The sequence below is a fragment of the Cynocephalus volans genome, chromosome 6, assembly GCF_027409185.1.
Source record: "Cynocephalus volans isolate mCynVol1 chromosome 6, mCynVol1.pri, whole genome shotgun sequence".
NCBI lineage: Eukaryota > Metazoa > Chordata > Mammalia > Dermoptera > Cynocephalidae > Cynocephalus > Cynocephalus volans.
The window spans coordinates 133317999-133379148 of NC_084465.1; the positions used below are offsets into that span (position 1 = coordinate 133317999).

General features: G+C 40.7%; 1 protein-coding gene across 3 annotated transcripts; it reads left to right on the forward strand.

Moving 5' to 3' along the window:
* Nucleotides 1–10054: 10054 nt before the first annotated feature.
* On the forward strand, nucleotides 10055–51357 carry OPTN (optineurin). Of its 3 annotated transcripts, none has more exons than XM_063099503.1 (14): nucleotides 10055–10206; nucleotides 16973–17149; nucleotides 17810–18012; nucleotides 22738–22920; nucleotides 24997–25070; nucleotides 27143–27277; nucleotides 34549–34651; nucleotides 35736–35851; nucleotides 37201–37350; nucleotides 37708–37801; nucleotides 39473–39631; nucleotides 44506–44636; nucleotides 45779–45861; nucleotides 50364–51357. In XM_063099503.1, exons 2-14 carry the CDS (start codon nucleotides 16984–16986, stop codon nucleotides 50489–50491), a joined length of 1725 nt encoding a protein of 574 aa, XP_062955573.1. In that variant the 5' UTR covers nucleotides 10055–10206; nucleotides 16973–16983; the 3' UTR covers nucleotides 50492–51357. The 3 variants fall into 3 exon arrangements, with proteins under 3 accessions (XP_062955573.1, XP_062955575.1, XP_062955574.1); XM_063099505.1 differs by having other exon boundaries at nucleotides 50370–51357; XM_063099504.1 differs by having other exon boundaries at nucleotides 45782–45861.
* The last annotated feature ends 9793 nt before the right edge of the window (nucleotides 51358–61150 follow it).

Sequence of the window (61150 nt, forward strand, 5' to 3'; positions counted from 1 at the left end):
CCAATGGGCATCAGGGAATTCACCCCTAGTTTTCAGGGTTGCCACCAAAGCTGGGATCCAGGAAGTCAGGAAGTTGCAGCAGCCACCCAGAGATCAGTAAAATGCAGAAAACCACTGCAATGGTCACAGATGCCCACAGCCCCGGGCTGGTAACAGTCAAGGGGACATGAAAAAGGCTACAAATTTATCTGTTGAAGCCCACACACCTGCTGCAGCCTTAACTTTCCAAACCTGGCAAAGATGAATCTTCTAAACTTTATCCTAAAGCCTACTGGCAAGAGAGTCTCAGAAATAGAGTTCCCAGGTTTGCAACCTCTGAGATACAGGAAAGCGCAAAGAGGGGCTGGGAACAGTGCTGACAACATCTGGCACAACCTCTTTGCACCTTTCCCTTCTCCACACCCACCTTTGCTCCCCTCTGCATTAAGAATCTACAACAGGGCACATTGTAACAGAAGAGCAATGGAAGGACTGAGCCCAGCACAAGCGGAGTTAGGGCCCTGGAAGTGGGGTGGGTGAGACCGAAGCGCAGAAGAGCTACGGGGGTGGAAGAGAAAAAATAGGAGATCCAAAGTGGATGAGCTTTTCCTCCCTACCACAAGACAATGCCCATGTTGGAGCAAGAAGTATGGTCTGAGGCCAGTGGAGAAACTATAGCAGGGAGCAAATGGATAGAGCAGAGAAGCCATAGCTACAATACCCCTTGTGAACACTAGAATGGGCTGGAATGTACAAGATCTATATGTTCTTCCAGACTTTCTGGGTGTGCTCACATTAGGACCGTTTGGGCAAGGACGATACTGTTTTCCTTTCATGACAGCACTGAGGACTGAGGATCGACAGTGGGTCCTCCATATCCATGGGTTCCACATCCGTGGATTCAACCAACCATGGATAGAAAATATTTGGAGGAAAAAAAAACAATAAAAAATAACAATGCAATAATAAAAAATAATATAAATAAAAAACCAATATTGTATAACAGCTATTGCCTAGCATTTACATTGTTTAGGCATTATAAGTAATCTAGAGATGATTTAAGGTATACTGGAGGATGGGCACGGGTTATGTGCAAATGCTATGCCATTTTATTTCAGGGACTTGAGCATCCGTGGATTTTGGTATCTGTGGGGGTCCTGAGACCAATCCTCCAAAAATACCAAGGGACGACTGTATAGGAAATGATCAAATCCAGGACTCTGCTAGTTGGTAGAGGGCCTCTGTGTGAATTAGAAAAAGGATCTGGGAAGATGAGGCTTCACCCCAAAGCACAAGGCTTGGCAAGCTCAGTGCCAGCTACACCTCAGCCTGCATTCATCCCTTTGGGGATGCAGTGAATCCTGCACAACCGTACACAGCAGCCCCAATCAAATCCTAGCAAAAGCCTAACCTGCAGTAAATTCATATACAGGAAGTTTGGGCAGGTTTATTCAGCATATCATCACTTTTTGTCAGCATCCGTCTTTAGTTATCATTAAAAAGGCTGAACAATTTAGAAAAAGAGTTGAGAAGGATAGAGAGGATTTACATGCTGCTCCAAAGAAAGATTCCAATTCCATAGGAGAGATATAAATCTTAAAATAAATGAAAAGGAAATGTGAATTGAGCAAACCAGTGTCTATAAACACAAGAAGGGGACGTGGTAAGATGACATCCCCCCAAATCCAGCAGAGTCAATATCAACCATAGTTAGCACAAGCCTCTAGGTAGGATGAATCATACTGAGAAATAGGTTTTCCATCTCGAAAGGCAACCTGAGAACTAGGCACGGAAACTAAGCTGCAGATCTCCAAGAGATGACGCACTGCAAAAATCGAAGCAGCTGAGTGAATATAATGAGACAGGTTGCCTGTCTCCTGCCTGCCCTCGTCTCCAACAAAAATTTAGGCAAAAGAATCAAACAAGGCATTAAGCAGCACCAAGGAGACAAGATGAGGGAGAGGAAAGCATTTTTTCATTACCTGAATGTTGAGATATATGTGAAATAGGTTTAGAATGAATTTTCTCCTCCAATTATCCAGGATCTGGTTCAGATCCAATAACTATACAGCTACCATATCAAATATGTCTTGCATCTTACATATAGTGGCCAACTCTTTAGAAACAGTCATTTTTACATCATGACTTTATTATTTAACTCTTATTAATGAACATACTTAATCACATTAAGAATGCAAGTAAACAACTTAGTGTTTATTTTATTCTTTTGAAGTTGAAACCAGTTACTGGAGTCTCCAAATCTCAAACCTGCTTCTCTGTCCCTATTTCTCTGACCACTCAATGTCTTTTGATACTTTCAATGGCCACTCCTTCTTTCTGCTTTTCCTTTCTTGACTTCTGAGACATAGCACTCTTCTAGTTTCCCTTTTTCCTTTCTGGATGCCCCCTTTGCTCTTCTCTTCAACTTTTTGTTTCCTTTGAGCCCCTCTTAAATTGGAGGAATTCTCTAGAATTTAGCCTTTATAGATGAGATCTCTGAAGATGACTCCAAAGGCCATATTTCCAAACCTAATCCTATCTTGAGGCTTAGACTCATTTTTCCAAATAGGTATGGACATCTTCACTCACCTATCCCACAGGTACTTCAAATTACTCAGACAGGACTAATCACCTTCCCTCCAACACTGCTACCTGTCCTGTGTTTCCCATCTGCTATGGATGGAATGTTTGTGTCTTCTCAAAATTCATGTTGAAATTCTAACCCCCCAAGGTGATGGTATTAGAAGTTGGGGCCTTTGGGGGGTGATTAGGTCATGAGGGTGGATCCTCATGAATGGGATTAGTGCCCTTATAAAAGAGGCCTCAGAGAGACCCCTTCCACTACATGAGGATACAGCATACAGACGGCCATCTATAAACCAAGAAGCAGGCTCTCACCAGACACCAAATCTGCTGGCACCTTGATCTTGGACTTTCCATTCTCCAGAACTGTGAGCAATAAATTTCTGTTGTTTATAAGCCACCTAGTTTACAGTATTTTGTTATAGCAGTCCAAATGAACTAAGACACCATCTCAGCTAACATTCCTATCACGTATCAAATCACCCATGTTGGAAATTTTTGTCTTCAACAACTCTCTTCAACTCACCTGCCACATTGAATCATCCGGAAGTTCTGTCCTCTCCACCTGTATAAAAGCTCCCAAGTTTATCCCTTCTGATGGTAGAATCAAATACATGACCTTTTGTGTAACTGAGATGGAGGTACCCTATATGTTTGATTTCAAGCTTACTGGGAAAGGCCCAACCCTATAAAATAATTCCTCTCTGCTAGCAGACCCCTGAAGTTCCTTTAACAGGCACAGTTTTTGTTATAAAATTAGAAATAATCCTAAATGCCAGAGGCTCTGGAAAGGTAACACCCTAAATGGAAAGGACACCAGAGTGTCAATGCTGGATCATACAGTCTTCCAGTGAAAAAGGGGATGGGGGAAGGGGAGAGTGTGAGGGTGAAAAACTGGAGGGTGGGGGATTAGGCTGAGGAGGAGGAAGAGAGAGGGAGGGTGCAGCTAGCAGTGGCTGGGGTGGCACTTCCTGCACACGCAGACCGAGAAAGTACACTTGAACCCACCCAGCCAGAATCAACTAAAATATACTTTTGCGCTGAAGGTGCAATTAAAAAAAGTTCATGAGGATGAGAGCCAAGGAAGACAGGAAATATTTTTATAAAAAGATTCACAGAGACTCTTCTCTTATTTCTATGATAAACAGAATGGAGCAGCTTCCCAGAATTATAATAAGACACAATGAATGGGAAAGTTCTAAATTTATGTGAAATCAGCTTTTGAAGTCTCTGAAATTGCTGCAGTGGGAAATACTGCCTAAGCACTTCCAAGTTCACAAATAGATCTTCCTCTTGGAGTTTTCACAGCCAAGTCTTCAAAACTTGGCCACAACTGCCATAACAGTCCACAAATATCCAACTGTCTCTGCAGTAAGTGTATTATGACTAGCACTTTTTTCTGCCTCCCTGGGGTCGGATCATATTAACTTGGTGAGAATTGCTTTTTGTGAAGACGATCCATGTTGGAAAACTCCCATGTAATTTAAGTCATTTTCTGCCTTAGTTCCCAATGGAGACAGAAAGAGGAATGGACGGGGTCAGTAATAGCAAAGAGGTAATCAGTTGCAAAATTTAAAGATTTGGCAGCTGGAGAATTGAACCATGGGCCTTAGTGTATTAGTTAGGGTTCTCCAGAGAGAGAATCAATAAGATATGTTATAATTATATGAAGCTGATGGTGTCCTTGGTATAAGTCCTGGAACCCAAAAGCTGAAGAGTCTTGAGCTCTGATGTCCATGGACAGGAGGGAAGAGTATATTCCAGCTGCAGCAGATCGAGACAGAGCGTCACCTCTTTCCTCTGTCTTTTGTTCTCTCTGGACCCCCAGCAGACTGGACAGTTCCCAACCACATTGAGGGTGGGTCTTTCCCACCCAGTCCACTCAGACTGTCATACTAATCTCTGCTGGAAACACCCTCACAGACACACCTAAAAAGATAGCTTTACCAGGTTTCTCAGCATTCCTTCATCTAACCAAATTGACACCTAGGATTAACCTACATACTTAGATAAGAAATAAACTGACTCCTGACATTCAGTTGTAAAGATCTGAGGAGACCAGCCCCAGAGAAAGCTGTGTCACTGCTCATGAGGGCCACATGTCTACAAACTTAATAACTGTCTACTTGTCTATGACAGGGGAACGGGAACTCTGCCCACAAAGCAAGATAGGGTTCATGTAGCCCAGTGAGAGCAACATTGGAATTTTTTGTTTTTTGGTTTTTTTAAAAAAGATGACCGGTAAGGGGATCTTAACCCTTGACTTGGTGTTGTCAGCACCACGCTCTCCCAAGTGAGCAAACCGGCCATCCCTATATGGGATCCGAACCCGTGGCCTTGGTGTTATCAGCACCACACTCTCCTGAGTGAGCCACAGGCCGGCCCCCTGTTGTAGTCTTTTTGGAAATTGTATGTGAGCACATTTTCTTGCAAAAACAGGGGACTTGGTGATTTTTCAAACTGCAAAATCATTTATGAGAATTTAACTAGCCAAGCATGAAGTCAGCCACTATTGCAGGAAGAAGCCTCCACTGAAATTAATTTGGAATCTACTGAAATAGGATACCAAATATAATGAACAAAAAGGAATTCCAATTTTTTTAGAGCACAAGGGAAGCTAAGAGATCATCTGTCCCAACCCCAGCCTTTCCTTCACTGATGAGGTGGCCAAGGCCCAGGAGGTTCTGTCCCTTCCTGAGTTCTCAGGCTGAGCCCAGGTAGCTGGACACCCAGGCCTCTGTGTCCCTCATTCCACCATGCATTCCCTCAGAGAAGTGAAACATCTCATTTTGGAAAAAATAATTGATATGGAAAAAAGACAAATTATACTTGCTTCTACACTAACAGATCAATGATTTAATCCAAAGCTAGAAGCTAAAACTATGTAGAAAATTAGACACCCAAGCCATTTCTCACTCCTCAGACATACAAAGAAAATAATGGCAGTATTTTTTAGACCATGACAAAGAATTGTGGTATATTATAGTGATTATTTCCCCAAATCACTGGCTCTGGCTAATTAATACTTTAACAGAAAATTTTGCTCCAGGAACTCTTAACAGTTTTATAGCACAACAAGGAAGCAAGGATCCAACATTTCATCTGTGCTCTGCTTTGACTTGATAGAAAAGGTGTCAGGTCCTGGACAGCCTCTGTCTGCACAAAATGGGAAGGAATAAGGAGTGATTAATAAGTGGTATTATTACGATGGATTCTTATTCAATATTTACAAAGGACAAACCTAAGAAAGAAACATTGGTTCCTTCCCAATGAATTTACTGTTTCAAGATTTAGAGGCGTGGGACAGAGAGGCAGGAAGAGCAGACTGCGCCACATGCTGTGATCTGGCTTTTCACAAAGAGCCATTGTTCCCGGGACTCTGGGTACTTGGCCAAGGCTGCAGGTTGGACCCTAATCCCAGAGCCTCATTCTGATGGAAGCTTCATCTACTCACTCAGCATATGGGGAGATGGTGTCATGCAGGATTTCAGGAAGAAAAAAGCAACCTATTAGAGGCATATATGTACACTTTTTTAAGTCCCTGTTTTTAATTCTTTTGAGTGGAATTGCTGGGTTTACAATATGCTAATTCTCTGTTTAACTTTCTGAGGAACCCACCCTTAGAGCATTTGGAGCCAGTAATGAGCTAAGTCTAACTAAAGCTGAGACAAAGCCCAGACTCAGCACAAGTGCAGGGTAGATGACCGGTGTAGCCTATGGCATTGGCATAACAGAAAGGGCATGCCCTTCATGGGACATTAGTATTTACTTCAGTGTTTTTGGTATTGATTGCAGCTGTATTGGGGTATGATCACATGCCATAAAATTTGCCCTATTGTAAGTGTACAATTCAGTGATTTTTAATTACACTTATAGAGTTGTGCAACCATCATTACAATCCAGTTTTAGAATATTTCCATCACCCTCCAAAATATCCTTGTGCTCATTTGCAGTCAAAGCCACCCTAGCCCCAGGCATCCACTGGTCTGCTTTTTGTCTTTCTCTACTTCCCTTTTCCAGACATTTAATATATATATATAGAATCATAGTATATGAACCCTTTTGCATCTGACATGCCAAGTGTGAATACATGGGGTCTTCGAAAAGTTCATGGAAAGATTCGTACTATCTTTTAATTCCATTTTTCCACAAACTCTTTGAAGTACTTTTGTATTAGTCTACTAGCTCAGAGATGCATAAAAATGTTGTATATCTTTAATTTCTTAAACCCAGCCCCTGCCCTGCAGGAGTATAGGGAAATCCATTCTCAGGCATCACTGGGGCCTTGAAAGCAGAGGATCTCCTTCCCTAGAGTCATGCAAAAATCCCGGAGGACTTTTGTATCCATTGGAATAAAGGCCATTTATTCTTCAGCCCATCAGTCTTGCTGCTGATACTATCATTATCCCATACAGGGGTTCTTCTAGGGAGAAGGCAGGTTGTTCTGCTATTCCCAATGACAATCCTGGGCACCAGTACCTGCTGAAGGCTCCTGAGGTCCAATAGATGCATCACATAGCTGTGAGATTCCAAGAGCTTGCCATCTGTCCTGGTGCTGCAGGGACTGAGACTTGAGTGCTTGATGCTCATGAGACCACCAGACCCTTCCCCTCTCCCAATCTGGAGGAGTCACTCCTCCCTCCAACTGCTGTGAAATCTCCCCACTCCACCCCACCCTGGATCTCTCCCCTCTCCCTCCAGGACACGGAGGGGGGGGGGGGTAGGTAATGTATTTACTGAGATCCAGCTTTCTTCAAAGACAGGAAGAAAGTTATTCTTCTAAGAGCTGTTGCTTCAAATCCTGCAAATCCCCTTGGGGTAGGAATCACAAAGAGACTAGCTACCAACTCAAAACAGAGGGGACTAGGGGTGGGGAGGAACACAAGGGGCATGAAACACAAGTTAATATCTCACTAAATACTCTACTACACTGCTTTGCATTTACCTCCCACAAAACCACATCAGTGAAACAACTAAAAAGCATTTTATAATTTCAGTCTTCTTAGCTGCACTTAGACTTTGTCTAGTAATGAAAGTGTGAAGGATGATGGAGGCACGAAACTGGACTATTCAGGCTAAGAAACAGAGCTGACTCCAACACTGGAGATAATGATAGCAACTAACACTATGTGCCAGGCATCATTCTAAATGTTTTACGTGTACTATCCTTCCATCCTCACAGAATGTTTAGGTAGTAGGTGTTGTAGGTCCAAATCCCTTTCTAAAACCTTTAGAGTAATTTCCATTTCAGAATGCAGAATTTTTTGGATTTTAAAAAGGTCATACAATGCATATACTTTATATAACATAACACCCCAACCAGGTCTGAAGCAGGTCTCCTACAAATTAATGAATGTTCCTTGAACAAAACAAATAAATAATCACATAAAGGATCTAAGTAAAGATTGTAAATAGCTTACATCAGTTGGGTCAGGTTTTGCCACCAAATGAATTAAGGAAAGACTTTTGGTTCTCAGAATTTTGGGGATTTGGGACCTGTACAATACTCCCCATCTCACAGATAAAGAGAATGAGGCACAGCAAGATTAAATAACTTGTCCAAAGTCATAGAGCTAAGAAGTGGTAGGGGCACTCAGTGCTTCAGGGGCCTACCCTGCTGAGAGCAAGCGAGGGAAAACTGCCGTGACCACTTTCTAGAGAAACCAGGAACTCACCCGCAGCCTTCCCACTCCAAAGCTCTGGGCAGCCCCCTGTGTGACCTCTTTCTGCTCAGAGCTTCTCTGATGCTCGTTTTAATTCGCTCTAATATGGTGTAAAATTGTGGAAACGAGCCCAGTCCCACGGTCCCCAGAGGACAGCTGTGACAAAGATTCTTCTGCCTGAATTATCCCAGTAGTTGATCAAAAACTAGGGAACTTTATTATATATTTTCTCTCTCTCTCTATTTTCCTAAGCTCTCTTCCTGAATGACACCAGTTTTGCCCTGCACTGGTTTTTAAAATATTCCCCGTTTGGAGTTCCCCACCCTACCCTGGCTCACTCCACATAAAGCAGCCTCTCCCCTCATCTCCCCCTCTTACAAACCACACCAACTTTAGGGCTTGGAAACTGAGTCTGGGGGCAGTAGGCAGTTACTGACTTGCTAGCTCTCCTGCCCTGCTCTGGGGGTTAACCTCAGGGGCAGGTGTTGAGGGCCAGGCAGCAGGCGGTCTAGACAGCGAAGCTGAAACCTTCCGGGATACCAGGAGAGGACGCATCCGCGTTTTCCCGTTTTGTGAGGATTCCCCCCCGCCCCCGCCCCATTTCCTTCCAACCGGTGAGCAGCGTGGAGAAGCAACCACGGTGCTGTTTATCCCCGCTGACCTGAGCAGCGATAGCCCTTCCATTCGTAAATCAAGTTCATCCTTCGTGGTCTTCGGCATAAACCTGCTGTCAGACATCTCCAAGACCACCTGGGACGCGCCCTAATTTCCATTTAACTTGTCTTGCACGAGGGTCCTGCCGTCGGGAGCACCGCCTTGACCGAGACCTTGACCTCGCGATCATACGCCCTCTGTCCTGTGGCTGCGTCCCCGTTGTTGCCTTCTCACTGCTTAGGTTGCGAACCAGGTCGGTTCTCCCTTTCTCCTTACCTTGTTTTCGTACTTGTCATTCTGCTGGCTGATCCGGAGGCATCTTCCCTCCTCGGGTATAGTGGATCAATACTTCCCGCAGCAGCAAACGCTGCTTCCCAGATATAATCCGGGTCAATGCATTAATCCCACCTGTCTGGGGCATCTGAAGCATCCAGGTGTTAAGGGGTGACCTGTTCTCTGGGAACGAGCCCAAGAAGCATCCTACAGGCTTTTTTTTTTTTTTTTTTTTTTTTTTAAGATTACCGGTAAAGAGATCTTAACCCTTGACTTGGTGTTGTCAGCACCACGCTCACCCAGTGAGCTAACCGGCCATCCTTATGTGGGATCCGAACCCGTGGCCTTGGTGTTATCAGCACCGCACTCTCCCGAGTGAGCCACAGGCCGGCCCCATACTACAGGCTTTTTTGATTTGGGGGTGTGTGTGTACGTGTTTTGTAAAGGTCTAGTTCAGGAGTAAAGTCGGGTGAAGAGTAACGTTCGCTCGGTTAACTACGTCTAGATGTAAGGTTTTTAAAAAGCACAGATGGAGGCCTCTTAACAAGGATACCCGGGGCCCTCCTTCCCTCTCCTTGGGGCGCAGCGACCCCCTGCGGCTCCGGCCTTCTTCTATAGGGACCCCACGAGCAAGACACAGGGAAGACCGACTCCACACATTCCGTTTAATTAATCATTTATTTTTATTAAAGCAGACCATTTGACACCTGGGCATACCCCTGCTCACTCGCGTGGGCGCCTTGACCCTGAGCCAGCGGCGGAGGTGGGACGCAGGGGGCGGGCCTAGGAAAGAGGAGGGGCGCGGCCTCGGGCGGGGCGGGGCGTGTCCCGGGGCGGGGCCAAGGGGCGGAGCATGGGAAAGTCCCGGGCTGGGATGGGGCGCCTGCGCGGCGGTCAGCTGAGCGACGCTGGGCGGGGTCGCGAGGCCGTGTGTCAGTCCGGGGCTGCCCGCACCCCGCCGTCCCCGCCATCCGCATCTGGCTCCGAGCCCTTCCCCCCGCGGCACGATGCCAAGGAAGCAGTGACCCCGAGAGAGGCCGAGCGCTGGCGGCTGGTGAGCCGGGCAGGGGCGGGCCGGACCCGGGGCCGGGCGAGGAGGTGGCTCCTTCTCTGGCGGGCGCCTCTCCGCCCTGGAAGCGGTTCCCGCCACCCCCTTCCCTGCGGCCCCGAGCCCGTGGGGGTGAGGGTGGCGACGGGGCGGGGGCGCGTCCCTCTCGTGGGACATCTGCCCTGGGAGGGTTTCCAGGCCCCGGCGGATCGTGACCTGGTGGGAAAGGGCACCGGCCTGGGGCGGCCACCGCCAAGGGCCCCTTATCCCCACCCCAAAAGGGTGAAGATACCGGTAGGGCTGGCCGCAGGTGACTTCCTCAGTAGGTCACCGAGGTGGTTTGGGGGTGACGCCCTCCCGCACGTTGAGCATAATTAGGAAGCCAATTCCTCATTATAAGGAGGAAGGTTAAGGCACACCTTTGGAAGACGTGACATCACGACTGTGGCTTAATGAGGTGGCCCAGGAACAGTAAAGAATAATGACCCTTCTCTAAGGTGCTGGGCTTACTGAACAGCTGAAAGAAATTTACATAAATCGTTGTGTCTAGGAGAGAGAGTGTGTGTGTGAGAGAGAGTATATATAGAGAGAATTTTTGATGAGGCTGAAAACCCCAAAGGAATGGGTTGTACAGTCAGAAATGTGTAAGCTGGAGACAGTGAACATCGCTTAGAGAAAATGAAACCCAGGTTCCGGCCTGGCCTCCACCACTAGGAAAACCGTTGTATGACAGTGTATGCCACAGAACTGTTTTAAGGATGAAATGGAAAACTGAAGCCGCAGACATCGAAGCCCTCAGACCTGGTTAGCAAGGCAGCAGCATCAACAGAAGAACCTGCCTTGCTCTTTGGACCTGGGGAGAAAAGAGCTAGGGAGCCCGGGCTGCCTCCCAGGACAGACCCAATTTGTATTGGGCTGAAGAGGACCACGAGAAGAGGCCAAGGCCAGGGACTGCCCTGGAATGCAGAAGGAAAATTTAAATGTGGCATGTAGAGAGGGGACAATGATTGAACTGAGTCTGTGGGGTGATTGATCTGTTTTTTCTACTGGGCCAATTTTAGGAGTTCTTTATATATTGTGCACAACACTATGAAAGCAGCAGCTTTTTTATAAACTGACCTTCAGTTTGCTTATATTACTATGATTTTTTCTTTTCTTTTCTTTTCTTTTTTTTTTGCTGCTGGCCATTGCAGGGATCCCAACCCTTGACCCTGGTGTTATCAGCACCACTGTAACCCAGTGAGCTAACCAGCCAATTCTTGCTATGAAATCTAACAACCACCTCCCCGTCCCCAACACCAAACTTTATCTTTGAAAGCAGTTGGCCACTGTATTACTTTCCTACCAAACCCCGTCCCTTAAGAATGGGCACATAGATATTCCAGCCATGAAATGCATCTTCTCATACCCAAACCTTGCTCTCCTGAATTTTATAGTCTTGATATACTTGATAGTTGATATGCTCTTTGGAATTTATGGTATAGCAAATCCAAAATACAAAGAAAAAGGGAGAAATCAAACTCTGTTTTTTAAAAAATAAAATATTTCATTCAGAAAGAAAAGATTATTTCAGAAGTTCTCATTGTTTTCACTTTGGCATGTGTATAAGGATTGAGAATTAGAATTTGTGTCATGAAATGATATCCAGATACCTTTGCAGTGACATAAAAAGCAATGCTAATTTTAAAATAAGTTTTAAAAGTTGATTTCATGAATCTGGAAATGAATGCCTTAGAACTGTAGAAAAACTCATAATAATACCAGCATGTTATGCTTGTCACCTACACAGCAGAAAGTGTTTTACAGGTGTTAGACTTAAAAATACCTCTTTATACTATATTTTAATTTCGTTTCAACAAACATTTACTGATAGCCTGCTGTGTGCCAGTCTGTAGTAGAATACAGTGGAGAGAAAATAGACTGGCTCAAGATGATTACAGTAACTGCGGAAAGGGCCACAAGAGGTGGACATGCAAAGTGTTCTTGGATGCTCAGAGGAAGGAGCAGTTCATTTGACACAGGAAGTCATGTTTGAACCGGACATCAAACTCTCCAGTGGAAGTTTGCCAGGGCAAAAGGGGGGCCAGACATTTCAGGCAGGATGGAGAAGAGGCAAGATCACAGAGGCAAAAGAATGCAGGGAGCTGTGAAATCTTCAGTGTGCCTCAGGAATGAGTGGTTTGGCAACAGGCAATGACACTGGTGGGTAGTTGGGCCCAGACCCTGGAAGTTCATGCTTGTCTTGCTAGGAAGCTGAAACCCTATCTTGTTCGGGAAGGAGTGTACCCAGGGGAATGACCTCATGTTGCAAAAGAAACCATGAAGGCAAAGGGACTGAAATGGAAGGGAATGAAAGACCATTTAGGAGGCTATTAAAATTCATTCAACGAGTATTTATTGAACCCTTCCTTCTGTGTGTCAAGTGACATTCTCAGTACAAGGGATACAGCGGTAGACAGAACAGGCAAAAATCCTGTCCTTTGTGGAGGTCAACTTTGCTGTGATCCAGACAAGACAAGAAGGGCCTGAGCTAGGCCTGTGGGGATGGAGAGGAGGTGGTGCTTTTTAGAAACATTTTCGAGGTGGAAGTGGAGGCATTTCATGACCCATTAGACTTGGGGGGAGAGAGAATTGGGAGAGTCATGCATAACCCCCAGGCTCCTGCCTTGGGTGACTAGGCTAAATCTATTCTTATTTTCTGTATACAAAATCAAAACATCATTTCTAGCATATAATTGTGAGGCTCCTTTTATCCTATTAGTAGAATACATGAGACAAGACATTCTTTCCTTGAATAAGAAGTTGGACTGGATCACCTCTAAGGCCAACTCAGGAATGCGATTCATGCTTGTGTCTACAAGATCAAGTCATTGCTCTACTTATTGACCTCAGGGACTAATAATAATAATAATATATACTATTAGGAATTCAGATAGCATATTTGAGACTAAAATCTAGGAGATTTTGCTTCTGATCTTCCACTTACCAGGTAGTTCTTTCTTCCTCATTGGTGAAGTCTTGACATACCCTGTGTTAAATGAATTCATTCTTCTATCATTGAATATCACGTTTGCTTAGAAATGACACACTTCAGATCTACTTCAGTTGATTATGAGAATTTCTGTTATTAGACAGAACTTGGAATAAATGGCTTAGTTCTAATTTCTGTAGCCTTCAAAGATGTGTGCAAGGATTTACAATGTATCTCTGTCTCTGCCCAGTTGAAAGCAGCTCAGGTTGTTAAAAAGGTAGAGAATTAAGCTTTCTCCAACTGGCATTCTACCAATAGGTATTTCATATGTACATTGTGCAGTGATAACTCACAATAATGTCCCAAAATATTCTAAAATCATAAGGTACCCTTTGAGTGATCCAAAATCAATTAAATTACTTTTAGTGAAATATTGATAGAAAGTACTTACATGCATATGTTTGCCATCTATGCTAGCTTATTTACTATGAATTACAAAATAATTTTTTCCTAAAAATACCGGATAGCAAAGAGTTTACTGTAATTAGGACAGGTATATGTATTTGAGGGTAGCACACCCATGGGGGTACTGGGTGTGGGTGTGCTAGAGGGTAGGAGTTGGACTGTGATCTTACTAGAAGTTTAAGAATACATTTTTCAGGGCCGGCCCATGGCTCACTTGGGAGAGTGTGGTGCTGATAACACCAAGGCCCGAGCTTGGATCCCTATATAGGGATGGCCGGATCGCTCACTTGGGAGAGTGTGGTGCTGACAACACCAAGTCAAGGGTTAAGATCTTTTAAAAAAAAAAAAAAAAAAAGAATACATTTCTCAGAGTTGTTGAGCTGAAAGCAACCATGAGGATCATCATTTGCTGGATGAGTCAATAAAATCAGAAGAGGTCGGGTGACTTAGCACATCTGGCTACGGTACGAGTATTTCTCCTACTGTCTTCTGGAGCACAACTTGCTTTTTTCCTTCTGTCCTTATAAAATCTGGGCAGGCTGAAAAAGTTAGAAGCACTGATATAACAACTAGAACCAGTTTTAACTTTATTACAGTTGTATTTATAGGCATGGTAGAGATATAAAGGAGGTCACGGAGGGAAAAAAATCTGAATGATTTTCAAGGGAACATCTCTTTGTCTGTTCTTCCTCCTCTCTTCCCTTCCCCTTTCCTTCCTTTACCTTCCCTCTCAGAAAAACTGTTAAGGAGAAATGCGTTCATGTAATGAGATGAAACCAAGCACTTCTCCAGATATCTGCAGAGATACTCTTTTAAAAACATGTTAAATGTTTCCATGGCCTTTGCAAAGTGTAGTATAATCACTGAATACCTGAGGAAATTTAATTCTGACTAGTAAATGATACATACTACAAGGATTCTATCTTTAGGTCGATTACCTAGAATTTTAGTATTCCTCTGCAAAAGAGGTAGAAACACTTACTCATAAAACCCCATTTTTATGAAATGCTTGCACCAAGATCATTCTGTGCAAAAATGAATTTTATGGAAAGTCAGGAACTGGCAGTTTATCCAAATTATTTCAGGGGAGGAAAGAAAAACAGTCTATTTTAGTCACCTAATGCCAAGCGATAGAACACTTCAGCATTATACCTCTAGTCTAAAACAATTTGGATATGTAAAACATAAGTACAAAAGTTTCAAAATTGAATAATACTCTTTATCAGTGTTTTTCACTTCATAAAACTGCCATCATCCTCATTACATAATTTTGTGTGAACGCACTTCTTTGTGCTAGCTGCTTTAGAAGAAGTCACTCAGGCAGCCAGCGGTCCCATTGGGCCTGCTGTCCCCGTCACTGGTAGCACTGTCTCCGATTACCTACAAGAGCCTCAGACCAAAAGCAGGATGCCAGGGTCTGGCTTCCAGAGGATGTCCTAGAGCCCAAGATACTGCCTCCTGCTTGCATAGGGAAGCAACACTGCGTTCGGTGGGTTTGGTTTGGTTTCATTTTAATACATGGATACTAAGTGTGCATGTGAATGTCATGATACAGGTATTGATCAGAGAGAGGACGGTCCTCTTGCTTCTGTCTTCCAGTGACTGATCTCATGTACAATGAGCCCGCCACTCCATGGATCACAGGCTCCATAATCATGGTCTAACTGAGAGCAGTTAGAAACCAGATGCTCGCTTGCAAGTTCCTTCTTAATCCCAGCACCTTTTGTGGCACAGTGGCTTTCTGCTCGATCACAGTTATACAGTGTGCATCATTGCCTAATACCTATTTGTAGGATAATTGGATTGAAAATTGTCTTGGAAGGATAGGTATCTTGGAAGTAATAATGTTATGCTTTTTCAGGTATCTCTGTAGAACAGGGGTGTGTGTGCGTGTGTGCGTGCGTGCGTGTGTGTGTGTGTGTGTGTGTGTGTGTGTGTGTACAGCATCAGAGGGGAGGAGTTGCCTTTACTTTGTATTGCTCTATAATCTGTCCACATCTGTTCTTGATGGAAAAGACTCATCATTTTCTTGAGGTGTGAAGATGAAAATTTTTGCCTGTGGCACGTAGCCAGTCATGGGAAGAGATACCTGTGTTTATACAGGTGGGAAGTAACACAGGAGTGGAGTTGGGATTCACTCATCTATCTTATATTTATATGCCCACATTGACCCCTCTACAAAATAGAGTGCTATGTGTAAAAATATTTTCAGAATATGCAATAACTAAATGAGATGTCGCAGTCTTTTTAGTATGCTTTGAAAAATATAGTACTAAAGCCTAAGCATTTAGTAGTACCTTTGTGTGTTACAAGGTTGGGTTTTGGGATTATCCTTGATACCTGGTTGTGCCACCTAATGAGCTTGGATGACCAGTTTGCCTTTGTGAATTCAGCTTCCTCACCTGTAAAATAGCTACCTAGTTGAATTACAGTGAAGATTAGAAACAGTGACGTATCTGGTGTGGTAGTGATTCAGCGCATAGTAAACGTTCAGAAAATGTTTAGTCTCCCTTTCTTCTTAACCAAAAATACAAGAAATAAAATATGGAGATTTTTGACAGCTTTATACAGATATAATTCACATACCATACAATTCACTCGAAATCAGGAGATTTGAACTTAAAGATTTGCATGGGAAATTTTATTTAATGATACTTTTCCCATGTCTACAAATATTATCCTGATCATCATATCATCATACTGTTCTCTTCCTCCTTCATTTCCCTGCTCCTCACTGTATCCTTTATACAACCCACATACACAGCACGTGCACACACATACACTCACATCTCCTTGAAGCTGGGATATGCCTTTTTTTTTTTAAAGATTACTGGTAAGGGGATCTTAACCCTTGACTTGGTGTTGTCAGCACCACGCTCACCCAGTGAGCCAACCGGCCATCCCTATATAGGATCCGAACCCACGGCCTTGGTGTTATCAGCACTGCACTCTCCCAAGTGAGCCATGGGCCGGTCCCTGGGATATGCCTTTTTTATTTAAAAGATAGTATCAAAGGGATGGCCCGTGGCTCACTTGGGAGAGTGTGGTGCTGATAACACCAATGCCATGGGTTCGGATCCCTATATAGGGATGGCCGGTTAGTTCGCTTGGGAGAGCGTGGTGCTGACAACACCAAGTCAAGGGTTAGGATCCCCTTAGCAGTCGTCTTTAAAAAAAAATAAAAGAAAGTATCAAAAATGTTCAAAAATGTAATTGGAGAGAAAGTCGGCAACTTTTAGAGTAAATGTTAGCAATTGCTAATAAGTTTTGGGAACTCAATGGGGACCCCTTGCAGAGGGGGGGCAGCTATATTTTCAGTTTGTGATTTTTCCATAGGAAGTGCTGCCATGTCCCACCAACCTCTCAGCTGCCTGACTGAAAAGGGGGACAGCTCCAATGAGACCACAGGAAATGGACCTCCCAACCTGGCTCACCCAAACCTGGACACATTCACCCCAGAGGAGCTGCTCCAGCAGATGAAGGAGCTTCTTACTGAGAACCATCAGCTGAAAGGTGAGCAGCAGCTGGCCCCTGTGTTCTCCCTTCTCCCTGGGCCTGTGTGAAACGTAATACGTTTGTGGTAAGGCTGGTAAGGGAGCTCCCTTCTCTGTCTGTTTCCCTGTGGGGAGAAGGAGCACAGGATTTAGCTGTTGGTAAGGCTAAAACTATGCCCGCTGTTTACTTTTGGATACAGGTAAGCATAGAAAGTATTCTCTGTAGCTCAGGGAAATAGCATAATGACATGTAGTACATTTAAAAGAAGAAAGGCTGCTATGATTACAGACTTAGTACTAAGAACCACCTTATTCAGCAAAAGGATTCTGATATCTCAAGCTGTGGCTTTTGGCAGGACCTGTGTTCGAATGTGGAGTGATAACACCTTCTTCAGTGCCCCAGTTATTGATAGATATGCATGCTGTCATGGAGGTAACCAAATCAATTTTATTTTCCTGGGACTTTTAAGGACTAAAACTGATGTTAGACCACTAGTCCTGTCTGAAAGCAAAACCACTCACCTTACCATAGTCTTTTCCTGCTAACCCTTGGGCCCAGGCCAAGCATAGCATCTCTGGATTCAGAGCTCTGTGGTGAAGCTGTCTTTGGGGAGGTTCGATTCATCAGAATACTTCAACTCTCCTGGTGTGTGATTCTTTCACTGTGAACCCCCCACAGAAGCCATGAAGCTGAATAATCAAGCCATGAAAGGACGATTTGAGGAGCTTTCAGCCTGGACAGAGAAGCAGAAGGAAGAGCGCCAACTTTTTGAGATACAGAGCAAAGAAGCCAAAGAGCGCCTCATGGCCTTGAGTCATGAAAATGAGAAATTGAAGGAAGAGCTTGCAAAACTAAGAGGGAAATCAGAAAGGTCGTTTGAGGTGAGCAGGCTCATCAGTTATGGTTTTCTTAATATTTGCAGTAGAATCTTACTTGTTGTATGAGTCCATTTTTGTGTTGCTATAACAGAATACCTGAGACTGGGTAATTTATAAAGAACAGAGGTTTATTTCTGCTCATGATTCTGGGACAGCTGCATCTGGCACGGGCCTCAGGTTTCTTCTACTCATGGTGGAAAGCAGCAGGCATCCGGCAGGTACAAGCAGATCACATGGCAAGAGGAAGCAAGAGAGAGAGAGAGGAGGTGCCAGGGTCCTATAAGCAATCAGCTCTCATGGGAACTAATAAAGTGAGAACTGACTCACTACCCCCACCCCCCAGGAAGGGCATTAATCCATTCATGAGGGATCCACCCCCATGACTTAGCTCCCAACACTGCCACATTGAGGATCAGATTTCCATATGAGTTTTGGGGGGGACAACACATCCAGACTCTATCACTTGTCTAAACTCCTAGATTAAAAGATTTCATTATTCAGCCTGGACTGGTGTTTTGCATGTCTGGTTGCAATTTTAAGGGTCAAGTGTAATCTCTGTTGGGGGAAACAAATTTGTAAAGCTTTAACCATACTGATTGTAGTTAAAAGAATGTTGAGGTCATAAGTCTGTGTTTTGTATTCATTATATGGTGTAGGTGGACCTCTACCTACAACTATCCAATTGTTAGTTTTTAGTTTATGCCTTTGATATAAATCTACATTTAAAAAATCTACTCTTTCTTAGAATTTTTGCTTATTGACCTTGTCCTTGCTCTCATTCTAAAATAGATTACTAACTTTACATTTTCCTTTTGAAAAATGGTCTGGCAAATGTCATGTGATAGGAGGCAGTAGGGTGCCACAGGTAAAGAGAGAAATACACATTTTTGTTCACCCAAAGAACCTGGGAAATGTGTCCATACCTGAGAGTGGATGTCAAAGATGTTAGTGAAAAGAAAATGAGAATGTATTTGCAGGCCCTGCCGACACTCCAGGGCTCGCTGAGAGGTGTGCATTTCGGTGGACATCTGCTGTCTATTTTCTTCCAAACCTGGTCCCTAACAACTCTCTAGAGGGTGGAGTGCTGGGTTGGTCATGGGAGAGTTTATTCTGGGTATCAGTGATTTTTTTCTTGAGATTTTACCTTAAACCTTGTTGATTTCTCATTTCTTGGATGGGTAAAGAAAGGAAACAAAGAAAGAAAATGGGAAGAAAATAATGAAAAGGAAACATGATAAAGAATAATCTAAAGAATGAAAAGTTATTTAGAATAACATTATAGTTCGTATCAGTGATCTCAGTCATCGGCTCCTGCTCATGGACAATGAAAATATTCTGCTCAAATAATTTATACTTGTGTTTGAAGTGTTTCATTGTTGATAAGATTTATCATGTCTGGGCTGGCCGGTTGGCTCTAGTTGGTTAGAGCACGATATTACACTTAAGGCTAAGGGTTCGGATCGCCTTACCGGCCAGGTGCCAAAAAAAAAAGGATGATTTATCATGTCCAATCTTTGAACTTGTCTTATAGTTCAGAAAGTATTAAGTTGCTTCTCTGGGGGAAATCTCTCATTATCAAAATATTTTGAGGTAGAATTTTCTGAAGAAATAATCACTGGAATATATAAATAATTTTCTACTGTAAGAAAATATCTTTGTTGCCTGTCTTTGGCTTTTGGGATGTGAGCTAACAGTTGGCTTCAGCCTGCTGGGGTCTGTCACATTGACGCCAAGAAGGAAGCTTCCAGAAGCAGTTTGTTTGAGATAGTTTGCCTATAGGTTTTGCCAGAATTGAAAGAAGTTTGAGATGAGAAGCTGGAGCTCTGGGCAGGTGCTGTCAAGGCAAATGATCAGTGGAAGCAAACTCCAAGCAGGACTCAGAAATGAGGGTGGAGTATGTGGGAGAAAGAGACAGTCCTGGCTCTTTAAAATCCTCCATCAGCAGCTCTGCTCCACCAGACTGTGCTTCCCAGGTTTTTGTGCAGGGCTCACCTTCCCAACTTAGTAAAGTTCTCCAGCCTCCTCCGGTCTGCGCTTGCTGCTTTCTACAGATAAGTCACAGGGAAGCCCACCAGCCATCAGGGCCACGTGTGTTCTGTGCCATGCAAGGGAAGGGAGGAGGGTTTCTTTTGGAGGCCTGCCTTCCGATCCTGGGGTGAGGCTGAGGCATTACTGGTTCTGTCTGATTTTGTTAACTTATGCACTAATGATCACTGGAGAGCACTCTCTACTTTTGAATTGCACAAGCTGCTAGGGCAAAGGTCGTCAGACAGACTTTTCTTCCAGGATTCTAGATGAATGGCACACTAACTTTGGCAAGTGTTCAGGACAGTGGGATAGAGGGATTATACAAATATACAAAAAGATAAATTGTGTTACACAAAGGTCAATGGTAAGTGCTCAAAAGTCATGAAGGACAGTAACAAATAATGGAGTTGGAGTAGAGGTCAAAGAGAGAAACCACAGGGATAATCCAGGAGAGGACTGAAAAGAGTGTCAGTAGTGAAATGAAGGGGAATTTGAAGAGTTATCTTACAAGGTGTTTCATGGCCAAGTGAGTGGATTCGTGATTTCCAAGGATAAAGAGATTTTCACAATTGCGAAAAAGAAAATTAACCGAATAATCTGAGACTCTAGTGTCATGGCCTTGTATCCCTGGTCCTCAGAACTCTATTTTCTACCATTGTGCCAAGGTGGTGTTTTTTTTGTTTTGTTTTGTTTTTAATTTAAAAGACTGGTAAGGGGATCTTAACCCTTGACTTGGTGTTGTCAGCACCACACTCTCCCAAGTGAGCTAACCAGCCATCCTTATGTGGGGATCTGAACCCATGGCGGTGGTGATACCAGCACCACACGCTCCCAAGTGAGCCACAGGCTGGCCCTCCAAGGTAGTTTTTAAAAATCCTTTCTATACAGTGTCCTTAGAGAGGTCAAGAGGGTGAACATGGAGATTCCTGATAGGGCGTAGTCTTGCCTTACCTGTCTGCTTCCTGGGTCTAAGCTCAGCAGTACCTGTCCTTTTATTGTTTTCATTCCTTTATATTTACATTTCTTTTGTATGAGTCATTACTAAGAGAGTTTGCACAGACTTTTAACCTTTCCTTGCAGACCTAACTCTCTGGTTTCACGAGTGGGTTTTCTCTAAGGCCTGTGGTAGTTTCCTAGCAAGGGACTGCTCTAGGGGAAGGAAGAGTGTGTTCCCAGGAGTGTGAGGTTAACATCTGCACCTTCGTTGTGAGTATCTCAGGGACTAGCTGTCCATCCACATGTGTTTCTGATGTTGTTTTGGTTCTGCTACGAGCCCTTGGGTCTGTTTACTGTTCCTTAAGGAAAGGAAAAAGGTAAAACTCAACTCAGACAATGTTGACTACCGGTTTGAAATCACTTATTTAAATTACTTGTTTGGGCCGACCCCGTGGCTCACTTGGGAGAGTGTGGCGCTGGGAGCGCAGCGGCACTCCCGCCGCGGGTTCGGATCCTATATAGGGATGGCCGGTTCGCTCACTGGCTGAGCGCGGTCACAAAAAAGAACAAAAAAATAAAAAATAAAAAAAACAAATTACTTGTTTGGAGAATCCGTAGGTGATATTTACTTATGCTATAAATTCCTGAATGTAATTAAGATTTTTCTTTAAAAGCTGGTCTTAAGGTATTTGTTATTTTACACTGTACTATTAATATGGGTGTGTATCTGTGTCTGTGTTGATTTTCTAATGTGTTGCAATTTTCTGATAATCTCAAGTGTATACGTTTCTGGTTTGGAAAGTGAACTAAAGCCTCCTGCCATGCACATAGAGCAATGGAGATTTCCTGAGGAGGAAACCAGGGAGGCATGAAAGGTCACAACTGGAAGAGCCAATAGAGTGCCACATCTTTCTTTCTAACCTCAGGAATCAGAGGCCAGGAGCTTAAGTGAATCTGCTCAAGGCCGTACACCTGGTAATGAGCAGAGTGTAGGCTAGATCTGTTCTCCCTACTCCCAAGTACAAACACCACATCTAAACAGGGTCTTTCTCTTGTGATTTTGTCATATGCAGTAACTGCAACAAGGTGAACACAACCTGTACTTGACTTAAGTGAAATATTAATGCTTGATAATAATGTTTATATAGGCTGAAATTTATTTTCTTTTTGACCTTTGGTACCAGCCTCTGGATTTTAAATTATTTTATTTCTCAGCAGATTTATTTTTAGCAACCCTAAAACACCAGCCTGCACACTGGGAGCATTTTGGACCTTCCGTTGTATTTTGCCGTTACTGTACCAAGTAACGTCCTGGTGCTCTGGCTTCTAACCAGACATGACAAGTGTGGGGAGAGTAGGATAGGTGGGCATTCGTGGGGAGGAAAAAAGGCAGGAGGTTGAGTTATAGCAGCTTCTTGTCTTTATTTTCTGGAATTTTGGACTATAACTTATGAGTATGCCCTTGCCAAAGTCTGGCTGGTTATTTTCATAATATCAGATTATTCCAGTATGCTGAGGAAGCCTTCCTTTCTTGTCATGAAGTTATTTTCAATTTCTATTATTGAATACAATAAAATAATGTAAAAATTTCCATTTTAAACGTAATGTCAAAACAAGTGGTCAACTAAGAGCTAGAATTTTCTCCTCTAAAGCTCAGGGGATAAGGATGTTGAGAAGCCACCTGGTCTGTGGCTGTGGGGCAGTCGAGTCAATGGCGGGTCCTGAGTTGGGTGTGTTAATTAGTTGTCCCCCTCGTCATTCCAGGACCCCACTGGTGGCGCCAGGCTGCCCAAGGCAGAGGCAGAGCAGGAAGCTGAGCAGCTGAAGACCCAGGTGGCACGTCTCCAGGCTGAAAAGGTGGACCTGCTGGGCATTGTGTCTGAGCTGCAGCTCAAGCTGAACGCCGGCAGCTCCTCGGAAGACTCCTTTGTGGAAATTAGGATGGCTGTAAGGTTTTCAGTTTGGTTTTTGTTTTAAGCAAACTACAAAGCCTCACCTGGACAGATGAAATAGATTCTGCTCTTTCTTGTCAACTCAGGGGAGCCAAATAATGAGCAAATTTCAGTGTAGCAAAGATAAATGGGCTCTCAGTTTTTTTGTTTTATGTTTTGGTGGCTGGCTGGTAAGGGGATCCGAACCCCTGACTTTTGTGTTATAGCATCACACTCTGATCAGCTGAGCAAACCGGCCAGTCTGTGGCTCTCATTTTTAAAGTATTACATAATGCTCGTAAGGATTGTCATAGCTGAAATGGGAAAATATCAGTTACCTTATGTGGTAAAAGATGTAGTCTTTTTTTAAATTTTTTAATATTTCAATTTGTCCTGGAAACTTAGACATTTTTGTAACTGGTCTAAGAAGAACAACACTGCATACACAAGCATGAACTTTCTGGCATTTTTCAGACCAGCTCTCAAAGCTGTGTTCAGCAGTTCACATAGGGGAGCAGAATCGTGGTCAAATGCAGTAAACCTGTGGTTTTTAAACACTGTTCAATGGTAGACCCCTCTTTTCAAACAGAGCTTTATGAGAAACCATGGCGTATTAAAAATAAGCAGAGGAGATAAGAAAGCACCGACCTGCTCTGGTTGTAGGTTGAAGACAGTGCTATCAATCTCAAATTTCTGTTCAACCGAAGTAAAGTGAGCCAAGCAAGGTGGCTTGTGCTGAGTGATGCCTCAGCTCTTGTGAAGTTTCTTGTACAACTGTATCTGGTTATACAGGGGGCCCTGTTAAAGAGCAAAGCAGATAGAGAAGCCATGTAGGGGCTGTCCTTCATTAATACTAAAAAAAGATTGAATAGTAAGGGAGAAAAACACACAAGGATAAAATCCTCTGACATACAGACTGTCATCTTAGCTTCGTCAAAGTACACATCTGATATAGGGCAAGAGATTAATTGTGTCCCTGCAAGAGAAAAATGTTCTTTGTAGATAAGTCAGGGGGAGTGAAAAGCAGAGTAGCTTGCAGAAGAGCTAAACTACTAGATATGTCAGAAATATTAGTGCAACTTACTTAACTTTCTCACTCATTTGCTGCACTAAAGATTAATAGAGTTGGAAAATGGCTCTTAATAACGTTGCCATCCGTGCCCCCTAATAAATGTTAGGTGCATTCATAGTGACCCAAATCAAGAGAATTAAAATACCAGTTGCAAAGCATACTTTGAGTACTCTTTCTGCAAGTGACCAAAGATTACTGAAAACAGAAGTTTGATCAAAGAGCTTTAACCTTCTGCAAATAACTGATAAAATTCGGGAAGCCTAAACAGCATATCAGAAGTTTCCAAATGAGGCTTCTTTTTTCTGCGCACATGGTCAGCATCATGTTTTCCTTCTCAGATGACAGTCAATGTAAACGTGTTTTACTCTCTTTGCTCCTGTGGACTGGTAAACTGTCCAAGATTAGGGAAGAGTGTATCAGAAATATCTAGAACCATCTTTGTGCACTTTTGGAGATTTTCCCCATTTGTTTATTGGAATATAAACGCCTTTGGTCTTAGTCTTCTTGTTCCCTAAATGACCCACGGTGTATGCACATTTCTAATGCAAACCAACTTGGTAAGGACCGTGCTCTGTGAGCCTTGTCCACAGAAAACTGCCTTTTCTTCCCCTTTGCTTCAGCAAGTTTTGGTATCTTGCATTTTAAAGGACTGTGCAGGAAACGTGTGTGAAGTTGTCACTAGCTCTGTGTGACATTAACCTCAAGAAAGAGGGAACTGCCAAGGAGAGGAAGGAGGAGAAAAGCTTTCGTGTGTGTTATGGGTCAGGCTGAGTTTGTTCAATGGGCGGAGACCGACCTTTACACCTCAGCCTCAATGTTTATAGTCCTGACAGGGCGTGCAGGGTGAGGGTAAAGGGCATGGCCATTCCACTCAAATGGCCCAGTTAAGACATTTCCTGTTTAAATGTTTGTTAGGTTCCTTGGGTTACATGTCATCAAAATTTGCCCTTTTTTTCTTTTGGCAAAGCATTTGTCTTGCCGACTTCTGGTGTTAAATCCCTTTCATTTCTGCTTTTACAGGAAGGACAAGCAGGAGGGGTAATAAAAGAAATCAAGACCAGTCCTGGGCCCACAAGAACAGACTCCGTTGACACGTACGTGCAGAAAGACTGGGGCCATCAGGCAGGCAGGCTGGGTAGTCCTGTCACTTTGACCTCGTCCCTGGAGGTCAAACATGATGGACTGAGAAAGGAATGTCTTACTAATTTATACCAGGATCTTTCGAGAATATTCGGTTTGAGTGCTATTTAATGTTGCAGCCAAAACTGGCAGAGAGTAAAAATAATGATTTTAGGCTGACAAACCCTGACTACTTGTTAAAGAGGTGATTTGTCGCCATCAGATGAGAAATGGAGACAAACTTGTTGTCTATCAGATCAGCTATTTGTTCCTATTCCGAAGAGCCATGCTTGCTAATTTGTCTACCTGTGCCATTTGACCTGGGCCAGACTGCCCTGCTCCATAAGGGAAATGTTTCTATTTTTCTCTCTAGTAGTCATTCCAGTGATGAGCCAGGCTGACCACCACTGGATCATCTTCTATAACAATGACTGTTAGTGCTCTTGCTCACTGCAGGTCCTTCTTGAAAGTGCCCAAGTGTCCTATCTGTGGAGTCTCTTACCTGTGCCAAGCAGGTATTAGGAAACAGACATCTTAAATAGCAGGAGGGCCTTTGAGGAGGGCATTGGTAGAAGAACTGGGCACCTGAACTCTGGACTCTGCAGGTGGCACTGACCAGGGCAGGCTATTAGCCCATCCTCTGGAAGCCGGTCACTCCTGTATTAGTCCGTTTAAGAGACAGTTACCTGAAAATCTCCCTAAGGGTCTCTTCCCTCATAGACTTTTAAAACCTTTTTACTATAAAAGGGCATAAAGAAAAATCATGATTTGTAATAATGAATATGCTAATAATTTTTTTAAAATTCACTTTTAAAAAAACAAATAGAAAAATAAAACCTTTTTATTATAACCTGATGATTGTACATAAATAATGACTTAAAAATGTGAAAAAAATTTTTTTCAATTATGTTCCCAAACTCTCGTATAAGGAAGAAAATACGAGGGTATCTCAAAAAGTTCACAGAGAAATAGAATTAAAAGATAATACAAATCTTCCTGTGAACTTTCTGAAGTACCCTCATAGGCATTAGATAATATTTTTTCATCAAATAGGACATTTGGCATAAGTGAAAGTTATTCCTTTTTTCAGTTAAAAATTCCTCCACTTCCCCCCAATTGCTTTTTTTATTATCACAAAACTTCCCTGGAAATAGTAGAGAGGAAGAAAGCCCTGCTTGAAATTTTCAAGCCACTTCCTCCTCATTTATATCCACATGCAAAGATCACTTCCTCTTTTAAGCCACACTGTTTTATAAAATAGTGTGGCTATTCATGACTACCATAGGACCTGTTCATGACTACCACAGGAGTCTGAGATTGATTTCTAGGATTGGAGTTCAAGCTTTAGAGTCCTGGTAACTGGGGTATAATCCTGGATATTTACTAGACACATGCACTTGGGTCGATTGCTGAGAGTAGCTGCCAGTATCATCATCATAATCATTCTGAAAGTGCTGTTGGTGTAGCCTTGGTCATGGTTTTGTTTGTCATTGAAATGTCTCTTGATTTAATTGGGCTTTGAAATCAAGAAAAATATTTGACATACCAAGAGTGCCTACATTTCCCTGCTCTAATGATTTTAAACCAAAAATGGAAAAGGATTTCTTCTCTTGACATGAGAACATGATGGTTTCTGTCAAGTTGGAGAAAGGTATGTATACATGCATGGTGCACTTCATCTGACTGCAGTCCTCTTTGGGGCTAGATGTCTGGAAAAACTGGTAACTCCACCCAGGGCTGTCTGCTGAACTACTTCTGTGGGTTTTGTGGTCTGGTCTTATGTGTACCGTGACCCTGTGGAGGAAGTGAGAGTATGTACAGCGTGAGGTTAGCCTCTCTGGAGCCTCAAGGTCAGTCTGCACACCTTCCCTAGAAAACACAGAGCAGTGTGGCAATGGAGGTTGCAGTATGTGAGACTTAACTGGAAAGTGTTCTGGAAACAGTTCTTTTAAGTTGGGCTCCTCTATTCTTAGACTTTGACGTTTGCATTTCCTGATGAAAACCTTGTAACCTTGGTACTGAATGTGGTGGTGGTGTTTTAATGTAGAAGCAGATCTGCAGAAGGTGCCAGGAATTATTTGGAATTCGAAGAATTAACTGTGAGCCAGCTCCTGCTTTGCCTAAGGGAAGGAACCCAGAAGGTGGAGGGCCTTGAAACTGCACTTAAGGAAGCCAAAGAAAGGTAGGAAATAGATTGACTTGGAATATACATACATGGGTTTTTTTTTAACAGCTTCATTGAAATATAATGAAGATACCATACAATTCACCCATTTAAAGTATACATTTTGATGTTTTTTAGAGTATTCACAGAGTTGCACAACCATTACCACAATATAATTTTAGAACATTTTTTCCCCTGAGTAAGGAACCCAGTATCCATTAGCACTCACCACCCTCTCCTCCCAGTAATCTACTTTCTGGCTGTATAGATTTGCCCATTCTGGACATTTCATGTAAAGGGAGTCAGGCAATATGTGGTCTTTTGTGACTGGCTTCTTTTACTTAGCATAGTGTTTCTGAGGTTCATCCTCAATGTAGCATGTGTCTGTACTTCATTCCTTTTTATTGCTGAATAATATTCCACTGTATGGAAGCACAACCTTTTGTTTATCCTTTCAATCAGTTGTTTTCACTATTTGCCTATTATGAGTAATGCTGCTATGAACATTTGTGTACATGCTTTTGCTTGGACATATGTTTTTAACTCTCTGGGGTATATACCCAGGTGTGGAATTGCCAGGTCATATGGTAACTCTATGTTTAATATCTTGAGAAACTGACAAACCATTTTTCAAAGCAACTGCACCATTTTGCATTCCCAGCAGCAGTGCATGAGTATTCCAATTTCTTCACATCCATACCAACACTTGTTAATGTCTCTCATTTTGATTTTAGCCATCCTAGTGGATGTGAATTGGTATCTCATTGTAATTTTGCTTTGTATTTCCCTAGTGACTAGTGATTTTGAGCATCTTTTCATGTGGACCATTTGTGTATCTTCTTTGGAGAAATGTCTATTCAAATCCTTTGCCCCCTTTTAAATGGGTATGCCCCCAGTATGAATCTGGCCCCCACCTCATGGGCAGAAGGGGTGACAGTCAGCTTTGTATCTCATGAATATTTGTAATAAATAAATAAATAAATAAATAAAAATTTTTTTTTTTGCCTCTACGTTCATAAATGAAAGAAAAATAAAAATAAAAAATCTTTTGCCTGCTTTTAAAAATTGAGTTGTCTTTTTATTGTTGAGTTATAAGAGCTTATTTTATATTCGGGATACAATATATATGATTTGCAAATATTTTCTTCCATTCTGTGGGTTGTCTTTTCACTTTCTTTGTGGTATCATTTGCAGCACAAAATTTTTTTATTTTGATGTAATTCAATTTATCTCTTTTTTTCTTTTATCACCTTCTTTTGGTGTCGTATCTAATAAACCACTACCTAACCCAAGGTCCAAAGATATGCTTCTATGTTTTCTCTTAATAATTTTATAGTTTTAGTTCTTACATTTAAGTCTGTGGTCTATTTTGAGTTCATTTTTGTGTATGGTATGATATAGGAGGCCAACTACATTAGACTCTCAATTCCGTTTCATTAACCTATATATATATATCTGTCCTTATGCCAATACCATACTGTCTTGATTACTATAGCTTTGTAGTAAATTTTGAAATCAGGAAGTGTGAATCCTCCAACTTTGTTCTTTTTCAAGACTGTTTGGGCTATTCTGGGTCCCTTGCTCTTCTATATGAGTTTTAGGATCAACTTGTTAATTTCTGAAAAAAAGCCAGCTGGGATTTTGTTAGGGATTGCATTGAATCTGTAGATCAATTTAGAGAGTATTTCCATCTTCACAATATCCTTATCCATGAATGTGGGATGTCTTTCCATTTATTTGTCTTTAATTTCTTTCAATGATGTTTTGTAGTTTTCAACATACAGATCTTACACTTGTTTTATTAAATTAATTCCTAACTATTCTAGTCTTTCTGATGCTATTGTAAATGGAATTGTTTTCTTAATTTCATTTTTGGATTATTTGTTGCTAGTATATAGAAATACAACTGTTTTTTGTATATTAATCTTGTATCCTGCAACCTTGCTGAAGTCATTTATTAGTGGTAATAATTTTTTAGTGGGATCATTAGGATTTTCTGTACACATGATTAGATCATTTCATCTGCAAATAGAGATAGTTTTGCTTCTTCCTTGCCAATCCGAATGCCTTTTTTTCTTGCCTGATTGCCCTGACTAGAACCTCTAATACAGTGTTAGAAGTGAAGAGAATGAGCATCCTCATTATGTTCCTAATCTTAAGGGAAAAGCTTTCAGTCTTTTACTATTAAGTATGATGTTAGGGCCGGCCCCGTGGCTCACTCGGGAGAGTGCGGCGCTGGTAGCACCAAGGCCGCGGATTCGGATCCTGTATAGGGATGGCTTGTGCACTCACTGGCTGAGCATTGTGCGGACTACACTGTGCCGAGGGTTGCGAACCCCTTACCAGTCAGAAAAAAAAAAAAAGTATCATGTTAGCTGTGTGCCTTTATCAGATTGAGAACCTCCCTTCTATTGCAAGTTTGTTGTCATTTTTATGATGAAACAATTTTGGATTTTTTTTTCAAGTGCTTTTTCTATGTCTATAGAAATCGTCATATGAGTTTTAAGGTTTTTTAAACCATCATTAATATGGTATATCAAATTAATTAATTTGCAGATGTTAAACCAACCTTCCATTCCTGGGATAAATCCCACTTGATGGTGGTGTATAATCCTTTTTATATGTTGCTAGATTTAGTTTGCTAGTATTTTGTTGTGGATTTTTGCAACTATATTCATAAGGGATATTGGTCTGTAGTCTTCTTGTGATGTCTTTGTCTAGTTTTGGCATCCTGGTAATACTGGCCTCATAGAATGAGCTGGGGAGTGGGGCCTCCTCTTCCATATACATATGAGTATATCTTTTTAAATATATGGTGGACCTTTTATATTGTTACAGCTGCAATATAATGTGTTACAAGCAAAATCATTTAGACTGGGCTTTGGGGTAAAATTTATGTACCTTATTTATAGACTTATTGTAGAGTCAGTGAAGTGCTATTTATGGATGTACATTTTAGAAATGCAGAGTGCTAAGATACCCCAAATATGAGATACAGGGGAGGTCATGCAATAGTTTTAGGGCTCCAATGATTGGAACATTTAATCATGAATATACCATGGCATAATTAATTCTATCAGACATTATAAATGGCTCATTAGTCTTAAACTATACCATGGTAAGAAGCACTTTTCTAATTAAAGCAGTTTAAATTATTAACTATTAGAAGATTTGTTCTTAAAATATGAAACATAGACTATTTATTCAGAAAGAAAAAATAACCTGGAAGGCATGACAGCGTTTATCCAATGACTATGTGGTGATCAGCTCTTTTCAAAGGCGAAAAAGTTATGGTGGTTAAAAATCCCAGGTTTTTACTTTACGTCCTACTACCGTCACTTAGAAAAATTCAGGGGTGACTTCTAGGAGACTACCACTGTGTGTTCCAGTGGGGTCAAATATTTCTTCTACCTTTTTGGAAAATCCTAACACATAGTAATAGTGTACAAGTAAATAAACAAATTAAAGCATACTTTTTACACCTTAATTATTATAACTGATTTTTAAAGGAAGATGTTATGCTTTGAATGAGGACTTTAACAGCTGTACTCAATCAGTGTGTATTTCATAGGCATGTTTATATCTCCCAAGTTCTGTTTACCATTCCAAGAAACTAAGTTTTGCCAGTAATTCATCCTTACTTAAACTAACATGATTAGCTTTATTAGTAAAAGTGTAAACTTGGGAATTTGCTAATTATTCATCCTGATATTTCATATGATTGTGTAATTGCTACTTTTACAATAATCATAGTTTTCTGCCTGGAGGCTGAGAGGTGTATATAGCTCTTGAGATTGGAGCTAATGAGTCAGGCCAGCCTTTGAGGTGGAGACCTCGTGCCCCCGCTTTGAGCTCCTTGTAAAGGTCTCTTTCTCAATAGCATTAAATTTCTACTTTGTGAGCCAGCCAGCTTTCTTTTAGTGTTTAACAATTATTGAGTCGATAATTAGTTGTCGGGACTAATATTATTCTCTACCTGGGTATCAGGATGATAATTTTCTCCCTGCTTAGGTAGGACTGAAACCAGGAAACAAAATGTGATACATGAACAACCTGGCTTGATCTACACACTATATACGATATGATAAAAACACATTGCAAAACCTAGCATATCTTTTTCTCTAATAAATAAGTCAAACTTCACCCATTTTCATTAATCATGGGAAATAGGGGTATAGATGTTCTAAAACTTATTCTGAAAATTTTTAGGTGATTTGTGGGGAAAAGGAAAAGATTTGTCTTTCTGTCATTGTTTTGCTAAGATTGATATTTCACGTGATTTGTGTTTTTTAAACATGCTCACACCGACAGCTGGTAAGGTGAGAGGAGTTGTGTAGGAAATGTAGCCTAGGATATCAAGAGGCAATATGGAAGAGATAGCCCAAGGTGGAAATTTGCCGTAGAAAATTACTGATAAATTGTAATTCAAGTGTAGGTCAAGACCCCGCATCAAACATGAGTGTTGGTGTAGAGACCACCCTCCAGCCCTGCACCAGCTGGCGCTAGACCCATTCATTCAGCTTTGCTGGAGATAAATGCCCATGCACCCATTGGGTTTGGCTATTTGCAGTAGATACCAATATTGTTTGTTTTTACTTTTTATCACCACTAAGTTCTTTTTAAAAAGTTAATGTTACCTACATGGAAAGAATTAGTTGCTCTACAAGCCCAGCTTTTTATGGAGAAATGACAGTTCTTTGACCACCCCACCCCCACCTACTTTGTCCTGCTTCCCAAACAACCACTTTTAACATATTTAGTTGTTTCTTTTGATATGTATCTCCATATATCAATCTTAAATTGCTACTTAATTTTTTTAAAAAATGTTAAGCAATCTATTGACCTCCCACTATGAAGAATGAGGATTTAACTGTCTTTTCATCATCATCAACACCACACACTTATGCTCTGGACCTCTCTTCTCCTCCCCCTACCCCCTTCTGAAATTGATTATATTGAAATTCAGTTAGATGATTACGTGGTGTTTGCATTATTGTGCATATGCACAGACACACATATATGCACACATACAACATGTACACATACACTCTTCCCAGTTGAGCTGTATACTATGTTGTGACCACTTTCCTTTTTACAGAACTTTTTTTTAACTCCATACCTAATTACCTTTTTAAAAATTTGCTTAGCTTCCCTGTATTTCTCCAGTGAGGAGATTTCTCACTTACATTCAAGCATGTTAGTTGTCTAGTAGCAGTCTCTTCCTGAAGGCCGTCCTCCAGAAGCCTTGCCTGGTTGCTTTCTAGGTACTGCTGTGTTGCAGTCATCTTGGAATCTCCCTTTGCCATTATCCTGTGGAATTTCTTTAGCTCTCCTGTGTTGGATCCCCTGCTTCCTGAATCCCATTCCTTTCTTACTCTTTTTTATTTTTTTTTTTAATCACATCTCTGCTAACTTACTGAGAATGAATATATGATATAGAGCATATATTTTCTGAGATCTACCTATCTGAAAATCTCTACCTTTCTACTTAATGGATAGTTTGGCTAGATATAGAATTCTAGATTGGATATAATTTTCCCTCCAAAGTTTGAAAGCATTGCTTCATTGCTTCTGGTATTACTGTCGAGAAATCCATTGCCATTCTGATTCTTAATCTTTGTGGGGTTGTCACCGGCCGGTTTGCTCAGTTGGCTTAATCTTTGTAGGTGAAATTCCTTTTGTTTTTTCTCCTCTCTGAAAGTTCTTTGCTTGGTTCCAAGTATTGTGAAATTTCAGTGTGCTTTGGTGTGAGCCTGTTTTTCATCCATTTGTTCTGGACACTTTTGGGCTCTTTCATTCTGCAAATTCATGTTCTTCAGTTCTTGAAAAATAATCTTGAATTAATTTCACGATTACTTCATATGCTTAATTATCTCTGTTCTACTTGTAGAACTACTATTTCTTTATTATTTTGAATTGGACCTCCTGGACCAGTCACCTAATTTTCTTAACCTGTGTTCCTCTTTGCCATCTATGTCTTTTTTCTTTTTTTTCCTTCTTTTTGTTAGAGTTGATCAATTTTCTACTTTTTTTTTTTTTTTTTTGGTGCTTTGAATGTCCCTTTTTCAGTAGTTACATTTCCTTATGTCTGTAAAGATATTAATGATAGTTTTTTTAAAGTTCTATTCCCTGCATATTGTGTTTTTAGTAAGCTGTTTTCCTCTGTTTCATTTTTGGTTTTCCTTAAATATCTGGTGATCCTGGCCATTTGATCAGATTTACGAGGAGGAATTAGAAGCTGCTTGGAGCTCCGTGACCATCTGTAGGGAGATCTGGCTGGGAGGTTTCCTTGGGAAGCCCCATGTCTGAAACTTCAAATCTCTTCCCTTGTCCTAGTCAAACTCTCCAGAGAAGACTCTTCCAGCCTCCTGCCTGGAGGGTGTTTTTCTAGATGCCAGGGTTCTTGGGATGAGTAGGAAAAGAAGGCTGAGGGTCTCAGTAGTCTGTATGTAAATTCCCTGTAGGAAACCCCATCCTTTGACTCTGCTTAACATCTCTGAGTGCAGAGGCCCTTTCCTTTACCATCTTCTAGTCCTTAAACAGGCCCTACCTTTATCTCCACTTCCAGAGTCCTGGCGTCACCGATTCCTGAGCCTTTGGAGTTTCTCCAGTGTGGATCAGGTTACTTGGCTGTCACCACTCATACCTGTGCTTCCTGTACTATCTTGCTACTGTCTCCTCTTCCATCCTCTTTGTTCCTGTAGGCACATGGCTTTTTAAAAATGATTTTAGTAGGGTTTGAGGTGGTAGAAAAATTATGTGCATCTATTCATCCTATGTTCTTTAATAACAGTCTCTATTTGTTTCATTGGTGTTAGGAGGGCTTTCCTGTGATTATGATTTTGTGTAAGAATAGTGCCACACTTGTTTGTTTGTTCAGAGACTTATAAACGTGGATGGGTCCTAAAAGGAAAAGTCTTTCCTTCTCTGCTGAATTCTTTTAAATGGGACACACACTCATGGAAGGCACATGCATTCATGTGTGTACACACATAAAAACAAACTTTAAAAATATCTCTGGATAGTACAGTCACGTGAAAACAGGCAGTATTCAAGATGAGTTCCACCTGTCTTTGATGCCTGTGTGTATTCATCTCTTAAATCAATTCTAGCCGGTTGTAAGATGAAAAATACAAAACCAGTGCTAGTAAAGTTAATATAAAGACACTCTTAAAGTCCCTGATCCCTTTACCCACATTTTGAAGAGTGTTCTTTTTAGTGTCCCTGCAGTTGTTCTTCCTCCTGAAGCCAAAGAGAAAGTAACTATTCTACATTCTGCAATATTTCAGACTTTCAGATTTTGAGAAGAAAGCAAATGATCGTTCTGAAATTGAGACCCAGACAGAGGGGAGCACAGAAAAGGAGAATGAAGAGGAGAAAGACACAGAGACGGTGGGTACTCAGATACTAAGACTGCGTCACGCCCCATGGAGTTGTGTAGTAGCTGGACCCGAGTTTTGTGATTTGTTATTTGCTTTAGATATATAGAAATAATGTTAACTGTTTTCTAGTTCTCTCACATTTCCATCTCCTGGATTGAATTTCATTCGTTGTCAGCTGTAGTGAGATGTATTCCTATCCATATTGTACAAAACCACACCTATCTCTCTTCTTGACTAATATTCTTTCCTAAGTCCTTAGGTGAACAAGCCCATTAAATGTAAAAGGAATTTTGTCCACTTTATACGAGATCATTTGAGGATATGACTCAGAAAATTGAGGTAGAATTGAAAGATCTTCGTTTGAATGAAAAAGACTCGTGTGTATATATTCAGCATTGAGTGGTAACTTAGAGATATGCTTTTGAGCCTGCAGAGTCTGATGCATAGGGACAGTTAATGGAGCCATGAAGTTATAAAAGCTACTGTAGGCCATGTGAAAGGAGTGTACATAAAATACTCACTTTAGCTAATTCATTTATTCAACAATTATATATATTGAATGCCCACTGTGCGCCATACTGGGGACTGAGTTCCCTACTTTCCAGAGAATTGAGAACATGTAGAAAACTGAGCTGTAGAGACCACCAGTGAGTAGTAGTACCTTTTGATTCTAATTCAGCAACCAGTAATAGAAAGGTATGGAGACTTTCAAGGCATCATGAAACTCACTTACAAAAATTATAGAGCTGCCAGGAAGAGGGCTATATAACAAACATAGCTGAGGAAACTAGACACATGAATTAGCAAGGGGCTGAGTTGGTAGCTGGATGTATCGGATTGTGCTTTGACACCTCTGTGAGCTGTGATCTCCTGAACAAGTGTATCCCAGTTGATTTGTTAATGATCCATTAGGAAACAGTTGGGTCCAAAACATTTTTCATACAAGGTTTTTGTTGTATTAAATATCAAAGGTGGATCAATTACCTATCAGTCTTAATTGAATACTAAAGGTTGAGACTGTTTTCTCACAAAAAGGTTCATTTAATTTCTGATGATAATCACATACATATTTTTTGGTATTTCCTGTATGATAGATTGGAAAGGAAGTGGAAACATTGAAACTTCAGGTGACATCCCTATTTAAAGAGCTTCAAGAGGCTCATACAAAACTCAGTGAAGCTGAGTTAATGAAGAAGAGACTTCAAGAAAAGTAAGAATGAGAGATCAATTTTATCCTTTGAAAAATACAGTCGGCCCGCCACATGCACAGGTTCCGCATCCATGGATTTAACCAACCAACGATTGAAAATAGGCAGAAGGAAAAAACGATACAAACTAACAATACAACAATAAAAAATAATACAAAGAAAAAACAGTGCAATATAACAACTGTTTATATAACATTTACATTGCATTAGGCATTACAAGTAATCAGGAGATGATTTAAAGTATATGGGAGCATATGTGTAAGTTATATGCAAATACTACACCATTTTATATAAAGGACTTGAGCATCCATGGATTTTGGTATCCTTAGGGGATTCTGGAACAAATCCCCTGAGGATTCTGAGGGACAACTGTATACATTTTTAAAGAGTATATTACTATATAAAAACATGGTTTTGTTACCATGTTAGTGACTAAAAGAAAAATAGAGACCTAATTAAAATATGAATTCAGAAAACACTAGTGTACAGATTAATGTGTAAGCGCGAAATGTTTGTAATGTGGGGAAATGGGGACTAGGGGACCAGGATTCTGTAGTTTGGGAGAATTTGTTGAGTGTGCTAACCTATGTGAACCCTGTACAGAGCCATGAGCCAGGTTTCCTGTGACCGATTTAAGCTGACAACATTGTAGTGAACACACCTAAAAGAAAGCTGAAAGAGCGTAAAGAATTTGGGTGAGGTTTATGTAGAAAAAAATTAATTTTGATCAGTTATTTTAGTCATTTTCAGTCAATTAAGTATAAGAGATTTTTACATTTGCATTTATGTTGTGTGTCATGATTTCTATATATGTTATATTAAATGAGATGCTTAATGTGCTTGGTATTAATGCCAGGCATCTAGGAGTCATTTATTTGTATTTGCTATTATTATATTGAAATACTCTTTCTGATCTTTACTCTTTTTTTCTTTGGGAAACTTCTTTTTCTTTATAGAACCTTTGTCAGAAGTTGGGTGCTTGACAGACCTGTGATTTTTTAAATATAAAAGGTATCCATGGACCACTATTTGAGAAGCATCTTTAGCCAATTATTACTTTGGTCCATGATCAAATAACAAAAATGTACTTACATGACTATTTAAAACAGTTATTCAAAGAGGACAGTACCTCATGTCATCCTACATCTGTACTTTTTATGTTTAAGCATAAGGGCTTAGAAATATGACTGTGTTTAGTAAAGGAGAAAGGAAAATAAAATATTTTGTTTTGCATTCATAAATCCTACAGCCCTAAAATTGTTTGTATTTTGCATCATCTCAGGATTTGTTTAAAAGCCACTGAGAAGTAAAGGAACATTGTTCATCCTCATGAAATCTTGATCTTTTGTAGGTGCCAGGCCCTTGAAAGGAAAACTTCTTTAACCCCATCAGAGTTGAATGAAAAGCAAGAGCTTGTTTATAATAACAAAAAGTTAGAGCTGCAAGTGGAAAGCATGCGATCAGAAATCAAAATGGAGCAAGCTAAAACAGAAGATGAAAAGTGAGTGTGCGTGGTGGAAGGGCTCCTTGGCAAAAGGAGATAGAGTTGCTTTTTTATCCATATTGGCATTAGGATTTGAAAATAAATTCATCAGATTTTTTTTTTTTATTTATTGGAAGGAGTACTAGGAGAGTCTTAGAAGGGATAAAATTTTAATGTTTTATCATAGCATAGTTATGGAAATAATTTACATTCTCTCTTAATTTGAGAGTAAGACAATACCAATAGGTGGTGGGATGATAAAGGCAGGAGAGAGGATTTTGCTACTCAGGTGTTTGGAAGAAGGTTGGGAGACAAGACTCTAACTTTCTGTGATATTTTCCCCACGATTCCATTTCTTTTAATCTTTTTTAATAGGTCCAAATTAGCCGTTTTACAGTTGACACACAACAAGCTTCTTCAAGAACATAATAGTGCATTGAAAATAATTGAGGAATTAAGAAGGAAAGAGGTATTTATAGAAAAAAATTATTTCCACAGCCTAGTAATGGACAGAAACTGTTGAACACTTTGTGTATAAAATAGTTGCATGGATCCTTAACTAAGTCTGGTTTCAAAGCCTGTATTCCAGTTTATTATTAATTTCTTGTTTATTATTAATTTCTTGTGTCTAAGTGGTTATAACATTTGATGTATAATATACTTTGTGTACAAAGATGGTGCTAATGTCCTACAGTCAGGAGATAGGCTTATGTGGTTTGTAGGAGAGTTAAGAGCACGGGTTCCCATGTGAATAGTGCACAGTGCAACAGCTGGTGGGACTGTAGGGGCCATCTGCTACATGGAACTGTCCAAGGCCAGCTTGCCTGCTGTTAGTGAACTTGGGATTCTGGACTCGTTGGTGTGCAATTTAGATTAGTAATAAAGCCCAGCATGGTGTGATAATTTACAGACCATGGAAGCTCTGAATTAGAAGGGGCCTTTTAATTTATATTCTTATAAACATACACTTTTTTTTTAAATGAATGAATGGATTTTATTTTATTTATTTTTTTATTGAAACATAACTGACTGTACATATCCGTGGGATACAGCATTGAATATCAATACTTGTGTGCGGTACATGATCCTGAAATCAAGATAATTACTATATTTATCATTGCACAATGTAATCATTTTTTGTGGCTCTTTACCAATTTCTCGCTAACCCCCCCTCCCCTTTCCCACCTCTAGCGGCCTCAGTTCCATTCTCTCCTTCTGAGAGTTCAATGAATTATTGTGATTGTTGTATCTTTCTTTCTTTCCTTTTTCCCTTATTTGTTTGTTTGTGTTTTTTTAGCTCCCACTTGCAAGGGAGGATAAGTGCTATTTCTCTTTCTGTGTCTGGCTTGTTTCACTCAACATAATTTTCTCTAAGTTCATCCATGTTGTTGCAAATGGCAGCATTTCATTCTTTCTTATGGCAGGGTAGTGTTCCATTGTGTATATATACCACATTTTCCTTATCCAGGCATCCGTCATTGGACGTGTAGGTTGGTTCCAACCCTTGGCTTGTGTAAATAAAACTACAGTAAACATGGGAGTGCAGGTATCCCTTCGACATGATTTCCATTCCTTTAGGTATATACCCAGCCGTGGGCTGGATCGCTGGATCGCTTGGCAGTTCTATCTGTAGTTGTTTGAGGAAACTCCATACTATTCTTCATAACGGCTGTGCTAATTTACAGTTCTACCAGGTGGGACCGTGTAAGAGCGTTTCCTCTGCTCCACATCCTCACCAGCATTTGGTATTTCTTCATTTTTTTAATAGAATTTTTTTTCTCCATATGACCTAATAAATTTTAAATTTAAGTATGTTTCCTCTTTTCTACTGACTTCACAAAGTAAGAGTAACTTGCGGAAACGTAACAGTACTGGTGAGTCACAGCCTCATCAAGATTGGGCTTTGTTATTATTGCCTTTCTTTTAGTGCTATCTTTTTTTAAAATTATTATTTTAAATTAGGGAATTATTATTTGCAAGCCATAAGTTAAATGACGGCAACTTTCTGAGTAAGTTAGCATTGCTAATTAACAGACTAGTTTAGAGTCAATAATTTTTTTAAATAAACTTTTATCTAATGTTTTACTAAAGTAGCAGAATTATTTCTAAAACGTTTCTAGAATAAAGTTGTCCTTTTCAGTCAGAAAAAGTAGATAAGACAGTGCTTCAGGAACTAAATGGAAAACTGGAACTGGCAGAGAAGGCCCTGGCTTCTAAGCAGCTTCAGATGGATGAGATGAAGCAGACCATCGCTAAGCAGGAAGAGGACCTGGAGACCATGGCTGTCCTGAGGGCTCAGGTGAGACCCAGGCCTGAGTGAGGCTGACCGTGACCGCATTCTCAAATGGGAAGTCATGGTGCTTAAATTATATTTGTTTTATTTTATTTTTTTCCACCAATGAATTTTTTAAAACTTTTCAATTGAAACATGTTCAAGATGCACCAAACTTTTAAGTACACAGCTCAATGAATTTTATTTATCTGTTCTACGATTGATAGGCAGGTGGGTTTTTTCCAGTTGGTGGCATTTTGATTAAAGTTGGTATGACATTTCTGTGCATGTCTCTTGTTCACATGTGCTCTCATTTCTGTCGGGTACACACTAGGAGAGGCACTGCGTGTTCGTAGGCTGTGCATATTTCTCAGTGTTAACAGGTAATGCCAAAGTTTTCCAAAGTGGTTGCACCAATGTTCACTCCCATCAACAGAGAGTTTCCATTGCTCTGCATCCTACCGACACGTGTGTTACCCGTCATTTTACTTTCAGCCACCCTGGCAGGTAATTTAATTGAATTTAATTTGCACTTTTTTTCATTTAATTTACACTTCCCTGATGGCTGTGAGGACTTTAGAGTTTATTGGCCTTTTAAGTATTCTTTTTTGTAAAGTGCCTGAGAAGACTTTGCCCATTTTTCTTTTGGTTTGCCTGACTTTTTCTTGATTTTATGAGTTCTGCATATACTCCACACCCAAGCCCTTGGCAGTTATTTTTGCCTTTTCACTCCATAAAAGTGTCTTTCGATGAACAAAATTTCTTAGGATAGTCCGATTTATCAGTCTTCATTTATGATTGGTACTTTTTGTGTCCTGTTTAAGAAACTTTTACTCCCTCAAGGTCATAAAGATATTCTCCTGTGTTGCCTTCCAAAACTTTTGTTGTTTAACCTTTTATGTAAAGATCTACAAACCATCTGAAGTTGACTTTTGTGTAAGGAGTGAGGTAAGGGTAAAGATTCATATTTTTTTCCTATATGAATCTGCAATTGACTTGGCGCCTTTTATTGAAAAGCCATCTTTTCTTAATTGTTCTGCTGCCCTCTTCATCGTAAATGTGTCCACTTATGCCTGGGTCTGTCTCTTGACTCTACATTGGTCTGCTTGTGTATCTTTGCTCACTACTACACTGACTTGACTTATTATAAAGCATCAAAAATTTTGATATCTGATGAGTAAGTCTGCCTACCTCATTGGTATTCAGGAGGACTTAGATTTTCCTTTCCTTTTCATTTTCACATAAATTTAAGAGTCAACTTGGTATTTTTCACACACAAAAAAATCTACTGGGGTTTTGACTGGAATTATATTGAATATATATAGATCAATTTGGAGAGAATTAATATATTTACAACATTTATTCCTGCAATCCATGAACATGGTATGTCTTCTTTAACTGTTCTCAGTAATGTTTTTCAACTTTCATTAGATTTATTCCTAGATATTTTATATCTTTATGATGCTATTATAAATGGTATATTTTTCAAAAACTTTGTTTCATAAGAGTTGCTGTTGTATAACAATACAGTTGATTTTTGTATATTGACTTTGTATGCAGCAAACTTGCCCGACTTACGTTTTAGTTCTAATATTTCTGAATAATTTTTTGGACTTCGTACATTAATAATTACATCATTTGAATAATGACAGTTTTACTTTTTCTTTTCCAGTTCTTTCTTTTGTTTCTTTTTCTCTTCTTGTTACACTGCCTCGGACCCCCACTACAATATTGTGTAGTAGTAGAGACAGCATGTTGCTGCCAGTCTCAGGCAGTACTTTCAAAATTTCACCATTAAACATGTGATGCTTGCTATAGGCTTGATATCAGATTAAGGAAATTCCTTTCTCTTTCTTGTTTGCCAAAAATTATTACTTTGAGTGGATGTTGAATTTTATTTGGGAAATATTTTTTCTTCATACATTGCTATAATTAGATAATTTTAGGTTTTTTCACTTTAGTTTGTTAATATGATGAATTACATTAATTTATTTTAGTATTAAACAAACCGTGAATCTCTTCAGTTATTCTCTCTATATATCATTGGATTTGGTTTGCTCATCTTTTGCTTAGGATTTGTATCTACATCCTCAAGTAAGTTTGACTGGAATTTTCCTTTTGCTAATGTCCTTATCAGGTTTTGATATCAGGATTGTACTGGCCTCATAAAAATAAGTTGAAGTACATTTCTACTTTTACTGTTCTCTGGAAGAATTTGTGTAAAATTGGCTCATTGCGACTATTTGGGCTCACTCTAGATGCTGATGAGTGAGTTCTTGGAGGAAAATTTATGAGTGAGATGTAAAATCACATAAAAGGAGGGAGACTTTTTTCTTTCTAAGTAACTAGCAATCTCAGAGGAAGTTTTAGGATAATTAGGTACCAAAATATTTTAGATTTGTTTAAATTTGCAAACAGTGCTACTCATTATAAAACAAAATTTTTAGACAATACAAAAATGTAGAAAGTAGAAAATAAAAATGCAACTCCCCCAAATTCCGTTTGGCAAGTGTATAATGGATTTCTGTTCTTATTTTTTTGTTTGCTTCTTTAAAAATGGGATCACACTATACCTTTTGTACTACAACTTTTTCACTCATGATATATCTGGGACATCTCTCCATGTTGACTCAGCCATGTGTTATTTTAATTTATTTATATGTTCTTTCTAATTTATTTTGGGCTGTTGCATAGTGTTCTAAAGTATGTATTATCGTGATAGATTTAGCCTGTCCTCTGCTAACGGACATTTAGGTTGTACCAATATTTTTGCTATTGCCAAGCAGGCTGAAGTGAACATTCTTGTAAGTATGTCTTTGGGCACCTGTGGAATCAGTATTAAGATAAAGAAGTGGAATGGTTAGGTCACTGTGTGTGCCTGTTTTTAAGGTAAATAAATATTACCAAGTTGTCTTCCAAAAATACATGATCAAAATAACACTCTCACCAGAGTAGACGAGAGCTCCTGTGTCCTCACGTCCTTGCATCATTCTTTTAAACATTTGCCAATCTGATGAAGTAAACAGATTATTTTGAATACAATAATGTCAACAGCATGTCAGTCCCTTCATACATACTCATTATTAACAGCTGCCCAGAGTGGCAGACTCCAGGGAAATGGAAGTGGTTGATCCATGCTTAAAGCCTTTAGTTTTATTTCTACAGATAGAATCTCAACTTGTGTTCTCCGAGCTCTTTATAGCGTTTCCTTTGCTTTGGTAACTCATGTATTTGGGTTCTTCTGCCCTCGCGTGGTCATGTGTTTTTGCCACATTCTGTGTACAGACAATCGCTCTGTCTTGATGGATATTCTTTTGTTCATTCAACAATTATTTTTTGAGCACCTGTAAAATGGCAGACACCATTCTCACTGCTGGAAATATAGGAATGGACAAAACAAAGACTCTGTTCTCACTGTCTTAAAGCTAATAAGTGATAGAAGTGAGACTCCAGCTCGATTTTAGGTCTGACTCAAAAAGTCCATGATCATCAATGATACCATAAAATGCTGGATGACTCACAGTTGATAGGAAGGCCCTTAAAATGATCTATTACATACTTTTTGTGATTACAGTTTTGGTAGAATGTTTAGATTTTAATTAATTTTACTTTTTAAAGTAGTGGATAATAATTTGTATCTTAGAACCATTAAATCTGAAAAACTAATTTTAAACATAGAAAGTTAAAAAGTGCTATTAGAATAATGCTGACTTCACTCAATTTACTATGAAGTGGTTTGTTTTCCCTTTATAATTTGATAACAGTGAAGAACTTGCTGTCATGGTGTATTAGTTATCCATTGCTGTGTAAACAGATCACCCCAAAAACTTAGCAGCTGAAAACAATAAACATTCATTCTCTCAAATGGTTTCTGAGAGTCAGGAATCCAGGAGCGCCTGGGCAGGGTAGTTCTGGCTCAGGGGCTCTCATGAGGCTGCATTCAAAAAGGACTGGAAGGTCCATTTCTGAGATGTCTCACCCAAATAGCTGTCAGCAGGTGGCCTCAGTTCCTCACCATGTGGGGCTCTCAGGAGAGCCACTTGGGTGCCTTCAGGACATGGCAGCTGGCTTCCCCCAGAGCGACTGATTCAAGAGAGAGCAAGGCAGGAGCCAGTGTCTCTTATGACCTAGTCTCAGAAGCCACACCCCATCTCTTCTGCAGGACCCTGGTGGTTACACAGGTTGGCCTATTCATTGTGGGAGGGGAATCACACAAGGCTGTGAATACCAAGAGTTGAGAATCACTGGAGCCACCTTGGAGGCTGCAGACCACACATGGAAGTGACTTGGTATATAGAAGACTCCATGATAAATGGACTTCAGTCTGGGCTCAAATGCTGACTTGGCCACTCAGCAAGTTTTCCCAAGATTAAAATGGGGATAGTAATTCTTCATACCTAGTGTTTTGGATTAGGTGAAATAAGACAGTCAGTATAAAGCACCCGGCATAGGATCTCACACGTTTGGAACTCAATACATAGCATCTATTTATTATTATTATTTTAAATTTGGCTTAAGACCAGCCTCCATAAATATACCTGGCAAAGTGAATAAGCCATTTACTGTATTAAATTAATCCTGAATGTTATTTGGAAAAAAAAAAAAAAGGAGGCCAGAGAATTTTACCCAATCGATGATACATACAGTATTTAAATCACCTGCATCGGTGTGGTTGCAGGGTTCTAAATGCTTCAAGTACATGCACACATACAACTTGGATCTACTGCTCGAATGTGGTTGGAAAGTTGTGGTTGTTGTGCTGGTTTCTCATCGGAATATGTACCTTTCATAGACAAGGCCCATCAGAGGGTGCAGCCCTGCCTCTTCACCTCATAAACGGGGCTGCAGAGAAACCACATTCGTCTAGACGGAAACTTCTGTATCATTTTTTCCTCTAACAGATGGAGGTTTACTGTTCTGATTTTCATGCCGAAAGAGAAGCAAGAGAGAAGATTCATGAAGAAAAGGAGCAGCTGGCATTGCAGCTGGCAATTTTGCTGAAAGAGAATAATGTTTTTGAAGATGGAGGCAGGTAAGGTCAAGAGAGAGGGAGACTTGGCACACACGTCAGCACGTGCTGTAGAGGAGGTGCCCTGCCAAAGATGTTTCTAATCTGAGCTGTACGAATCATTCTGCATCCATTTCACTCAGTCTTGTTCCTGACACTTAGTTTGGCTTACTACAAAGCTTGACAGACTTGTGGGAACCTTACCAAGTTCCTTGCTTTCTGATAAGCTGTGAAAAGGAAGATTATGTGTCTTGATGTCCTGTTTTGCCACTGTCATGAACAAAATACTCGTAACACTTTGAATTCTCTAATATGTATTAAAAGAAAATACTGCTAAAAATTACTTTTGAGTTTTAAAACTGTATTTTGAGAAAGTTTTAAAATATAGAACTATAGGGGCTGGCTGGTTAGCTCAGTTGGTTAGAGCACGGTGCTGATAACACCAAGGTCTAGGGTTCAATCCTTGTACAGGCAGCTGCCAAAAAATAAAATAAGATATAGAAAAATACAGAGCATAAAATAACACACACTAATGCGTACCCCATCCTGAGTTGACAGTTGCTCACATTTCTTTTATTTGCTTTAAGTACTTTTTATTAAAGGAAAAAAGGGAGGTGTAGGTTAAGTTGTAGTCTCCTTCGTTCCCTGCCCTTCATTATATCCCTCTCTTCTCTTACCTTGCACTATGGGAATTTGGTGAGTAACCTCCCCATGTATTTTATGCTTTTACACACACCCACACACAATATCTTAATATTGATTTCTCTGTGTTTAAGTTACAAAATGATCACTTAGGTATTATTCTGTAACTTACTTTGCATAACATTGTGACTTTGAACTCTGTTGACATATGCACAATTAATTCATTGTATTTAATTGCTGCTTAGAGTCTTGATTTAGAAATATGCTGCTTGTTTCTAATCCATTCCCCTCTCAATTGACAGTTTGGTTATTTCCTAACTGATTTTTAAAACTCTTAATTATTTACTATTACTACATAATATCCTGGTGCCAATAGTATTTAAAACTCTAATTAGTCTCAAGTTCTGGTTTTTATGAACCTTGGAATTGTATTTTGACTTTTTTCTCATAATTCTGTTGACTGCTTCATATTGTCATGTTTCACGGTTGTAGAACATCACATGTTGTGTTGCTTTTAATCCCAGTAGGCAGTCCTTGATGGAAATGCAGAGCCGTCATGGGGCGAGAACAAGTGACCCCGACCAGCAGGCTTACCTCGTTCAAAGAGGTGAGTCACACGCAGTTCTTGGTTTTCAGGGACTAACAATATCCTAGGAAGAAGATGCTAAGAGAAAAATTTCTCTAAAGTCTATACAATGAATTTCAAATCAAGCTATCAAAAATTTAGCTGTCATCAATCTTGTTTCCACAGTTGGTACTCCAATCTCTATCCATTACCTAGTGAATTCAGACCAGAATCCTTCCCCCACCAGATAAGGCCTGGCATGGCCAAATTTTTAAGCCTTGTCTCACTCTCTTCTCCTGTAGAGATTAGCCAAACTGAATCCTCCCTTTCAACTCATCCTAATCCTGTAGTACCTGCACATGTTATGTTTATGCAGTGTATTACTCCGTTTTCTGTTGCTTATAACAGAATACCTGAGACTGGGTAATACATAAAGAAAAGAGGTTTATTTCTTACAGTTTTGGAGGTTGGGAAGTCCAAGGTTCAGGGATCACATCTGGTTAGGGCCACCTTCTTGGTGGGAACCCTACAGAGTTCCTGTGGCGATGCATATCACTGGACAGGAATGGGAAGAGCGCTTCAATGTGCTCACTTGCCCTCCCTGTAAAGCCACCAGTCTGCTACCCGATAAACCATTAAACCATTAACCTGTTACTCCATGAACTGATTAATCTATTCATGAGAATATAGACCTCACAATCCAATCACTTCTTAAAGGCCCCACCTTTCATATACCATAAATGGATTTCCCACCCTCTTAACACTGTTACAAATGGAGATAAAGTGTTCAACATATGAACTTTTGGGGGACACGTTCAACCTTCTTACTACATGCAGTGTCCTCACATAGGTTCCCTTTCTCATGCATATTCCTGTATGCTTGCAGTCTCTGTCCAGTGACCTCTTACCAATCTTTATTTTATTTTATTTTATTTTTTAAAGATGACCGGTAAGGGGATCTTAAGCCTTGACTTGGCGTTGTCAGCACCACACTCTCCCAAGTGAGCCAACTGGCCATCCCTATTACATAGGGATCCAAACCCTTGGCGCTGGTGCTATCAGCACCACACTCTCCCAAGTGAGCCACGGGTCGGCCCTTACCAATCTTTAAAACCCATTTCAAATTCCATCTCCATGAATCATCTCCCTCCTGACCTTCCAAAGTACTTTATTTCTTTGTTTTAGTACTTATGTGCTATCTTATAAGTATCTATGTTTTCTAAATATGTACTTAGGCACTCCGTTAAATGCTAAGCTCTTGGAGCATATATCTTCACCTGCTGCTTGGTGTTGCACACATAATAATGTTACCATTTATTGAGTTTACTATGTGCTGGCACTGTGCTGATCTCATTTCATACATATTATCTCATTTGATCCTCACAAAATTCTATGAGGTATTTATTATCGCCTTAAAGCAAACAAAACTGAAACTCGACAAGGTTAGATATCCCAGGATCTCAGGGCTAGTCAGGGGTAGACCTGGGAGTGGAAGCCAGGGTTATCTGATTCTGACCACTGCAGGGTACTACACATAGTAGATTGTCATTTAATTAAGTACTGTGTCCGGATTTTAATTTCCTGAGCGAAGTTGATCACGACACTTCTTAAAAGTGCGGTGCTGTATTTATCGCATGGTTTTAATACAGTGCTAATAATGTTCTATAATTTATAATAAATCGCTATCTTATGGTACATCACTGAAAGGGAGGTATTATCCTTGATTCTAGATATAAAAAAAAAATTCAAAAGATCAAAGGCTGACATAGCTAGAAAAAAAAGTTAATGGCAGTGCTACTAAGAAGAGTCTGGGTTTAGGATGCCATCTTAAATTTCACATAAAACTAGTTCTTTACCTTTTTTTTTTAATGCTGGACCAGTCTAAGTCCCTTTCACGTAACAACTGACAATTGAAATAGAGCTGCAGTCTTAGCAGCAGCAAGGAAATGATGTTAGCATATATAATGAACTGTTAAATCTTGGGGAATTTCTCTGGGTATCCCTTTTTAAAAAAAAAAAAAAGATGACCAGTAAGGGGATCCGAACCCTCAAATTGGTATTGTCAGCACCACACTCCCCCAAGTGAACCACGGCCCGGCCCTCTGGGTATCCCTTTTACCTCCCGTCTCCCCACCTTGCCCACCACCCACCAAAGTTCTCTTATAGGAAAAAATAGGTTAAAGTAAATATTAGAGGTAGTAATTCAGGTTAAAAATAAACATATTAGTCATGACACATATGCAGAGGAGGTAACAACTGACATCAATTTTAGGTTCAGGCACTTTTCAACACTAGTGGGTAAAGCTGTGTTCTTCTCTGGAAGGTGCATCTACCCACTTGAGTGCTGCTAGACATTTTCTCTATCCTGATTTTAAATACAGACCTGATTTCTAGAAGTGCCCTACCAGATTGTCATGGGTCAAAAAAGATAATCTTTTGCATTAGATTTCTTAAGGGAAGATTTTTATTCTTTTTAACTATATAAGGCAAATACCTGTTTATATAAGTAAATAACTGGTCAGTCTTTGACTTACGTTTATAATCTAAAAATCTTCACAGTGTAAATTTAGTCAACTATCCTAATAAGCTTGTCATAAAAAACAATATTCCAAACAGAAGACTCTCTTAAGATTTTTAGTTTTTTAACAAAAGTGTTTTAAACAACAGCCCCTCTCAATATATTTTATCACTGTTGTGTCAGCAGCCATTTAAGAGCTCTGTCCCAGACACTCAGCTAAGTGCTAGGAGACAGAAAGAGGCATGGTCACATCCTCAAGGGCTAGGTCAGGTTGGGGAGACAGGATGTGCACATGAAAGATGAATTCATGGTACAAGGTAGCATGTCAGTAAGAGAAAGAACAGTGCTGAGGATAGACGAAAAAATGGTCACTGGGGGCCAGGGCAGCTAAGAAGGCTTGAAGAAATGTGACTTTAAGCTTGACCCTGAAGCTAGGATTTAGAGACATGTGGTACGAGAGTAAAGGGGCACAGGCAGAAAAGAGGGTGGTGTGTTGAAAATGACTAAGTCTTATAGAGAGAAGAGCCAAGTGGCAGAGGGAACGTGTGAGCAGACTGCATCAGCAGCATGAGCAGGGGTCTTGAAACCTAGACCAGGATGAAAAGAAAGGCAGAGACAGAGGCAGCGAAGTTTAAAGTGAAGAATCAACAGTCCCTGAGAAGTGGCTGGTTTTATCTAGAGCAGAGTTTGGCCAACTACAACCCACCAGCCAAATCTGGCCCATCACCTGTTTTTATAAATAAAGTTTTATTGGGACATAGCCATGCCCTTTTGTTTACATTTTGTCTGTGGCTGCTTTCATGTTACAGTGGCAGAGCTGATGACAGAAGTTATATGACCTGCAGAGCCTAAAATATGTACACTCTGGCCCTTTGCAGAAAAAGCTGCCTGGCCTCTGATCTTTAAGCAATTAGAAAGCTCCCTGCCTCAGAAATCATGCTTTATGGTCAATATATCTATTCAAAAATGCCTCTTAAGTTTGCTGAACACAAACGATCTCTAATAGACTTACATGTTATTACATTCAAATGTACTTAGAAGCAAATAACCATGTTACAGGTTACCTCCCCTATCATCTCCAAAATTGGGAGATGAACCAGAGTCTAGACTGTGACTCTAAAAAACCAAAATGGTTTGCCTCTGTCCAGAAAGGTAGATCAGAAAGATGTTTGGAGCCAGAAGTACTTTCTAGCATTGGTGGCAGTTTGTATTGATCTAGGATCTACCTAGAGTCAGGGCTTATTTCAGACATTCTGTAATTTAGTCCTGAACCTCAGCACAACTCCAAAATCAGGGAAATGGCAGGATTCGTTCTTCACTTGTCTCTCATCACTATCATGACTTGGACAACCCGTTCTCAAAGCTCCTCTCGTGTGTAATTGATCTCATCTGGGAGGGTTTTCTGCACTGAGGTCTGGGTCAGGGGGCCTTCTCTTATTCCTGCTAGACACCCTGTGCCTGACACTCACCTCGCCACGTGCCCCTGCCACTTCTCTTGCCAGCTTCCCTCCCACGTACATCCCCCAGCACACCACAGTCTCTCTCATCCTGGAGAGCTCAAAAGTATCTGCTGAATAAATGAGCTTGTCAGCTCTGAAGAGAAGTTTTATACTGTTCTAGGCCACCTGTCCTGTGCTCTCTTGATTTCTCTCTCCATATTCCTTCTTTTTTTAAAAAAATTTTGTTTATATCCTTACTCATCTCTTTTCTCCTCTCCAGTGTTCTAGTTTTTAGCAGAATATGTATTGTCCTGTACCCAAAATGGAAACCATGTATTTTCACGTACCTAGAACCTGTAATAGTTTAAATCCTAAAATAGTAAGGAAGCAGGTAATATTTGGGGAGATTTTCTCTGTGTGCTTAGTGATGACTTTAGTTAAAAACCAAGCACCTATGTTTGTGTCCCACTAGGTATTGATACAAAGTTTAACTGATATGGAAATTAACCATCTGTTATTAAAATCAAATAAAACCGTTTGCAGGATGGAACTAATGGAATGTCATCTCATTTCATGCTTATTCCTAGGAGCAGAGGATAGGAACTGGCAGCAGCTGCAACAGCAGAATATTCCAGTTCATTCTTGCCCTAAATGTGGAGAAGTTCTGCCCGACATAGACACGTTACAGATCCATGTGATGGATTGCATCATCTAAGTGTCGATGTCTCACCTTTCCAAAACTGTTGGTAAATGTCAGATTTTTTCCTCCAAGAGTTGTATTTTGTGTTATTTGCTTTCAGTCAAATATTTTGCCTCATTATGCTGGTTTTAGGAGAAAGAAAATGTGTCTGTTCTAAGTAGAGTGCTTTTTGTGGATTTCCATAAACTCTCAAAATAGAATTCTTAACTACCGCTCTTCTGATGATAAATTCAGTATATTTTTGTTTTGTTTATGCAACCGCACTGCTCATGCGGTTAATCAGCATGTGACATCATATGACAGAGTTCATGTGATTAGATGGAAGAAACTTCACTGATAAATTTTAAGAACCTTTTAAGGAGGCAGGAAAAACGAAGTGGTCATAGATTTCTTTTCTTTTTCTTTTTCACAACTTCTCAGGTAATGAGAAGTGGTCACATATTTAATCAAGAAAAATGTCTTTGGAGTATTTTTTTAAAATAAATTATGTTATTTTTCTTCATCAATTTAAAGTGGATCTATTTGAAGTTATGTGTTTGTGTGTGTGTGTTGTAGTCTTATTGTAGTCGTAGTAATTGTACCAAGGTTATTATTTGGCTCTTTTCTTATGAGCACTATGAGCTTTTACTTAATATCAGGACAAGTAAAAAAATACTGGCATATGTGAAGTACATACCAGTAGGTTCACTGGACTTCTTATAACCATTCACAATGTAAAGAAGCTATCTTCAGTCTTTCATCGTACTACAGGTATATGGGCTTGTACAGTAGTTAATCTCTAGAAAGAACAGGTGTCCATAAATTGTTTTCCTGGATCAGGTTATATCTTCATAATCACAAAAATATAGTTATTGCAAAATAAAATTTTGCTTATGAATCTTTTACATTGTTCATATATGATTAATTTTATAGTATGCATTTTCTGTATTAAGCTTATTTGGCTTAAATAAGCTTAATAGTTAAATATGTTTTATTAATTCTGTGAATATGAATGAATCCCTTTACTAGAGACCAATACATGTTGTTTGACTTAGAAACTGTTCTTGCTAAGGAGATGAATAAATAGGGATTTGCCGTGTTTTGTAAACCTACAATTTACCAAGACTAGCTAATACAGGGCCAGCCATAAAAGTAAACAGTGTCTTTATGCATCTAGGTTCTTTTTGTTTTAAAAGAAAATAAAAAGATCTCCTTTGTTTGGATTTGTCATAAGAATCTCTTCTAGACACACTTGATTATACATGCATACTTAAACAGGAATCAAAATAGTTCATTATATCTTCATGCCAAGAGAGCACACTGTACAAATTCAAAGTAATTTTGATTAAAATTGTCTCCCATCCCACCCTAGGGAGAATATTTGTTAAGCACATTTCTAAAATAACTATGGAAATTTGCTTTTAATTTCTTTTTTATGGTTTCTAGTGTAAATTTTTTTCTTACCATTTTATACTGGAGAAAATAGATTGCTGTAGTATCCTAAACAGAGGAATAAACCAAATGGTCTCACATTTAAGTTACTGGGGAAATCCTTTTATTTTGTTCAAGTAAAAATATCTAGCAGATCCAGACCCTGAAATAATAACGTGAATGGGCTTATTAAGCCTGTGACCAAATCTTTTGCTTGATAATCAGAAGGATTACAAACAAAGGCAAGTCCATATGGCCGGTTTAAATTAAAGCTGTCGTTTTGAGGGAATCAGCCAGCTTGTTAAACAGCCTGTAAACTGTGCATGCCTTATCCAATTTAGTTTAGTCTGATATCTCTTCAAAGACCCTGTTCCATGTTACCAGGTAACCACACCTCATAGGAATTTTTTGTGTGAGTGCAGTAAAAAAAAACATAGCACGAGATCTACCCTCGTAACAAATATCTAAATGTGCAGTACAGTATGTCCATAACCATATGGACAATCTTGTACAGCAGATCTCTAGAACTTCTTCATCTTACATGACTAAAACCTCTTGAACAGTGACTCCCGTTTCCCCATCCCCCAGCTCCAGGCAACCACTATTCTGCTTTCTGCTTCTATGAGTTTGACTGCTTTAGATCCCTCATGTAAGTAGAATCCTGCAGTATTTGTCCTTCTCTAACTGGCTTATTGCACTTATGTCCTCCAGGTTCATCCATGTTGTCACATGTGACGGGATTTCCTTACTTTTTAATGCTGAATGTTATTCCATTCTTTATATATGCTACATTTTCTTTATCCATTCATCTGTTGATAGACACTTATGTGTTTCTACCTCTTGGCTATTGTGAATAATGCTGCAATGAATGTGGGAGAACAGATATCTCTTTTTTTTTTTTTTAGATATCTCTTTAAGATCCTGTTTTAAGTTCTTTCGGATAAATACCCAGACATGGGATTGCTAGGTCATATGACAGTTCCATTTCCTTAATTTTTTGAGGAAACTCCATAATGTTTTCCATAGCAACTGCACCATTTTTCATTCCCACTAACAGTGGCGAAGGGCTCAATTTCTCCACATCCTCACCAACACGTTATTTTCTCTTTTTCTGATAATGACCATTCAGTTCTAACAGATGAGGTGATATCTCATGGTGATTTTGATTTGCATTTCCCTGATTAGTGATGTTGAGCATCTTTTCATATACGTTGGTCATTCTTGTGTCTTCTTTGGAGAAATGTCTATTCAGTTCCATTGCCCCTTTTTAAATTTAGTTATTTTCTTGCTGAGTCGCATGAGTTCCTTATAATTTTTGGATATTAATCCCTTACTAATTGCATGGATTGCAGATATTTTCTTCCATTCCTTAGGTTGCCTTTTCACTCTGCTGATGGTTTCCTTTGCTGGGCAGAAGTTTTTTAGGTTGATGTGATTCTACTTGTCTATTTTTGCTTTTGTTGCCTGTGCTTTTTCTATAAGTGCTTGTGACTTTGTGTTGAGATCTGCGTATTTGAAAAACAGCCACTTCTCCCAGTCTGTACAGGGAAAGACCTTCACCTTTCGTCTTGGCTCAAGATTGTGGGGATCTCCCAAACCTTTTCCATGGATGCGTCCTCCCAGACCTGTGTGTGCGAATTTTCAATTAGGGGGATTTGCTAGTCTCTTTTTCGGGTCTCTTTTTTGTAGTCTCTCACCCCCTCTGGTGTCTGCCTGCAGCACTGCAGGTTCCCCAGAGCTGCCCCAAGCCATACAGCTCTCCCCTGTTCCCAGTGGCCTCCAGGCCTCTAGAGCATACCAGGTCCTGTCAATACTCCAAGTTGGGTAAGACAGACCAGTCTCTTGGGCTGAAAAGCTGGAACATTTGACACATGCTCCACTAGTCTCTTTCTCCCCACAGGGGAGAGGCTACTGATCTGTATCGACATCTGTGTGCTGTACCGTGGGTCCTCTGGAATAGCAGCATGCCATCCAACTCGGTCTCATTCTCAGCGGTCCCCAGGCATCTAGAGTATGCTGGGTCCCATCAGCACTCCAAGACAGGTGAAACAGAAACAAGTCCCTCAGGCAGCCCCCAGAAAGGCGGAGCATTGAATACATGTTCCACTCTTGAACACATGCTCCACTCTTCTCCCCAACCCCACCAAGGGAGAGGCCACCAAGATGTATTGGTCTCAGTTGTGCTGCAGGGCCTCTGAAGCAGCAGCAAGCCTCCAAGCTCTGGTTCTCAGTTGCCCTCAGATGTCTGTGGTATGTCAGGTCCCATCAGTGCTCTGCAACAGGTGGGACAGAAACCAGTCCCTGGGCAGCCTGTGAAAAGCCAGAAATTGGATGTATGCTCTGGATACATGCTTCAGTCTTTTCCCTCCCCAGATGGAAGCCAAGAACTGAGAATTTTCTTCTGCTTGTTCTCCACTGAGCTGGAGGAAGGGACTGTCATGACTGAATGCATGCTAATCCAGTCTTTCCCTGTGTTCTCAGCGGTCCCCAGCCTGGTACCCTTTCCTGTCAGCACTTAGATTCAGGCAAGACAAAAACCAGTCCCTCAGGCAGCCCCCTGAGAAGTCTGCACATTGGATATATGTTTTAGGCTTATGTTTTCCTCCCTAAGGAGAATTTGGTAGCTGGGAGTCTTCTCCTGATCATGCCATACCGAGGTGGGGGAGGTCCTATGGCAAGTGAGTGCCAGGAATTTTCCTACATGGCTGGTTTCGTGCTCACCTGAAGTGCAGGAGCCTCCTAACTATTTTCTTGATTTCTCACAAAGGGAATTAATTGCTCCATGTTTTGTTGAATCAGTATCTCTGTTGGGGACAGAGTGTTTGGGGCTTGCTATTCTGCCATCTTACTGACATCATCTCCCACAATGGAATTTTGGCCCCTCTTCTAAGGCCTGTCATGTAGTGCTCTTGAAGTCTTGTTAAATGGGAGCAATAGAAAAATGGGAACTGGTAAATGAGCCAATGAAAATTTGACAGCTAAATATTTTTATAATATTGTCTTCAGCTGTTGTATTTAAAAATAACTTTGATCCAGTCTGGTATGTAAGGAACTTGGAAGCCATCACTCCTGTCCTCATAACAAGAAGAAGTCTGAACAAACTGAAAATCAACAACTCTTTTTAAATCTATCAGTGAATTGAGGTCACAGAGCAAACACTGCCCCCAAAGTTGGAAAGACAGGAGAAAACAGTTGCAGATTACCAGATCAGAAGCTCAGAAGCAGAAACCAATACTGGAGCTAGAGCCAGAGTAGGAAAATTTAAACTATAATTGATGAATTGCTGGAGGCTCAGTGTGGACAAGTTTGAGAGTTAAAACTTCCAGGAGGACCAAGTCTAAGCGGAACCCCCACACTTTGTGAGTTTTGCCTGCAGGGGTCCTACCAGATTCTCACAGTGAAGATTGGGGGGAAATCCACTTTTGTATCTAGTAGGGGGAAGGGGAAAGTAACTGTCTTAGTCCATTTTGTGTTGCTACAACAGAATACCTGAGGCTGGGTGATTTATAAAGAAAAGAGGATTTTTGGCTCATGATTCTGGAGGTGGGAGGGTCCAAGAAGCGTAGCAGCAGCATCTACTTTCTTGTGATGAGGGCGTTCATGCTGCATCATAACGTGGGGGAAGGTCAAAGGGAAAGCAGGCACATGTGGAGGGGCAGAGGATGAAGAGTGCCCCTACTTTATAGCCACCCACACTGGCAGGAGCTAATCCATTCCCATGGGGATTAATCCAGTCTTGCAAAAGCAAGAGCAGCTCCAAGCTTCCCATGAGGGCAGAGCCCCCAAAACCCAATGCCTCCCATTAAGCCCTGCCTCCCAACACTGCCACACTAAGGGTCAAGTTTCAGCATGTGTTTTGGTGGGTACGAACCACATTCTAATCACAGCAGTAGCCATGTTGAAATATGCCAGTGCATTCTGTTCTTCCTAATCCCTAGGAGAAGCTATTTAATTAGAGTCTAACTGACCTGAGGGAAGGGAAATATCCAACCTCATCCCTATCTTGACTTCCTCATCTCACCTAAGAGGGAGGGGGGGGAAACCTAAGAAGCACTTTTGAAGGTCACGGCCCAGAGGCATAGGCTCACTAAATGATTGAGACCTTATCATGGGATTATAGAATGCTTCCCCTACCCTCTACATGTTATCACCACATCAATAGGGATCCTGTATAATAACAGGGGATAACAAATGAAAAAAAACTGCACATCTCAGATTTTATTTAAGAAGGAATTTTTATGGAAACCCAAGGACAATAGAGGAGAGAAAAACAAGGATAGCAGAGGAAAGTTTAGCCTCTACACTTACAGATCAAGGAAACAGTAAAAACACATACTAACTGCTAGCCAGATTAAACATATACATGTAGTGTATCATGTCCAGCTTTTAACACAAAATTACAAGGCATAAGAAAGACAAAAAACACTATTTGAACAGATACAGCAAACATCAGAACCAGACTCGATTGTGACAGATATCAGACTGGAAATTTAAAACAACTATGATTAATACCCTATGAATTCTAATGGGAAAAGTGGGTAACATGCAAAAGCATATGTGTAATGTAAGTAGAGATGGTAATTCTAAGAAAGAATCAAAAAAAGATAGTAGGAATCATAAACACTGGAACAGAAATGAAGCATGCCTTTGATGTCTATCAATAGAATGGACACAGCTAAGGAAAGAATCAGCAAGCTTGGAGAAATGTCAGTAGAAACTTATAGAACTTTGGGCTGGCCCATGGCTCACTCGGGAGAGTGTGGTGCTGATAACACCAAGGCCCCAGGTTCAGATCCCTATATAGGGATGGCCAGTTAGCTCATTGTCTGAGCGTGGTGCTGACAACACCAAGTCAAGGGTTAAGATCCCCTTACCGGTCATCTTTAAAAAAAAAAAAGAAAAGAAACTTACAGAACTTAGGGTCAGCCTGTGGCTCACTCAGGAGAGTGTGGTGCTGATAATACCAAGGCCACAGGTTCGGATCCTATATAGGGATGGCCGGTTAGCTCACTGGCTGAGCGTGGTGCGGACAACAGCAAGTCAGGCATTAAGATTCCCTTAGTGGTCATCTTTAACAACAAAAAAAGAAAGAAAGAAACTACGGAACTTAAATGCAAAGGGAAAAAGAATGAAAATGACAGAACAGAATAATCAAGAACTGTGGAACAATTACAAACAGTGTAACATACCTAAAATGAGAATACCAGAAGGAGAAGAAAGAGAAGGGAACAAAGGAGAAGTTTAAAGTAATAATGGCTGAGAATTTTCAAAGATTAATGACAGACACCAAACTACAGATCCAGAAAGCTCAGAGAACACCAAGCAGGATAAATACGTAAAAACCTACACCTAGGTATATCATATTCAAACCGCAGAAAATCAAAGACAAAGAAAATCTTGAAAGAAGCTAGAGGGGGGAGAAACTGTACCTGTTTTTGAGGAGCAAGTATAAGAAATATTTTAGACCTCTCCAGAAACCAGGCAAAGCACCTTGGGGCCCGCCCATGGACCTGGGGCATGGAGAAGGGGGCCAGAACCCCCTCCCACACCAGGCTCACTATGCCAGTGCCTCGGGGCCCACCCAGGGACCCAGGGTATGGAGCCAGACGCCAGACCCCCCTTCCACAACCAGGCACACCATGCCAGCGGCTTGGGACCCACTCGGGGACCTGGGGTATGGTGGGATGGAGCTGGGGATCAGACACTCTCCACAACCAGGCACACTGCCAGCACCAAGGAGCATGCCAAAAACATCTCCTCCATGTGGGTGACCCACCAGAGCCACCACAATAACCATGGCTGCTGCAAAAGTGGCTAGATGCCACAACCACCACACAGATGGTCCAGCAGTCACTGAAGTGTGTTAACACAAGGAGAGTCACCAGCAGAGATAAAGAAAGGAGGAAGATGTCTCTCTCCACAGAGCCCATTTCAGAGTGATGGAAGAGGCATCTGCTCTATGATAGTAATGGGGACCTGATCACGCCCTCTCGGCATTGGACAGATCACTTGGGCAGCAAATCAACAGAGTAACCATTATTCTTTCAGAGGGTGAGAAGAAATCTTAGGGTGATTAGAACAGGGAGGGGGGGAAGGAAAGGGAGATGGGTAGGGATTGGACAAGGGGCATAAATAATAATTACGATTTCTAACAATATATATGCTAGTAATATTGATTTGATCAACATATCTCAATGTTGAACCCCCAAAATTTGTATGATCAATTTTGATTCAATAAAAAAGAAAAAAAAAGAAACCAGGCAAGCAAGAAGAAAGTGGAGTGAGATACTTAAAGTGTTAGGAAAAAACCAACCTAGAATTCTATATCCTTGGACAATATTTTTTTTTTTTCTTTTTCGTGACCGGTAAGGGGATTGCAACCCTTGGCTTGGTGTCGTCCGCACCGCGCTCAGCCAGTGAGCGCACCAGCCATCCCTACATAGGATCCGAACCTGCGGCAGGAGCGCCACTGTGCTCCCAGCGCTGCATTCTCCTGAGTGAGCCACAGGGTCGGCCCATTGGACATTATTTTTTAAAAGTGAAGGAGGAATAAACTTTGTCAGACAAGTAAGTATTGAAGGAATTTGTTGCCAGTAGATCTGCCTTGCAATAAATGTCAAAAGAAGCTCTTCAGAGACAAGGAAAACAATACATATCAGATATTTATATGCTAAGAGAGGAGAAAAAATTGAATCATATAGAATGTCCAATTAAAACCAGAGAAGGCAGAAACACAGTGAAAGACAATAAAAGAAACAAAGATCAAGGACAACAAATAGAAAATAGTAACAAATATGGCAGATATTAATCCAGCTATATCAATAATCACTTTAAATATTAATGGTCTAAATATACCAATTAAAAGAGGCTGTCAGAGTGGATAAAATAAATACCCAACTACAGGTTGAGTATCCCTTATCCAGGATGCTTGAGACCAGAAATGTTTCAGATATCAGATTTTAGAGGGGGGATTTTGGAATATTTCCAGGATACGTACTAGTTGTGCATCCCTAATCTGAAAATCCAAAATCCAAGATGCTCCAATGAGTATTTCCTTTAAGGGTCATGCTGGTGCTCAAAAATTTTCTAATTTTGGAGCATTTTGGATTTTCAGGTTAGGAATGCTCAACCTGTATATGTTATCTACAAAAAACCCACTTTATTTTGTTTTGATTTGTTTTTTGTTTGGTTGGGGTTTTTTATTTTGGCAGCTGGCTGGCACAGACCTTGACCTTGGTTTATCAACACCATACTCTAACCAACTGAGTTAACCAGCCAGCCCCCCTCCCCCTTTAAATATAAAGACATATATACACTAAAAGTAAAGAAATGGGAAAAGATACTATGCTGACATGAATTAAAAGAAAGTTGGAATAGTTATATTAATTCCAGACAAAGAAGCCTTCAGAATAAGGAAAATTACCAGGGATAAAGAAGAGTGTTGCATAATGATAAAAGGCTTAATTCTCCAATAAGACATAATAATCCTTAATGTGTATGCATCTGAAAACAGAACATCAAAATACATAAGGCAAAAACTGATAGAACAGCAAGGAAAAATAGATGGATTCACTAGTGTAGTTAGTGCTTCGGACTGAATTGTGTCCCCAAAAATTCATGTGTTGAAACCCTAACCCCCAATGTAACGGTATTGGTATGGGGCCTTTGAGAAGCAATTAGGTTTAAATGAGGATGGTGGGGCCCTCATGATGGAATTAGTGCCTTTAAACGAAGGCACACCAGAGAGTTCTTTCTCTCCCTCTCCCCCCCGCATGTGTGAGTGAGTGAGAGTGTGTGTGTGTGTGTGTGTGTGTGTGTGAGTGCGTGTGTGTGTATGTTTGTGTGTGTGCAGCAAGGAAAGGCCATCTGCACCCCAAGGAGAGAGTCCTCACCAGTCAGTGACCCTGCCAGTACCTTGATTTTTGACACTTAGTCACCAGAGCTGTGAGGAATAAATTTCTGCTGTTTAAATCACCTACTCTATGGTATTTTGTTATGACAAGCCAAGCAGACTGACAGAGACTTCAGTACCCCTCTATGAGAAATTCACAGATCCACTAGGCAGAATATCAGCAAGGACATTCAACAGCACCGTCAGTCAACTAGATCCAATTGACCTCTATAGAATACTTCATATTCTGCATATAGCAGAATACACACTCTTAAGATCATTGAGAATATTCACCAAGATATACCACATTCTGGGCCATAAAACACATCTTAACAAATTTAAAACAATGGAAATTATCTGAAGTATGCTCTCACACCAAAATGGAATTAAATGAGAAATAAACAGGAAGAGAGCTGGAACCCCGCAGCACACTTGGAGATTAAACAATACACTTATAAATAGTGCATAGGTTAAAGAAGAAGTCTCAAGAGAAATGTTTAAATATTTTAAACTAAATGAAGATATAACTAATTTCTCAAAATTAGCGGGATGGAGAGAATGCAGGGCTTAGAGGGAAACTTATAGCATTGAATGCATATATAGAAAAGAAGAAAGATCTAAAATTAATAATAGCTCCCACTTAGGAAACTAGAAAAAGAATAGCAAAATAAATATAAAATAAGCAGAAGAAAATAAATAATAAAAATTAAAGCAGATATTGGACCCAAGGCATGGAGAAGGGGCTGGATCCCCCTCCCACAATCAGGTACACCAAGGCAGTGCCTTGGGTCCTGCCCAGTGACCCAAGGCATGGAGCCAGGAACCAGACCCTCCTCGCACAACCAGGCATACCACGCCCACACATTGGGGCCTGCCCAGTGACCTGAGGTATGGAGCCAGGGACCGGACCCTCCTCCCACACCAGGCACAAAACGCCAGCACCTCACGGCCCACCTGGGTGCCCAAGGCATGGAGAAGGGAACCAGACCCTCCTCTCACAACCAGGCACATGGCATCAGTGCCTTGGGGCCTGCCTAGAGACCCAGGGCAGGGAGAAGGAGACCAGACCACTCACCCTCAACCAGGCACACCACGGCAGCACCTCAGGGCCTACACAGGGACCTGGGGCATGGAGAAGGGGACCAGACCCCTCTCCCACAACCAGGCACACCAAGCCAGTTCCTTGGGTCTCTCCTGGTGACCCGAGGCATGGAGAAGGGGACTAGCCACCCCTCCTACAATGAGGCACATGGCACCAGCATCTTGGGGCCTTCCCAGGGACCAGAGGCATGGAGAAGGGGACCAAACACACTCCACAACCAGGCATACCGCCAGTGCCAAGGAGCATACCAAAAACAGCACCTCCACTTGGG

What these genes read in the sequence shown, in the direction of transcription:
- OPTN (XM_063099503.1), top strand. Translation starts at nt 16,984, where the DNA reads ATGTCCCACCAACCTCTCAGCTGCCTGACTGAAAAGGGGGACAGCTCC. An exon ending in AGGAGAAAGACACAGAGACG is followed by an intron (nt 34,652 to 35,735) that starts GTGGGTACTCAG and finishes CCTGTATGATAG; the next exon opens with ATTGGAAAGGAAGTGGAAAC. An exon ending in GGCTTACCTCGTTCAAAGAG is followed by an intron (nt 45,862 to 50,363) that starts GTGAGTCACACG and finishes GCTTATTCCTAG; the next exon opens with GAGCAGAGGATAGGAACTGG.